We start from the raw sequence: 67,566 nt of genomic DNA, 5'->3' as shown, positions 1-67,566 counted from the left end.
AATGGAGTTTCATGAATTTTTGCCTAGGCTGGTCTAGAACCCTGATCCTCCTAATCTCCACCTCCTGAGTAACTAGGAATAAATGGTAAAGCTACCTCGCCCAGGCCAGAGACAATTCTTGAGTCCCATTTGTAAAACCATTGCCCCCATCAGGATGTCTTACCTGCCACATCCAGATCCACCTTGAAGTGGGCACTATGAGTATGGACTGTGCCCAGTGTGTGTTCCCCAACTCGATTCCCATACCTTTGGGCAGCACCAAAGAGGAATGCTGAGCTGATGTAGCCTGTGGCATGAACTTTGACTTCTATGGCCCCATTGGGGTAGAAGACCATATCCCACACATAGTCATAGTTCAGCAAGGTGGACACAGATCTGATGACCAGCACAGTCTCCACAAGACCCCCAAAATAGTAGGAGTAGAAATCTGAGTGGTGTCGCCGCAGAGGGAGACCCTGGTTCTGTTCAAACACACAAAAGGCATCACGTAGTGTCTTGGGCACCTGGGACTCCAAAAGAAAGTGCCAGTCCACAAAGGTGGCCAGGTAGGGACAGTCCACCCCACGGGTCAGGGGTGAAGAGTACTTGCCCATGCCAAAGTTTCCATCTATATAGCGGGTCAGTAATGCTGCTGGGGAATTTCCACCATACACGGCCAAGGCCTCCTGGACACTGACTTCATAGGCCACCCTCTCTCCTTGGAATCGAATGTCAAAGATCCTCAGGCCACTGAAAGCTCCAAGGCCAAAGGAGAAAGTCCACAATGAGGAGGCCACTTGACTCCCTTGGATGCTGAAGCGGGGGCCCTGAGGATGGAACTGCAGAGGGGGAGCCGGCCCTGGGGGCACCGGGGACTTCAGGGACCAGGACCCACCTGTGCCATTGTTTGGGATCAGCACCACATTCACCAAGCCAGCCTCAAACTGGTCCTCCAACTGGGCCAGACTCTCATAATAGCGCCCTTGATAGAATACCTTCTGGATGGTCCAGTAAGCAGGATCCAGGGCCTTGTGGTCTACCAGCAGCTCCAACCCCACAGGGTGCAGGTAAAACCCAGTCCCTGAAAGGTTGTAGTAGAGGCCAAACCAGGTGGCTCGATCCCCCGACTTCAGACCACGTGGGGCTGTGGTCATTGTCACCAGGTTTCGTCCCTGGTGTTTGTAGAAGCAACAGTGGTGGAGGAGCCCAGCAGCCTGGGGTAGTTCTCTATCAAAGATCATCTGGTCTATGTCCAGGTATTCTCTGGCCAGCACAGGGCGCCGATAATATGGCACTGGGCCGCCATGGCGCTCCACAGTCACATCCCGTATGTAGGAGGGGTGAGGCAGAGGCCCCACCACCAGCTCACTCACATTGGGCTGGGATTGTCCACCAAAGAAGACAATGGCCAGCGCCTCCCGAGCAGGTGGCGGACCTCCTCTGTCCAGATGGGCCAATGCTGCCACCTTGGTGGGCAGCTGCAGCTCCACTGAGAAGACACAGTTGTCCGAGGGCTGAGCCTGGGCTGCATCCACCAGCCCTGGCCCCAGCTGCTGGGTCAGAAAGTTCATCACAGCCGTCAGCTCCTCTGGGCTCAGGTCTGCAAACAGCTGGCTCTGGCCAGGATGCGTCCAGGGCTGGGCACTGGGAGATACGGAGGGACAATAGGGAGACTGGCCAGACTCACCCCCATCTCCACTCCTGCCAGCTAACAGGACACAAACTAAGGCAAATATGGTGATGACAGCCAGAGCAAGGAGCACCAGGGTTGTCTTCTGGGTCATTGTCTTTTGAGGAGAGACAGGATTCTACCTGTGTGGGGGTAAGTATTCTCAAGCCAGCATGAGAAGGGTTTCTTGCCTGCTATACTGGGGGCTCTAGGCGTCTGGCTGAGGTTCCCCTAGTCTGAAGTGTACGCTGAGGGTGGGAAGGAGCAGGAGGCTGGGGCCAGAGAAGGGGCGGGCCAGCAGAAGGAGGCGGTTCTGAGCAGGCAAGAGAGATTTCCTCAGACCTTACATGGCTTTGTCCTTCAAGCTCCAAAACGGTCTCTGCTCTCTAGGTCAGGGTTGGAGTTGGGGAGAGCTGGGGTTGGGGGAAGGGAGTGGAACCCAGTCTGTATATGGAAATTCACCACCAGCAAGTAGCTGGGTCTGCTCAGCAGCCCCTGGGCCCCCAGTCCAGCTTTGTCCCCAACCCCCACCTTGTCAGGGCCAGATGTTCTTTTTCCTGTAACTGGGAATTACTGTTCTCCTCCCCAAGGAAACCCTATCTCCAGCTTCTTCAGCTTCCCAAGCAACATTCCTTGGCCATGTCTACCCCCCTTGCTCCCTTATGATCTCTTCTCCATTGCTAATTTACTTGGCCAGAGTTTTTAATATTTCCCCAGGGAACTCTAGTAACTTCAAAGTTAAATAGAATAAATTCAAGTGAAATTCTTATAAGACATTTTATTATCAATTTCACATATCAACCATTCCCTTTCGTAGGCACATGCATAAGAGAATGCCTTCTATAATGTGATCACCAGCTAGTTTTGAGTGATAGGATTTGTGATAGTTTTCTTTGAATATTTCAAGTCATTTTTATAAATTTGTCATTTAAAAATGAACATGAAGTTAGAATTAACCAAAGGCATACATGGGAATTTAGGCTCTTTCTTATGAAATATTGAAGGTGGGAGCCTGGAGAACAGGGGTGATAGAAACACAGGGAATCAGAAGGGGGAACAGAGAGAAAGGTACATATATCTTACTTCTACCCTCACATCCCACCACACCCTCAGGCTTAGAAGCCTTGATAAGAGAAAGAGGGCAAGTCTGGAACACAGGCTGCTAGATGTGGAGTGCAGGCCACAGGGTTGACACTGCAGAGCCCCGCATCCTGGCCCTTCTCAAAGAAAATGCTACCAGGGGAGAAGATGGAGGGGTCTTCATCAAAGAAGTTGTAGGGTCGGAGTAGGAAACCAACTCTGTTCCCCACAGTCACTGTATTGGGGACATCCTCAGCGTGGGGAATGTGCAGGAAGCTGGCTGTAACCCAAGCCACCAGATCCTGCAGGAAGAGGGAAAAGCTGGAGGACTTTGGAGGCAAGAACCAAATAACCACCCCTGAGCCACAATTCCCAGCCTCTAGCCTCAGCCTGGTTTCTTCTTCTGCCCAGCCTCATCTCATGCCTACAAAGCATGCATAGTGATCTGTGTAAGTAGCTGGGGCTGGGGATCAGTGTCCCAAGGCTAATCTGACCATAAGACATATGACCTATGTTGGACATAAGAGAACTCCTTGGCCCCCAACTCAGAACTGGAAATCATTCCCTCCATCCTATGGCCAGAGGCTGGGCAGCCAGAATGCCAGGCATAGAGGAGCCCCTCTCCTCTGTTGTTAGAGCTACCAACCTCTCCTAAAAGAGTTTCATTGTTGATGAAGTCAGCAAAGGCTGTAGAGGGGTTCCAGATGTCATTCTGGTAATAGATGCTACTGCTCTGTGGCTCTTCCTCCTTCCTCTGGGTCACCACCAGCTGGTATCTGACCAAGAAGTGTAGGAAGGTGGTGTTGGAAAATATCAATAGTCTTTACTGGCCCAGAAGTCCTTTGGATCTGGTTCTATGAGACCAATTCCCACCCCCTGGTCTACTTGGATTTAAGGGAAGGTCCAGGGATGAATGGAAAACCGTGAGAGGTAAGTGGGTCCTCTAGATCTGGGAGGCCAGCCCTTCCCTTCCACCCACTGCCCAGTGCACCCTCCTCACCTCCCCCAGCTGAGGGCCCTCTCCATGTCGCTCTCCAAGGGTATGTGCATTCCAAGGGGACTATCAATCTGGATTCGGTACCCACGCTGGTGACCCCAGGCATTAGTCTGGTTGCTAGCCAGGTAAAGATAGCGGGGAAGGGGTCTCCCCCAGGAAAATGCTGTCAGGTCCTCACTTCTCAGGACCTGCCGGGTCAGTTGTGGGCGCTGCAGTCGATACTCCGGGCTCCAGGGGGCTACCACAGGCTTAAACACGACGTCTTCGGCCACCACCCAGTTTTTCAACCCTGCCATGGCGAGGGGAGAGGAGTTCCACACTAGGTAAGGTTGCTTGACAGGCCCCTCCATCACCATGCTCATTGTACTGGCCTAACCAAAGGCATCAGACAGCATCAGAGAATAGCCTGTGCTGGGAGCCAGGAGTCTGGGCAGGCGCTAGGCCCTGCCTCCTTTCAACTTGCACTGTCCAATAGCATAACTGTTAGTCATGTGACTATTTCAATTAAAAATTCAGTTGCTCAGTCATACTAAGTACATTTAAAGTGCTCAGTATTTCTGGGCATGGTGGTGCATGTCTATAGTTCTAGCACTCTGGAGGCTGAGGCAGGAGAAGAGTTCAAGGCCAACAAAACACATTCTCAAAACAAGCAAACAAAAAACCCCCAAACAATAAAGTGCTCAGTAGCCACATATGGCTAGAGGCTTGTTTTAGCCACAGCATAGATACAAAAGGTTTCTATCATTATAGAAAATTCTATTAGCACTGACCTACCCAGTAGACCCTGGATCAAGTTACTTCTGATTCTCTTTCTGAATAGCTACACAGACATAATTAAAGCCATTTTATGGCTGTGCTCAATAAATGGAAAATCATTTGCATCTGACTAGCAACACTGACTTTGAAAGGACTTGTATCCTGGAGAAGCTTACTGGAAAAACCCAGTCCCCTTCCATGGTCCCGGTACACTTTCCTAGCTCTTGAGGCTTTACTTTCTACCTCAACATGGGGACTACTTCAGTCTTTTGAGGGAGCAGATTCCTATCTTTCACTTATCTGGGAGCTTCCTGAATTGTTTCACCTAGAGCCTGCATCATCCACTGAAGCACTTGATCACGTAGATTCTGTGTTCCTTTAAATATGACCTACGGGAAGGTGCCTGACACAGCCTCTGTCCCCATGGCAGTAGTCTGTGCCACACACACTAGCAATGCAATAAATGTTACTTGATATGACTTCCCAAAGCAAGACTCTTTAATGCCAAAAGTGCTGAAGAGAACTTTCAATAGGAACAGTCAGAGTCCAAATATGTCAGAGAACCTGGTTAACATGATCACTTCAACCATGTTATTTTCTTAGTTTTCTCCCCTACACCCCAGCCACAAACAGCAGGGCAAACATGACAGGTCTTTTTACTCAAAAGGATAAGATGTTTCACAAGATATATGCTTAGTTGCATTGCATTACACTTGAGCACAAACTTCCTGTCCCATCTCTGCCTATCCTTAGTCTCTCCAACTATGCAATGGAGACAGTCTGGTGGAGTTCTCATTTTTCTGGTCCAAAGTCTGTGATTTGATGTATTTATTTTCTGTCTTTGACAGAATCCGTTAGGAACAGCAATGTTCTAAGCTTTGAGTCCTACTTGAGAAATCCCTTTCTTCACTTGCAAGACTATTGCATGCCTGCCACACCACTGGAGAGTTCGCTGTGATGACAGGATGGGACAGCCCTCCCAAGGAGGATGGTGACATGGACTATGGAGCAACCCCACCATACTCCAGACCCACACCTGCCTGGAAACTCTTCAGCCAGATTGCTCTCTGCTCGGGATCCTCCCCTCCCCTCTCCTCTAACCCTCATAATTAGTGAGCAAGAAGCAAAGTGTCTGGCTCCAGCCCCATCCAATTCCAAGGCCAATTCACTCCCCCTGTAGTGTCACTCAAGGACAAGGCAGCCAGACATGGTCATTACATTTAAACTAGTTTCACAACTGCAGGAAGTCTGATGGGCTGGGGGATGGGAGCTGGCCAGACACCCAGCTGTGGCTGAAGCTGAGCACACTCATATAATCCTCTTGCTCCTGGCTGTGAAAATTACTGAGGTGCTAGAATGTCCTCTTGCCTTTCAGAGATCTCAGCTTGATCTGGGGGACCTCTGACCTCTGTCACACTCCCAACCCTCAATCCTCACCCAAGCACTCACCTGCCACATCCAGGTCCAGCTTGAAATGGAAGGCATGTGTGTGCACCGCCCCCAGCACTCGTTCCCCAACTCGGTTCCCAAAAAGGAGACTCTCTGCTCCTCCACTCAGGAAAGCTGTGTTGATATAGCCTGTGGCATGGACCCGCCCTTCAAGCGCCCCATTTGGGTACAACACAAAGTCCCAAATGTAGTCATAGTTGCCTACAGATGACACAGACCTGACTACAAGGGCTGAGCTGGCCAAACCACCAAAGAACCGACTCCCAATGTAACTGTTGTGCCTTCGAAGGGGTAGTCCCTGGGCCTCCTCAAATACACACACAGCCCCTGGGCGCAGCTGGACAGTCCCTGTGCCGGCTAGTATGTGCAAGTCCACCATTGTGGCTTGATAGGGGCAATCTACTCCCCGCACCAAGCCTCGGCTGTAACGGCCAAGTCCAAAGCTGCTGTCCAAATACCGTATCATCATTGTCTTGGGTGAATCAGCACCATAAATAGTAAGGCACTCCTGGACACTGACTTCATAGGCCACTCGCTCACCCTTGAACTGAATATTAAAAATTCTTATGCCACTGAACACCCCATGGCCAAAGGTAAATGTCCAGAGGGGGGATACCACCAAGTTCCCTTGTACATTGTACTGGGAACCCTGGGGTGAGAACTGAAGTGGGGGGAGAGGGCCTGGGGTGACTCGGGACCTCAATGATGAAGTCCCATTTGGTGAGGGTAGAGGGACTCTAACCACTTCTAGACGGCCAGCCTTAAATTCCCATTCCAACTGGCCCAAGTCAGCATAGTAGTGCCCAAGGTAGAAGACCTGCTGGACAGCCCAGTGAGCAGGGTCCAGTGCTCTATGGTCCAATAGTAGCTCCAGTCCCACAGGGTGAAGGAAAATACCAAGACCTGAGATGTTATGGTAGAGGGCTATCCAGGTAGCACGGTCCCCTGAGCGTAAGCCACTAGGGGAGGAATGCAAAGGCGCCAAAGTGGAACCATTGTAGTTCAAGACAGAAGACAGGAAGACGGGTGCCTTGGGTAGCTCCACCTCTTTTAAATGCCTCCACATCTGGACAAACTCAGCTGTCAGTATGGGGCGTCGGTGATACAGCACTGGGCCGCCATGGCGCTCCACAGTCACATCCCGTATGTAGGAGGGGTGAGGCAGAGGCCCCACCACCAGCTCACTCACATTGGGCTGGGGTTGTCCACCAAAGAAGACAATGGCCAGCGCCTCCCGAGCAGGTGGCGGACCCCCTCTGTCCAGATGGGCCAATGCTGCCGCCTTGGTGGGCAGCTGCAGCTCCACTGAGAAGACACAGTTATCCGAGGGCCGAGCCTGGGCTGCATCCACCAGCCCTGGCCCCAGCTGCTGGGTCAGAAAGTTCATCACAGCCATCAGCTCCTCTGGGCTCAGGTCTGCAAACAGCTGGCTCTGCCCAGGGTTTGTCCAGGGCTGAGCACTGGGAGGTACAGAGAGACATTGAGGAGGTGGGCTGGAACCACCTTGCCTGGTCAGCAAAACACAGGCCAAAGCAAAGATGGTAAGAAGGGACAGCACCAGGGACACAAGGACCACCTTGAGATTCATGTTGAGAACAGCAATCAGAGTCCCACTAGCAGCTCCTTCCAGTTCCTGACATCAAGGCAGAGCTTATATTCAGTAGGATGGATAGAAACGGGGAAAACTCCACCCTGTGGGTTGGGCAGGAAAATTCTGACTTATGTTATTCTGTTCCAGTTTCTGTCCTGTGGTTTGGCGTGGGTCATTACTTCCACATGGATAGTTTCTTCCTTGTCCCTAAGTTCCTACTTGTAACAGTCAATTCTAACTACTGCTTTCTATCATTTAGACCAGACGAGAAGGCATCTGGAGCAATGATGTTAAACAGGTCAATGATACAGAATAGGTCTGAGGAAGAAAGCTAATCTCTGGTGCACAGTACTGTCTTGCATGCTACATTCAAGCACTCATCCATCAATTTTACTCCTGGCAGGCATCACAACCCAATAACTTCAGGATTCACTTCCCAGTTCAGCAGTAAGCACTCAGTTCTGCCTGTAACTGAATTCCAAAGGAGTGGTTGAAAGCTTGGGTTTAGCATTCAGTTTTGTACATCCATACTAGCTTTCCAAACTGTTTGACCTTAGGGTAGATACATCGTGAATACTCAAACATAATGAAGGTATAAAACAATCCTGTAGATTCGTAAAAATTAAATGTGATCGTGCAGATCAAGTGCATGGGGTAGGTAGTCAGAAATTGCTAGATTGGTACTGATCTCTAAAACAGAATAGAACAGTTGTACCTCCATTGCTGAAGGCCTTAAAACTCTTTTCAGAGACAATATGGGGATTGCTGGAAACCAGGCTACTTGCAAGGTGGAAGTTGAGGAAACTTTATTTGAAAGGAGGTAAGAGTCCTAGGAAGCCCTCCAAATAATCTGAAATCAAGACCAGGAGTTTCCTCAAGAGACTTAAGACACTATTCAGAGAGGAGAATTAGTATAAGGTAAAGAAAATGACTGGGTAGGGTACACCTTGACCAGATCATTCCCCACATGGAACCATAGCAGCCTCTACTGGCAGCTTATGGGTATCATCAGGGATGGAAGAAACTGGGATCTTGTGCAGGGAGGGACAAAAAGCAGCTTAGGTTTGGGAAGGGCTAACTTTCACATAGTTCACATTGAAAACAAATGATGGACCCACCCTCTCTCTTGCTCAGCAGAAGCCTCAGTCTTTCCATTATCCCAGAGAAAAGAGGCAGCTCAGTTGGCAGAAGGGCACACAACAGGGTGGCTAGAAGTGTCTGTGGAGGTGGGTATCCAAATGTACATGCACGTATCAGTGTGTCCCTAGCCACCAGAGCATGGCACCAGGGTCTGCAGTTTTAAAAAAAGAGGTCAAAGTACCTGTATTTTTAATAATTTCTTGACATTGTAAAAGAATTTTACATTACGATCCAGGGAAGAGGGGTGGAACAATCAAAAAAGGAAACAGAAACACATGGTAGGAGGAGGAAAGGGTTTAGCTGGAAGGGATCTGAGGGATGGGTAGGGGTTCTGCCCAACTAAAATGCAGTTGGTTTGTTACTGAGCACTGTTCATGGGAAGAGAGCATCCTGACTCCTTTTCTACAGAATACTGGGAGTAAAAATGATGCATCCCAGGTGGAAATATGATTGGGGGTTGGAAGACAGAGATGGAGAAGAATAAAAGTCAGAAATAGACACTGAGAGTGCCTGGCAGGCTGACCACAAATGTGAACTCTCATTAATGGAATAAAAAAGCTGAGGGCAGACAGGATTAACACAAAAGCTGTAACAGTAAGTGATATCTCTGGAAGAATCAAGAGGAGGCAACTCTTCTATGGTTTTGACCTGCCCAGCATATTTACACACACACGCGCACACACACACACACACACAAACGTGTACATGTGTGAATGTGCATACACACAAATTACTGCTTTCCCTGGAAGCACAATACTATAAATAAGAGAAATATTTCCCAAAGGGAAAGCCCAACAGGAGTAGCAGCATATGGACCTCACAGCTGCAGACACCCCACCCCAATGAATAACTGGCCTGGGAGAAGGCAAGCAGGAGTCAGAGGACCAGCTTTTGCATAAGACCAAAAAAGAACATGAGTCACAGAGGAAAAGGCCTTCCTCACCCTCTGCTTCTCAGCTCTTGGTTCTCCTCCAACTTACCCTGGGCACCAAAAGGCTAAAACATAAGGAGGAAGTATGGGCCCAGGACTTATGCCTGGACTAAGACAACTATACCTGTTGAAAGGTGTGTGTGTCACAGGGACTGGGGTGGAGGGGCAGTGTGAAGGGAGGAAGGTATATTAGGCAATGGAGTATGAAGGCATGTGCACATGTCCTTATGAGTGTGTACATGCGTACACATGTGTATGTGAAAACCCCAGTTATAAAAACATCTCTAGGAGCTAGGAGTTGGGCTGAAAGCCTAAAGTGTTCCTTGTCATGATCAGGTTCAAGGTGGGATATATATATATATATATAGATGGGAACCCCTTTGTTATCATCAGGGAATTTGTGGCAGGGAAGACCCAATGTCGCACAGAGGCAAGAGATACTAGCCTTATGAGAGGAAGAGAGATGAGCACCCTCGCCACCCCAGTTCCTAAAAAACATCTAGCACTTTCCCTATAGTTCCCTCAGCTTTTAACCAACTAATCATCAGAAGGAAGAAAATAAAAAGCCTAAGACACAGGAAGGAGAAAAGGGGAGAGAGAAAACACAAGTATTCTTGTGCCAAAATCCTGCACACGCAAACCTGGAGTTCTCCAGAAATTAGGGCAGGCTGGGTTTGGGTATTAGGGAAGGATATAGAAGAGTTCCTGAGGCCTGAAAAAAGAGGTAAACACATCACAGAACTAGATGAGAGTTTCATTAGACTCTAACTAAAAACAGAGAGGTGTGATTACTATTTCCAGCCAGTTTCCCCATCACGATAGTCATGTAACAAACCAAGGCAATGTCGGTCTTGAGCCAGACTCACAGAGTCCCCTGGCCCTGGCCCTGGCCTCAGTACAGTGTCTCTGCATTGCTGCTCCGGGGCCGTTTGATCTTCTCGATATTTTTCAGGATCATATCATGTAGAGTGACCTGGAGAAGAAGGATCAAGGATTCACACATCTGTTCAATCCCGACCTCACCAAGAAAACAACACACTCCCACTAAGTCCGCAAGTAACCATTCCCATTATTCCAATCTCACTCACTTGAATCTGTGTTCAGGGTAGCTGTATTAACTCTTTTACCCCTAAACCAAGTACCAGTAGGTACTGCCAAGGCCCCAGGTATCTAACAATAGCATATAACAGCTCGCGTTAGCACTTAACATACTGAGAATCGTAGTTATGTCCTTTACTACACTAGTTCACTAAAAAAAAAAAGTGCAGCAGATAGTATTCTTAGAATTCCATTTTAGAGATGAAGAAACTGAAGTTTGAACTTGAGCAAGGTCAAGATCACACATTACAGGTGGAATCTGTTTCCAAACCTAAGTCGTTCTGACTCCAAGACCCACTTCTAACCATTATTCTGTATTTTGTACACACACTCCCACTGAGACAGAAAGAAGGAAGATATCCAACTAGTCACCCTCAATGATTTTATGGTTCTCAGCACCTGGTTGATGAACAGCAATTGTTCTACACTTTTTTTTTTTTTTAAATGGTACTGGGACTTGAATTCAAGGCCTACACCTTAGCCACTCCACCAGCCCTTTTCTTGGGATAGGTATTTTCCAGATAGGGTCTCACAAGCTAGTTGTCCAGGCTGACTCTAAACTGTGGTCCTCCTGATCTCTGCCTCCTGAGTAGCTAGGATTATAGACATGAGCCACAGGCACCTGGCTAGTCTTTTTTTTTTTTTTCCTTGGAGATGGGGTCTCTAGGTTTCTTAGGCTGACCTCACTCCTTCTACCTCAGTCTTCTGAATAGCTGGGATCACAGGCACATGTCACTGTGCCTGTTCTACTCGTTTTACCTCTAAGCCTCTTTAAAAAAAAATTATAATCAGAAGTAAGGGCAACTGGAGACAAAAACCACAGTTACTCACATATTGATTCCTCAGCTCTGATATGATGAGACGAAGGCTAATGTATTCTTTCTCATCGATTTCTGTCACGGTGCGACGATAGTCCTCCTGTGTGGGGTGGGGGCAAAGAAAAAGGCTAGTCTCCCTTTAAGGCCTGACTGTCTACAGACAGCTTACTCCCAATAATGGTCGCTTCTCCTTGTTCTGCTACCTCCACCCTCAGGCCACAAAACTCTTACTTACCACATGGGGATATTTAGCTATTTTTGAAACCAATTTGGCTCTTGTAATATAATATCTGGAAGAAGAGAGAAAAGGAAGCAGCTGCAGGGAGATCCTGGCCATCACAACCACCTTACCACCCCCAGTTTCTGGGCCAGGCCCAAGTAGCCTTACCTAGAAATCTGGTCCAGATAAGATGCAGCTTCACTCTCAACAGTTCTTAGCTCTGCAACTGTCTCCTCCTGGGGAAAAAAAAAAAAATGGTGAATCAAAAGCCATTTTCAAAAACCCCACAGAAGCCTCAAAGAGAAAGGGAAAACAGATAAAACAGGAGAGATGAAAAGTATCTCTTAGACCCTCCTTTTGTTTGTAATGCAAGCTCATTACCTGAATAGATACCCCAAAGTTGTTCCCATCTTCTATCCTGGGAATTAAGAGCTGTACCCACATTTTGACCTGGAGGGTGAGAGAATCAAACACACATATGAGGCCTCTTCTGCTGAAGCCACGAAATACAGGATTCATGCTGCTGAGGCCAGATGCCAGGAACACAGGACTCCATACTTAGCCTGCCATTCTGCATTCCTGTCTACAGCCCTTCACCCATTCTTTTTTTTTTTTTTTTTTTTTGGGCAGTGCTACAGATTGAACCCAGGGCCTTGCAAATACTAGGCAAATACTCTAACTCTGAACTGCATCCCCAGTCCATCATTATTCATAGCTCAAGTGCAGTTATTTGGGGCCCCTGCCTCACCGTGTTACATTTCTCAATCAGCAGCCGGATCTCAGGTTTCACTTTCTCAATAATGTCCACCAGCTGCTGGTTGCTTTTTAGCATCCCATTGGGCATCACAAACACCTTGGTTCCTGGCAGAGATGAAAGTCAAATGATTAGGGTGAGAGGAAAGCGATAGCATCCTTTACCTTTTCCTCTTCTTTCCTAGACACATGAGCTGCTACCATCTCTGTCTTTCACTTGTCACAATCCTACATGACACCACTATTAGAATCAAAAGGAGAGATTTATGGATCAACAGATGTACAGCTGAAGTATGCCAAAAATATTAAGAATAGGACATTAAAACTTTAAAGACAATGTAGCAACTGCTATTGAAAGAAAAAAAAATAACATAGAACTGAGACTTCTGTAAAAAATTTGAGATGCATGGTCTCTACTCTAATTGCTCTTCTTTGGCAAGTCACGGTAAGTCAAATATTCTCTGTATATAGGAAGGTGAGGTTTAGAGTGCTAAATAATGACCATGTTTGGAGGACTTGTGAATGTTGACCCTGGGAAATAAAATCAGATATTGCTTTCTGGCCTATAAAACACCAGATTCATCCTATTTCTCAGAGCTGCTGGTTAGCAGGTAGGATGAGACCAGCGGGGTGGGGGTAGCTCTTACCTTGGAAGGCCTCTTCACATTCATCCAACCTTCGCTTCTTATAAGTGGGCTAAAGATACAAACAGGTAGGAATTAGCCCTCCTGCCCACAAGATAACCTTTGAGCAAGTTTAATCCCTTCCTCAACCATTGTTAATTTCTGCATAATTTCCAAGTATATATAAAGCTTTAAAAAAAAGATTCTTGCCACAAGAAATTTACACTGTGGTTGGGAAGACCAAACTTACAAAAAATACAACACATTAAAAGCAATCGAGAGTGCCTACTTTCCAAGTGCAAAGCCCTGAGTTCAAACCCTATTTCCATTTAAGAAAAAAAAAAACCTAATTGAGGAACAGGGAGGCTACTATTTAAAAAAAAAAATAAGAAAAAGGAACCAATCAACAATCAAGGCAGGGTGAAGAACAATAGAAGGATTATATGCAAATCTGTTGGTTCCACAAATAACACAATATTTGACTAACAAACATGTAATCAGCAACTGCTATCTGCTAGAAACAATGCTAGGAACTGAGGATACAAAGACAAAACAGTTCCTGCCTTAATTGAAAATTAGTTAATTAATTTCAATTAAGATAGTTTCTGGCCGGGTACTGGTGGCTCAAGCACAGATCAAGAGGATCACTGTTCAAAGCCAGCCCAGGCAAATAGTTCAAAAGACCCTATCTCAAAAATACCCAACACAAAAACAGAGCTGGCAAAGTAGCTCAAAAGTGTAGGCCTTGAGTTCAAATCCCACTACTAAAAAAAGACAGTTTCTGCTTTAATCCAAATGTTTAAGTTCTATCAATGAGACAGTATATAAAGAACAATACAGTTTCACTGATGTTAGAATGTGGACATATGACTGAAAAAATCTAAGTGCTAAAGATGCACAGCAAAGATAAGGAGTGCAGGTATACAGCAAGAACTTCTCATCCCATAACAAGTCTTAAGACAGAAAAAGAGGTAAGAACAATTAATATACACTAATAAAAAAAAAAGAGAAAAATATATCAAAATAATAATAACAAAGCAGGTAAGAAAAGTTTTGTTCAGAACCATAGGAAAAGTCTGGTAATCTGAGGGAACCTGTAGCTACTTCAGACCTATATGAAACTCAAGTTAACATTTAGAGTAACATTAACATATTCAACTCCTGTTATAAATGAAAATCAGGATTAAAAAGGAGTAAACTGGAATCATTATGTCTGTAACAATCAAAAGTCCTCAGCCTCACATCCAAATCCTACTATCCTCTATGTACATCCTCAAATTTACTAGAAAATACTGGACTGACTTCTGCTTAAGAACACAAAAATAAACATAAAACACTTACACCATCCAGTCCATCATGGCTATTGGTGAGAAGAATGGGGTCAGGGACAGGGAGATTCATGTCTGAGTGGATCTGAGTTAGATCATGGATGTTTAGGATTGGTTCCTGAAAGAGATACCCACCCGAAAACATTAGTCTTTTCAAGCTAAACGAAGAATATTTAGTTTTAAGGACAAGAAATGAGAACGCTTTATAGTACAAAAACAACAGAATCAACACACAATTTGTCCCATTTGTCAGAAAGACTAAGACTAAAAACAAAAAGGGGAATTTAAGGAAAGAAAAGGTTCTCTCACCTTCAAAAAACTATCAAGTTCTAACAACTTCTTTGGGAAAAAATTTGCCACCAAGTCTTCTGCCTAGATGAGGGGAAAATAAACCTGAATTAATAACTGTGGGAAGGTCTCTACCGATATTCCTTTTTGGAAAACCTACAGTTAAAAAAACAACACTCATCTTTCTATTTACTTCACTCACCTCACTTGTGATCCGTTCCCTGAAAGAATCAACCTAAAATTAACAACAAAGAGAGTGATTCAGTACCTGGTAACAGAGTTAAGGGCAAGGATGAGGAATCCCAAATCCAGCTGTCTTTCCTTCACCTTTAAATTATAATGAGAAGGTGAAAGGCCCCCGGACTGCAAATACTTTATTTTTTTGAGGATCCATTTCTCCATCTTAGGAGAGGGAAGTTGGGGCTGTGGGCAGCATCCGTCTGTCTCCTCTCCCCCCTTCTTCCCTCCCTCCCTGTGCCTGAAGCTGTTTGAATTTGATAAGCAGACAAAAGACAGGCAGGGAGATGTGAGCTCACAAAAGTGCCAACTCCCACCCAGACCTGGCCTATCAAACGCAACAGGCCAGCCTCCGAGAGCAGGGTCAGCTGCAGCGTCGGGGGGCGGGGACGTTGCTGGGCTGGGGGACTTCCAGCTGTCACTGGACTAAAGCACTAAGTCCAACACATGTCCACAGAGGTCTCCCCAGGGCTCTCCATCACCAGACACGGTACAGAAAGCCATCCTATATAGTCCTCTTCCCCCATGCTGTCTCTTGGAGTGGGGGGCTGGGATGAGCCGAGCGGAAGCTTAGAGCTGGTGTCCCCAGGGAGACAAAGACGCCATGGGGAGTGGGGAGCCGGTCAGACTGAGGAGGGGGTTAGAAGCGAGGGGTAAAAAGGCCTGGACCGATGCCGCTACCTTGAGCTTCACTTCCTGATCCACCTTCAGCAACGAGGCCATGGCCGGGCCGGGCCGTGTCCGCTCCGCTGGAGACCGGAGGCGCTGTGGGCTCCGGGGAGGGGGCCAGAGGGACCTGAGGAATCTCGGCTGCCCTCAGGACCCGGCAGCCCTCGCTGGCTTTCTCACCGCTTGCTTGTTCCCTCCCTCCGTGCCGTCCGTCCGTCCGTCCGCCCGCCTGCCTGCTGCCTGCTCGCTCTCTTGCTCACCCTCCCGGCTTTCGCCGCTCACGCCGGAAGTTACGTCACAGCCAATCGCCGGGACTCCTGCGAGGTTGCGCACGTGCTCTGCGCAGCCGCGCTGAACCTCGGCTCTGCACGCTTGGGGCTGAGTTTCTGTCACTCCGGAGCCTGTACGGGATAGTGGTGCAGTAAAAGGGAGGGCTGCAGGGTGAAGTTTGCTGAGAACTGAGACTCCACGACACTCAGTGAACTGTTTGACTCTCTGGCCGGAGCTCGCCTGCACCAAATGTCCCTCAGCTGCAGCTACCGGCGTAGTACTATGACGTCGGCCGGAGGAAGCCGACCGCCCTGATGCTGAGTTTAGGGGTCTAGGTTGCAACTCCCGCTTCCTCCTCCCTTGAGCCAAGGCTCAAGTGCTTAGGCTAGAGCCAAACAGAAGACAGATTCCATTGCACTAGACTTCCCATTTATTACAAACTTCCAGACCTCAGAGATGAACTACCTGATGGGCAGGTTGATGACCAGAGTAGGGTAGGGCTTGTCCGAGGCAACACAGTGTTTCCAGTAAATTGCGGACCAGAGCCTACATCTCACTTTTAATACAGAACTGTACGCTTTCCCAATGGAAGCCAAATACTGTATCTGTTCGCACACCAACTCATTCTGTATATCTCTTAACATTGGTTATTCCACTTAGTAAAATGGGCCAATTGACTTTGCTAGGCTCCAGAACCTCACTGTCCCAGAGGCTAGAAATATGAGTCAAGTATGTATGTTAAAGTCTTCTAGTGGCCACGTTAAAAAAAGAAATTGAAGAAACAAATTAATTTTAGCCACATATTTAACCTAATGTATACAAATACAGTCAGCCGTTTTGTCTGGTTTCTCAATCAATGGGTTCAACCAACTGTGGATGGAAAATATTTTAGAAAAATTGTAATGTCCTTAATTTTTGTTGTCATTTTACCCTAAAGAATACATTACAAAAATGCTATAAAAATAGCATTTAGGGTATACTAGGTAATATAATTAGCCTAAAGTGATTTGAAGTATACAGAATGTATGTAGGTTATAGTAAATACTACACCATTTTATATACAGGACTTGAGCATCAGATTTTAGTATGATGTGGGGTTGATTCTGCAACCAGTCCTCTGAGGATGCTGAAGGCTGACTATCTTATCATTTGAGCATGTGATCAATATAAAAAATACTGCAATCTTACACTTTCTTTTCTCATACCAAGTCTTTGAAATCTGGCATATATTTTACATTTTTATTTATTTTCTGTTCAGTTGGACTGAGACTTGAACTCAGGGCTTTGTGCTTACAAAACAGGTACTCTACTGCTTCAGCAACACCTCCAGTCCATTTTGTTGTGTTTATTTTAGAGATAGGGTCTCTCTCTTGAGGGCTGGCCTCAAAATTGTGATCTTCCCTATTTCACCCTCCCAAGTAGTTAGGATTACAGGTGTGAGCCACTGTTGCCTGAGTTAACTGCACATCTTAACATGGAAGTTAAGTGGCATCACATTTGTGAGCAAGGCGCCAGTGGCTCACATCTGTAATTCTAGCTACTAAGGAGGCACACATCAAGAGGATCGAGGTTTGAAGCCAGCCCAGGCAAATAGTTCATGAGACCCTATGTCGAAAAAAACCCATCACAAAAAAGGGCTAGTGGAGTGGCTCAAGGTGTAGGCCCTGAGTTCAAGTCACAATACCACAGGAAAAAAAAGCCATATGTGGCTAGTGACTCCTGTATAGAATAGAACAGCTCTAGGAAATTGAAGGTAAACAAGACTTTCAAGTTCTCTGGTCTCATTTGGGGCTTAATACTTGAAAAGACCACGAAATAAACTGACAACATTTGAAAACGATGACTGGCATAGGCAATATTAGGGGGTCTATTTTAGAGATTATGGCTAAGGAAAGTTTCTCTGGCCAAGTGATAAGCTGACAGTTTGTGAAGAGTGAGATTGAGGCAGAATAAATCAGGGGATGTGAGGCATGGGAAATGGAAGCCAGGAATTCAGAGATAAACACTGTATTAATGACAAACACTGTGTTAATGTGTTAAAGCACACAGGCACTATTTTATTTGCTTGAAGCCTTGCATCCCCTCAATAAGCTATAACATTTAGTAAAAAGAAAAAAGGGGGATAGAGAAGTTCTCTCCCTCTGGCCTTTCCTGCTTGCCCAAATAATTACTGTGCTCTGGAAAGTGAGCAAGGATATCTTTTTTTAAAAGATTGTTATCCTTGGAAAACCCACCTGGGAAAATGACTCCTTTGGGTACAAAAAGTGTTTACAAAGGAAAATACCACAAAGATGGACACCTGTCTTGAAGGGAGCATCTGGCAGGACCTATCCTGCCAGACTCAAACATCTATGTCATAATGACCCAAATTTAATAAGCAGCCCAACCTTGAAGTCTCTGGGCCCAATTGGTAAAAACAGTGTAACAACAAAAAAAAAAATGAAATATACCGGGTATAGCACTTATCCTAAGGTAAGTTTAAGCCAACCTCCCCAACCTACTTTTTCACCATAAATACCCTGATGATAGAACACTCCTTGCACCTGTTATCAGATGTGCTTGTTGGATGTGAGGGCGATCTGGCTGCGACATCTGTCACCCCATTGATCGCCAGGGTTGATTCGGCTGATCTGGCTGGCTAGGCGGGTGTCCCCTTCCTCCCTCACCGCTCCATGTGCGTCCCTCCCGAAGCTGTGCGCTCGGTGGAAGAAGACGACCATCCCCGATAGAGGAGGACCGTTCTTCGGTCAAGGGTATACGAGTAGCTGCGCTCCCCTGCTAGAACCTCCAAACAAGCTCTCAGATGTGCTTGCACCCATGTCTGGGTTGTATACGTTTCTATCATTGCTTTGCTTTACTAATTAACCTTTTTGTTCTCTACCTCAATGTGTCCTAAAATTGTTTTCTTTGTTTTTTGCAACATCACGAACTGGGTACCCGAAGGTCAGGTAGAAGCTTCCTTCCTTTTGGAGACTTCCTCCCTGGAAGAGATGGAACTAGCGATGGCTGACAAGATGAACCTTTAAAAGCTCAAGCAGTGCTCACTTAAGCAGCACATATACTATATACTAGAATTAGAATGATACAGACAAGATTAGCTTTGGCCCCTGCGCAAGAATGATGCACAAATTCTTGAAGTTTTCCATATTAAAAAAAAACACACACACCAAGCCATGGCACACGCCTGTAATCCTAGCTACTCAGGAGGCATATGGAAGATCATGGTTTGAAGCCAGCCCCGGCAAATAATTCCACAAGACCTTATCTTGAAAAACCCTTCACAAAAAATAGGGCTGGTGGAGTGGCTCAAGGTGAAGGCCCTGAGTTCAAGCCCCAGTACCGAAAAAGAAAAAAAATTAGGTAAATGCCCTAAAGAAGGAAAGTGGATGTCCTTCAGAAGGACTAGTAAGGTAGAAGGAAAGGAATGGGGTGGGGCAGAGTAGGGTGGGTAGAATTGTTAGGAAACAATTTGGATTAAGTGCAAAAGTAGGTTCTCAGATTTCTATTTTGAGATCACTTCCAGCTGAATATATTTTATTTTTTAATTGTTTATACATTTATTCATATGTGTATACATTGTTTGGGCTATATCTCCCTGCTGAATATTTGTCCTGGGCTGGCCTCTGTACTAAGGACTAATGAGATAGGGGAATATGCAGTTAAACGAAGTATAATATAGAAGAGTGACTGTGGCCTTTGGAATCAGAGAGACCTGGCTTCAAATCCAGTCTTAGCTCTATACTAACCAGAATCTTGGCAAATTACTGAAATGCTGAGTTTCAATTCTTTCACCTGTAAAATGGAGTTTAAATAATTACTAATAAGTTATTAATATGTAATTTTGTAGGATTGTTATAGGTATTAGAAATAATCTATGTAAAACAACTAGCACACTGTCTAGACACAAGGCAGGGATCAAATAAATAGTAACCATTGTTAGGTAAATGATCTGTTAGTAATCAGCAAGAAGAGGTTATTCCTTAAACTATAGTAGTCATTTCTCCTTTCAAGCTGAAAGGCTGCATACACCTTAACCCATACTATCCATCTGCTCATTAACATCTATCAGTTTTCCTCTCTCTACCTCTGCTTTCTATTAACATATGTCCATAGGGACTTTGACATCTGACCTGAAATTTAACTTCAGGAATTCTCAAATTAACTTCATACTATTTTAAGTATGCCATTATTCTGCATTTCTTTTAAAATTTATACCTTCAGCTTAAAAACTTAATATGTTGGTGCTTGTTGAAATAAAGGTCTTGTTCTCACTTAGTTATGTTTTGTTTTCAAGTAGGTTGTAAGAAGACAGATACACATTCTTCCTTCTCCTCTATACTATATCTAAATGCATATAATACTCCACCAATTTATTTATTTAGTGGAAAATAGTAGGTGCCACTGTATATAGCAACTCATTCATTTTAGGTTGTGCACGAATCACCCTGAAATTTAAAATGCTGACTGGTCTCACTTTAAATACAAGTCCACAAATCTCAAGCCCCTACAAAATACTCCTGACAAGTACTCTCTCACACTCCAAATGACTGTCACACTTTGTCATCTTCCAGCACCTCCGATATTCCTTCCCTTCTATCTCCAATTTATGGTCTTGGTTCATTCTTCATGGAGAAGACAAAAGCAAATGAGAAGTTCCCTTTCTTCTCACCAACTGATCTGCCGACCTGTAAATACCTTCTGCCTTTCTTCCTCTTTCATTGAAGAAAGCATGTCTTCCTATGCTCATATGCATTGAATCCCATCCCCTTTTATTTTTCAAGGTCTGTGCTCCAGTGATTGTGCCCTTTTTTCTATACCACATTTATCTTTCTCTACTGGATCATTTCCAAATATGACCTAACTTCTTCCATCTTGAGAGAAGTCTTCCTCTGAACACAGATTTCTCTGTAGCTATCATTCTTTTTCTGTGTTCTCCTTCATAGCCGGAGTCTTGAAAGAATTATTGTCTCTTACTGCACTTCATCATCTCCCATTTACTCCAATCCGTTCTAGTCAGGCTTTCCAATCCCACTTCTCACCAAGATAGTTCTTTTTAGGTTATCAATGACTTCCATGATGATAGCAGTAGTGGTCACCAGTCTTCATCTTACCTCTCAGTGGTATTCAACACTCCCCTTCTTAAAACACATATCAAACCTGTTCCGATTTTTTCTAACCTCAGTAGTGATTTCCCTATTTCTTTTGCTGGCTCTTCATCCTCCTCTTAGTGGTGGCATGCTCCAGGACTCAGTTTTATGTCTTTTATTATTCTCTGCTTACAGAGGTCCTACCATATTCATAACTTTAAATACCATCTGTCTGCTGATGGCCCCAAATTTATATCTCCAGTCTGAGCTCCAATTGTGTATCTGACATCTCTATTTGTATATCTAATAGGTATCTCAAAATTAACATGGCCAAATCAGAATTCTTTATTGTCCTGTATACCTGTTTTTTCCTATTCTTCCCCATCTAAGTAACTGATATAATTAATCACCTAGTTGTTCAAACAAAAAAACCTAAGAGTCACCTGTTTTCTCTCTCCCTTGTCTCCCCACATCAATCCATTAGCAGATCCTGTTAGGACTTGTATACCTGTATAAATGCATCCTGTATGAATATGCTTTTCTATCTTCTCACATGTTATCCTACTCAAAGCCACTGTCATCCTTTGCTGGGACTATTAGATTATAACTGGTCTCTCCACTTCCACTATTTCCACCCCACACTACCACATTCTATTCTCCACTAAGCACCCAAAGTTATCTTTTAATACATTAATCACAGATGTGGTAGTATCTAATTAAGATATATATACATATATACATATATATATGACCCAGAAATCTCAACTCTAGGGATGTACCCAACAGAAATAAATGTATTCACCATAAGATATGAATAAGAATGTTCATAGCAACACTATTCACATTAGCCCCACCTGGAAACTATCCAAATGCTCCTCAATAGTAGGATAACTACCTTTTAATATACTTACACAATAGAATAATAAAAAGTAGTATAAACAAGATGGATGAATGAAAGGAACCAAAAGCCAAGAGACATAATGTCTAATTCCATTTTCATGAATTTAAAAAAACAGTTCAAACTAATCTATGCTGTTAGAATTGAGGGTACTCTTTAGCCTTGGGGTGGATATCAACTGGAAGGGGTTATGTGGGAGGGGAGTTGAGTACTGTTTACACTGGTGAGTATTTTGTGAAAATTCAATGAGTTATAAACTTGTGATTTGTGTCCTTTATTCTTCTTTAGGGGGAGGGACAGAGTCTTGCTATGCAGTCCAGACTGGCCTTAAACTCACAATCCTCCTTCCCCAGCCTCCCAAGTGTCTCCATGTATTCTATACTTAAGTAGGTTTTTTATGCCAGCCAGATCATATCTCTTGCAGTTGTTCCCAGGCAACAGAGGACTTTCTGAATTTCCCAGCTGAAGTAATTGTACTCACCCTTGCCTTATTCTGTATCACATTACCCTATTTTAATTACATCATACCTACTATATTAATTTGCCTTGGGTCCTATAACAAAGTGTTACAAACTAGGTGACCTAGAACAAGAGAGATTTATCATCCCACATGTCTGGGGGCCAGGAGTCCAAAATTAAGGTGTCAGCAGGAATGTGTTCCCTCTAAAGGCACTAGGAAAGAATCTGTTCCAGACCTTCTGGCTTCTGCTACCTTAAGGTGTTCCTTGGTTTAGAGATGACCCTGTCTGTGTCTACTCACATCATCTTTCCTCTGTATGTGTTTGTTTCTTTGTCCAGGTTGACCCTGTTAATATGGACACCAGTCATATTGGATTAAGGCTTATTCTGATTAACTCACTAACTTGATCAACTGCAAAGACCCTATGTCCAAATAAGATCACTTTCAGTTTTTTTGGAGGGGACACAACTCGACCCATAACAGCTACCATTTTCTGAAATGACCTTATTCACTTGTATACATGTATATTGTCAAATTCTCTCCTCTAGAACAAAAACTATTACAGCAGTTCACATGTGTGTCCTACCAGGTCTAGAATAGTGACCGGCACATTGTAGGTCATATTGTTTTTGTTAAGTCATGAATTAGGGTATGTTGATTATTCACAATTCCTCAAGCACTATCTATAGCAAGTATCAGATACTTTCCAAGTGGCAAGGCACACAGGGCATTTTCTATGTGCCAGCCATTGTTCTCTGTGCCTCACATGTATCAGCTCATTTCATCATCACACTACCTGATACTTTATATACTACTGTATAATATTCTCATTTACAAAATGGCATTTCAAAACAAGGCACAGAACAGTTGAATCATTTGCTCCAGGTCACAGAAGTGGTGCATACCAAAGACAGGTTTGAAACCCAGGCAATTTGGATGTTCAAATTCTTGGTTGTAATGTCTACATTCCCTACCTCTCTAGAAGCCTCTTGATTTTCTACTTCTTTCTTAGATGTTGTTAGTGGCAGCTAATTAAGAAGAAATGTAAAACTGAACCAGTCATACCACGTCTAGGTGAAAATTCCTTAGGCATAATTCCACTTATGTTGCTTGGATAGGAGTCTCATGCTGAAAGATCCAATGCGAAGGAGGAGTATAAAGATCATCTCTAACTAGTTAGAGAATATCAAGAGAAAATCAATGTAGTTACACATGTCATATCCAATACCAATAATAGGAGGAAAGTGTACATTTAAAATAATACAAAATTGGGCTGTGAGTATGCCTCAAGTGCTAACGTGCCTGCTAGCAAGCATGAGGTCCTGAGTTCAAACCCCAGGGCCACTAAAAACAAACCAAAAAACCCCCCAAATAACAGAGAAGTCACTTCTGGAAGTGGAAATAACTTTCTAAATAATATGTCACTTAAGAAAGGAGATTTGACTTCATAAAATTAAAAGTTTTTGCACCTCTGGAAAATACCTTAATTAGCTAAACCACTCATTAAAATTGATTTTTAAAAACTGAGAACAAAAAAAGAAAAAATAAATAAAAATAAAAAATTGAGAATAGTAAAAATCCAATAGATAAATAAGCAAAGGTTGCAAATAGATAATTAACAAAAAAGTACAATAGGCAAATGTAAAATATATGACAAATCTTTGGCTATATTAGCAATCAACAATGCCAATTAAAATAACAAGGAACTGCCATTTTTTCATTCAGTTCCCCAAATATCTGATAATCAGTATGGGTCATGGTATCATGAAACAAGCTCTCTGATAGATTACTAGAAGTGGAATATAATTATTTACAATCACTTTGAAAACAATTACCAATGTTAATCAAGGGACATGAAATAGCACACTCCTCAGTATTCCCAATCATGAGGCTCTGCCACAAGGAAGCAGTCGGCTCTTCAGTGTGACCAAAACTGGAAGCAATGGACATTTCCTGCAATAAATACATTAAGGTAGCATATCTGATGTAATATAATGCAGCTGTGGGAATAATAATAATATACTAAATTTAAAAAACATAAAGCAGGAAAATGTTGAATTTTAAAAGCGGGCAGCAAAGAGTGGAGATACACAGGTTTCTGTTTTTTGCTGGCAGCACTGTGGTTTGAACTCAGGGTCTCATGCTTGCTAGGTAGGCACTCTACCACTTGAGCCACTCCACCAGCCCTCTTTTTGTGATAGGTTTTTTTCAATATAGGGTCTCAAGAACTATTTGCCCACAGCTGCTTCGAACTGCGATCCTCCCGATCTCTGCCTCCCAAGTAGCTAGGATTATAGGCACGAGCCACTGGAGCCCAGCAGATTAACACGTTTAAAGCCAGCCTGGGATACAAGGCCAGCTTAAGCTGCACAGAGAGACCCTGTTTCAGAAATTAATTAATTAATTAAAGGCAGGATACAGGCTGGGGATGTAGCTCAGTGGTAGAGTATGTACTTAGGATTCATGAGGCCCTGGGTTTGATCCCCAGCACAAAAAAAGGAAGGAAAGAAGAAGGAAAACCACACTGACTACAATAAAAAAGACAGAGAGCAGGCCAGGCATTGTGGTTTACCCCTGCAATTCCAGCTCTTGGCTGATGAGTTCAAAGCCAGCCTGGACTACATAGTGAGTGAGACTCTATCTGAAGAGGAAAAAAAGATAGATAACAAGTGTTGACAAAGATGTGGAGAAACTGGAACCCTCATACACTTCTTGAGGGAACTGTAGAAAGTAGCCTGGCAGTTCCTCTAAAGGTTAAATATAGAATTAACATATGACCCAGTAATTCCACTTATAGGTATATACCCAAGAAAAAAAATGAAAACACAGGCCCAGGGAAAAATTTGTACACAAATATTCACAGCAGTGTCATTCATAATAGCCTCAAAGTGGAAACAATCCAAATGTCCATCAACTGATGAACAGATAAATAATATGTGGCATTTTCACACAATATAATTTGAGCCTGAGAAAGAATGAAGTGCTGCTAAATGCTAGCCATGGATGGATTTTGAGAACATGCTGAGTGAAAGAAACTAGTTACAAGATATCATCTACTGTAAGATTTCATTTATATAAAATGCTTAGAAAAGGCAAATCTGTACAGAAAATTAAGTAGTGGCTTCCCAGACCTGAGTAAGTTGGAGCAAAATGAGGAGTAACTGCTAATAGGAATGAGGTATTGGGGAGGATACAATAAAAATGTGCTAAAATTGAGTGTGGTGATGGTTGCACATATCTATGAAAATACTAAAAACCTTTCAGTTATACACTTTAAATGAGTGAATTACATAGTGTGTAAATTACATCTCAATAAAGTTATTTAAAGGAAGTCAATGGGAAATTTACTCCAATAAACATAATTGTCAATAAAAATACAAGCAAAAAAGATGGACACAAAGACCACTTACTGGCTGGGTGCGGGTGGCTCACTCTTGCAATCCTAGCTACTCAGGAGGCAGAGATCAAGAGGACCACAGTTTGAAGCCAGCTGGGCAAATAGTTTGTGAGACACTATCTCGAAAAAACCCATCACAAAAAAGTGATGAGTGACTCAAGGTGGAGGCCCTGAGTTCAAACTCCAGTAACACACACACACACACACACACACACACACACACACACACACACAAAACCCCAACTTATTGTATGATTTGATTACAGCAAAATTTTTGGAAAAGGCAAATTTACAGATACAGAAATTAAATTAGTAAAAAGAATACAAAAACAAAGAAAAAAAGTAAATTAGTGGTGGCCTCAGGTTTGGATAGGAATGAAGATTAACTGTAAAGGAGCCTAAGGAATGACAAGAAATGTTCTAAAACTGGTTTATAGTAATAGTTGCCCATCTTGGTAAAATTACTAAAAATCATTGAACTGGACACCTAAAATGGGTGAATCTTGTGGTATATAAATCTTAATGTAATGAAAGTATTTTTCAAGATGAAATAAGCCAGGTGTGGTGACACAAATCTGTAAATCCAGCACTCAAATAGCAAAAAAAGGATTGCAAGTTTGCAGCCAGCCTAGGCTACATAGTTAACTCCAAGTAAGACTAGGCTAAACAGCCAGACTCTGTCACAAAAAAAAAAAAAAAAAACCTAAAATATTTAAGCCCTTCTACTTGAAACCCAGGCTTCCCATCTCATTTAATGTGAAAGCCTGAGTGCTACCTCCCCTACAAATCCTAAAGTAATGGACACTGAACTCATCATGCCCTACCTCTTTTATGCCATATATTATCTCTCTCTTCCTTGCTCACCCTCTGTGTAGTCTTTGCTATTCCTCAAGCAGGCACCTTGGTCCTCAAGGCCTTTGATCTTGCTATACCTTTGGCCTAGAATGTTCTCCCTTCAGATATGTGGGAATTCACTCCTCACCTTCTTCAACTCTATTCCAATAATTCTTTCTTCATGAGCCCTTCCTGGGACACCTTCCTAAAACCACACACACCTGCTCTTAGTCTATACCCACTTAAAATTTCCTTTACCAAAATTTTCTCCTACTTTTTCTCTGTCATCATTTTTGTATTTCAAATGCCTAGAACATAGTACACAATAAACTCTCAATAAACTTGTTGAATGAACAAACAATGTTCCATAAACTTTATGTATATTTACTTCATTCTCTTTAATGGCTGCATAGTTTCAACTGAGTAATTCCATAATTTATTTTTAAAATAGTCCATTACTGAAATACATTTAGCAGTGAATCTTCTTATGCATCAGGCAGTTCTTCATATTCCAGGATTCAACCAGCCATGGATTGAAAATATTTTTAGGGGGTTGGTATGATGGCTCATGCCTATAAGCCCATCTTCTTGGGAAGAAGAGATAGTAGGATTGTGATTGGAGGCCAGCCAGGGGAAAAAATTAGCAAGACCCTATCTCAAAAGGCAGACACGGTGATGTACCTCTGTACTTCCAGTTATGCAGAGAGGCATCTTGGTGTGAGGCATTCCCAAACAAAATTGAAAACCCTATGTGAAAAATAACCAAAGCAAAAAGGGCTGTGGCTGTGGTTCAAGTAGTAGAGCGCTTGCCTAGCAAGTGGAAGACCTTGAGTTCAAATTCTAGTATTGCCAAAAAAAGAAAAAAGTTTAAAAAAAATGCACCTGGATGAACATTACAGATTTTTTGCCATTATTCCCTAAACAATGCACATAACAACTGTTTACATAGCCACTTAGATTAGGTATTATAAGTAATCTAGAGATTATTTAAAGTATACAGGAGGATGTGTATAGTTTATATGCAAATATTGTGCCGCCATTTTATATAAGGGACTTGAGCATCCATAGATTTTGTTTTCCAACGAGGGTATAGGAATCAATCCCCTAAGATACTGCGGAATGACTATAAGCATTTTGGCACTTGTTCCATCTATTACAAAAAAATCCTAGAAAGTGATTTTATGAGTCAAAGATTCTCATTAAAATTTTTAAATATTCCCAAATTGATCTCCAAAATGATTATACTAATTTATATTCTTAGTCAACAGTATTCAAAGTTCCTCAAACTCTCACCAACACTAGATGTGATTAAGTTGTTCAGTCTTCACCAATCTCATGAGAAATGTTGTCTCACTACAGTTTAATTTCCAATTGACTTAATTATAAGTGAAATGAAACATCTTTTTTAATCAATCATTAGTATTTCTATGAGTTGTATTTTTAGATTCTTTGCCCACTTCGTTATGGGTCTATTGTTATTTTTATTGATTAAATGGAATTCTGTACATTAGGGAAATTTACCATCTAGCTTATAAATTGCATTTTCCACATTTTTCTTCTGTAAATTTTGTTTACAGTGTCTTTGTGGTGCTGAGGATCCAATCCACGGCCTTGTGAATGTTAGGCAAGTGTTCTATCACTGGTCTACATTCCTAGTCTTTGCTTACAGTGGAGCTTTTTGATAGTTCAGAAAATTTTAATTTCCAAGGAGTGAAATTTATTTTTTTCACTTACGATTTTTATGTCATGCTTAGATAGACCTTCCCCATTCCAAGATTATTAAAAAATATTCACTCATGTTTTTATTTACTGCATTTTATATTTTCCTTTCTTTAAATTTTTTTTTTTTTTTTGCGATACTGGGGCTTGAACTCAGAGCCTATACCTTGGGCCACTCCACCAACCCTTTTTTGTGATTTTTTTTTTTTCGAGATCGGGTCTCCTGAACTATTTGCACGGGCTGGTTTCAAACTGCAATCCTCCTGATCTCTGCCTCCTGTGAAGATTACAGGTGTGAGCCACCAGTGCCTGACTTCCTTTTTTAAAGTGGTGCTGGGGATTGAACCCAGGGCCTCCCAGATGTTACAAGCATCTCTCCCCCGGAACTACACCCCTAGCTCCAATTATTCTATTTTTGATGCTTAAATTTGTAACCATCTTGACCATCTTGGAACTGTTTTTTCTCTTTCTTTTTTTTGAAAACTCTTTTGATGTAAACAGTGAATAGAAGATTCAGTTCACCATTACCTACATGGTTCTTTGTCTCCATCATCATTTATTAAATAGTTCATTTCTCACTGATTTGAAATACCACTTTTATCATATACTAAATTTCCTTGTATAAGATTGAACCCGGGGCCTTATGCCCTCTATCCCTGTGCCACCTAAACCTCAGTCCCCCCAAAATGTTTCTAGTTTATCACTTTATGTTACAATATCCGAAAGTGCTCCACCTGTCCTAATTAATGACTGAAAATTAACACACACAAACACACTAAAGCTTACCTCCCCCCACACCCTCAGAGGTGTTGGACAGCCTGGCCCTCCTAAGAAACTTTAAAAACTGACACTGAGCTGGATGGGGTGGTTCGAACAAGTAATCCTAGCTGCTCGGAGGCAGAGATAGGAGGGACTACGGTTCGAGGCCAGCACTGGCAAAAAGTTCGGTAGTCCCCGTCTCAAACAGTGGCTGGCTGGTGGTGCTCGCACTTTGTCATTCCGGCTACTCGGGGAAGCACAACTAAGAAGATCGGAGCCCAGGCCGGTCACGATCTAAAGCTGAGACCTACCTCAAACATAACGCAAGGGTGTGGCTCAAAAAGTGCTAGAGCGCCCACTTAGCAAGCGTGACGCCCAGTCACGTCCTAGTACCACCAAAAACCCCTAAAGTTTTATCACTTGCGGGTGACAAATCTTGAGAAAACACACTAAATGAGAGACTAGAGGATTCCCCTCTTTCTCTTCGGATTTAGTGATTTCCCTTTCCTCGCGACCTACGCACACCCCTCGAAGCCAGCTGCTTCTCCTGGCTCAGCCTCTGGGCGCCGCAACCTGCCCGGCAGACTCTGGACCTGGACTGGCCGCCGGGTGGCTGCTGGCGTCGTGACGTCATATCCTGTCTCGGGCGGAAGTCTTCCGCTGGGGGACCGGGAAGTAGCTGAAGACTGGGCGATGGCAGTTCTGGAGGCCTGGCTCCCCGAGGCCACCGTGCCCCCGCGGTAGAGCGGTCCTGAGTGCAAGATCCGGGGTCTTGAGGTGAAGAGCGTTGTGGGGGGCTGAACTTGGACCTTAGAAGGAACAACTTGGGAACCCTGACGCCCCTATTGCAGCCCCTTCGCTGATCGTGGCGTCCAGACTGCCTTTGCCAGGGCTGCCCCGGAAGCAGGTTCGCCTGGTATCCAACCACTCTCAGAGTGAACAACTCCGGCCAGGATTTTTTCCCTTCACCACCACCACCATGGCAGGTGATAGCCGCGTGCCGGAGATTCAGGGGCGCGATTCTTCCTAACATCGCCTTCTCTCCACTGCCGCAGGGATGGAAGGGTCTAAAACGTCTAGCAGCACCATGCAGGTGAGCTTCGTATGCCAACGCTGCAGCCAGCCCTTGAAACTGGACACGAGCTTCAAGATCCTGGACCGTGTCACAATCCAGGAGCTCACAGGTCAGCGAGACCCATGGAAAGAGGGTGGTCAAGAACGCAGAAAGTGGGCAGCTTTGGAGACAGGTCTTGTGCTAGTCTATATAGACTGTCATAGACTCGTCATGTGAACTTAGGAAAGTCACATCATCTCTCTGTCCCTGTTTTCTCATCAGGAACACGAAGGAATTCATTGCAAAAGAAAGGTCCTTAGTTTTCTGTCCCTTAGTCTGCTGTCTCACAGTGAAGGAATATGTGCATGTAATAATAAACAGCATTTGTTGAGGACTTACTGTATGTCAGGTGCATTATATACATTTAGTCCCTCCAACAACCCCTGTGGAGAAGTACCATCATTACATCATTATACAGATGAGGAATTGAGGCTCAGAGAGGTCCAGCTAAATGGAAGAGTAGAGTTTCAAAAGTCCCAAGAAGTGAGACACAGATGAATAGGAAAATTAAATAAGCTCGTGGCGTCCTGCAAACCCTGGCTGTCACGCATCTCTTTAAGCTTTGGTTTCTTTATCTTAAACTGTAAAACTACCTCATAAGATGGTTGTAAGTATCAACTATGGCACTGCACATAAATACTTAGGAGTATGCTGAGCAAGTAGTACTCAATAGATTATTATTATTACCTGATATTTCTGAGTGGAATGAACTCTATTTGATTTTTTAAGTTTTTTTCTTCTGTAAATTTGCAAACATATAGTCAAGAAAAGAGCATAATGACTTCTGTTGTACCCACCATCAGCTTCAACAATTAGCCACCTTCTGCCTTTCTTATGTTACCCACTCCTCCACTCACCATCTATCCCTCTTTTAATTATTCTGGGTTTTGTTTTTCAGTGCTGATATTTGTACTCAGCCTCATTCTTGCTTGACAGGCACTCTACCACTGGAGCCACACCCCTTAGTCTCCTAGCTATACATTTTTGACAAATACATACACTCATGTAATCCTGACCATTATGATGTAGAAAAGTTTCATTTTCCCAGAAAGTTCCCATGTGTTTATTCTCGGTTATTCTAGGAGGAAGGGGATGTTAACTTTCATGGTGGAAATTCTCAAAGTAGATAGTGAGTCCCTATGAACCCATCATGTAGTTTCAACAATTATCAGTATGTTTAATCATGCTTATCTGTAGCTCCATCCATTCCTCTCACCATGAATTATTTTGAAGTAAATTCTAACATATAAAGACTCTAAATGTATCTCTAAGTACTTTAAAAAAATAATTCTAACATATAAAAACTCTAAATATATCTGTAAGTACTTTAAAAAAATAAGGAATCTTTCAAAAATAATTGTGATACTACTAGGGCTTTAAATTTTTTTTATTATTATTCATTTATTCACATGTGCGTACATTGTTTGGGTCATTTCTCCCCTCTAAATTTTTAATATTAATCTGATTTTACAGGGAGAGGGGAAGGACAACTGATTATTTATGTAATTATATAAGAAAAAATTAAGGGTTGGGATACTGATGAGGCTTTTTCAGATCTTTTAAAATAGTTTCGTAAGCCTCCTGCTTTGATAAGACTATTTCTGACTCAGTATTCTTCTTGCCCTTAGCTCCTGTACTTGCCACAGCCCAGGTGAAACCAGGAGAAACCCAGGAGGAAGAGGCTAACTCAGGAGAGGTAATAGAAATGCCTTTTCCCTATCCTCATATAATAAATATGCTAAGTGGGAGACTTGATATGAAAGCACATTTTCTGTAGGGTACTTGGTCCTCCTAAAGCCCCTGGACTTTGGGGGTTAACAGAGTCTGGTTTACAAGAGAGATTCTACATGATCAGTTCATTGTGGATCATTGGAGGTATACAAGTACACCTGGGCTGGGGACACAACTTCCAAGTTCAAACTCTAGTACCACCACCAGAAAAAAAAAAAAAAAAGAAGTACAACTGATTATAATTTTAAAAAGAAAAAAAGGGAGGGATGAGAGCTGGAAGTGTGGTGCGAGCAGTAGAGCACCTGTCTCACAAGTGCGAACAAAACCCTGAGTTCAAACCTCAGTATCCCCCAAAAAAAGTATACCTAAAATTACAGGATTATTGAATAAAGCATCCGTTTAAAATGTGACCATAGCCAGGCACCAGTGGCTCATGCTGGTAATCTTAGCTACTCAGGAGTAGAAGTCAGGAGGATCATAGTTTGAGGCCACTCCAGGCCAAAAAAAACCAAAAAAACAATGAGGCTTTATCTCAAAAACAGCCAACACAGAACTGGCAGAGAGGCTCGAGTGGCAGAGTGCCTGCCTAGCAAGCATAAGGCTCTGAGTTCAAGCCCCATAGCAACAACAAAAATGTGACTGTAAACCAGAGATGGGCATTCTTGGTTTTCACCTGTTACTCTAGTTATTCACATCAGTTCTCCATTTCCAAAAGTACCTTGGTTTGGATAGTGAGTTGATTACCCTAGACAAAAAGGATTGTCAGTGTTAGAACATGTTTTGTTTTGGTTTTTTTGGCAATACTAGGGGTTTAAACTCAGGGCCTCATGCTTGCTAAGCGGGAACTCTACCACTTGAGCCACTCCACCAACCCTTTTTTTGTGTTGGGTATTTTTGAGATAGGATCTTGCAAACTATTTGCTCAAGTTGGCTTTGAACCAATGTCCTCCTGATCTCTGCCTCCTGAGTAGGTAGGATTATAGGCATGAACTACCTGCACCCAGCTGGTACTAGGGTTTGAACTCAGGGCTTCTTGCTTGCAAGGGAGGCACTCGACTTCTTGAGCTACACCTCCAGCTGGAGAACACGTCATTATTAAACTGCAGTAACTTCAGTGATAATTTGCATTGCCAAAGATAGACATCATAAGAATTTTTGTTTTTTTTAAAGTATCAGTCATTTATTTGGGAGGGAATCCCAGAAAACTCCAGTAGGAAGCAGGGATGTGAGATGGGAAAGGGAAGGAAATGAAGGGGACATGATCAAGCCAGTAACACCTGTGGACAGCTGGAGTTCCATCCTGTAGAGCGACATTCTGTAAGATGGCATCAAATACACACATGAGGTTTGTCCTGCTCAAGTAATAAGGGAGCTGGAGTATTTAGCCACCCCTGCTGTCAGTCAATGGGGGAAGGCTTCAGGTGTTGGCTATTAGTTCTAGCCAACACCCTCTATAGGAGGTGCAGGGGCCAGAGAAAGCCATCAGCACGGAGGCATAAGGGGCTGATATAAATTATATCAAAATACTGAAAACAAATTACCTACTTTGTCTATGCCATGCAAACTTCCAATCTGATATGGCTTTTTCCTTATACCATGATTTGGGGCATCCTCTCCCTTATACCTGACTGGTAAATGTTGAGAAAAATGCAAATTTTTCTATTAGTAGAGTATAACATAGTTAGGAAATGCTGTTACCCCACCCCCACACACACCCCCAAAAAAAAAGAAAGAAAAGAAAAAGAGAAAAAAGTCAAATGGGACTTACAGGACATCTGTACTGTTGGTACTTTTTTAATTCATAAATACAAGGATTGACTACATAATACCCATTTCTTAAGTCTCTGTGGTTTACCATGTCTTGTGGTTATCAATAAAGGGTAAAGCCAAATAGTTCTGAGGCTGTTTGGGAAATAGACTCCATCTCTAAGCTTCCAGAATTCTAATGTCCTCTTATTTCTTTCCCAGGAGCCATTTATTGAAACTCGCCAGGATGGCGTCTCTCGCAGATTCATCCCCCCAGCCAGGTGCCTACTACTCCTCAGCCCCCTGTTCCTTGCCAAAGCCAGTAGAATTTTACTTGAACCCAGGAATTAAAGACTTGGAGCTAGGTGATTAGGATGAATCATCACCTAACCTTTTGGTTCTTTTAGAAAAAATATATTCCCTCATACCTGGCCCATCATCTTGCAGTATTGAGTTTTGCATGTAGCCATTTACACCTGGGAAGGGATAGTAGCTCTAATGATTGAGAAATGTTGAGGGAGTAATTGATAACATGGGCTCTCAAGAAATTTTAAAATGGCAAAGGTTAGATGTTCAGGTTTTTAGTTCTCGATGCAACAGGTAAAGTTTGCTGGTGAGGAGTGTAATATTTTAAAATGGTCTTTCTTGAGTCTCCTTCCTTTTTTGCTGTAGACACACACATCAATTTTTGATGCTCCCTTAGTCCATCTAGGCCAACCTTGTGTTGAGTGTCCATGTGGAAGACCAATATGGCCTTCTCTTGGGAGAGAGGTACCATTGGGAGGTCAGTTGGACTATAGAGTGGGTATGTGCCTTGAGGCTCCTCAGCCAGTGCTTGAGAGTCTCTGCCACTGGCAGCGCAGTAGGCGGAGGAGGCCTCTCTGCTCCCTCACGTGGCCCGTGGGCGGGGGGCTGTCTGCAGGATGATGTCTACAGAAAGTGCTAACAGCTTCACTCTGATCGGGGAGGCATCTGATGGTGGCACCATGGAGAACCTCAGCCGAAGACTGAAGGCAAGTGGGCCTCACTTCAGTGTTAAGCACGCTTGGCCATTAGAGGGGGTGGCTGGGCAGGTAGCATAGGCGAAGCCCTGCCCTGACTCTCCCATGCTTCCAGGTCACTGGGGACCTTTTTGACATCATGTCGGGCCAGACAGATGTGGATCACCCACTGTGTGAAGAATGCACAGATACTCTTTTAGATCAGCTGGACACTCAACTCAATGTCACGGAAAATGAGTGTCAGAACTACAAGTGAGTGCCTCCACAGTCAGGGCCTAGCAACTCAAACCTGAGTCTGGGAGACTGGGAGACTCAAGAGCTTTGCTCCACTTTGGCACATGTAATGACAGGTTCTCTCTGGTAACTGTACTCTGCCTGTGTCCTTGGCAGACGCTGTTTGGAGATACTGGAGCAAATGAATGAAGATGATAGTGAACAGCTACAGAGGGAGCTGAAGGAACTGGCATTAGAGGAAGAGAGGCTGATCCAGGAGCTGGAAGATGTGGAAAAGAACCGCAAGGTAGTGGCAGAAAATCTGGAAAAGGTCCAGGCTGAGGCCGAGAGACTGGATCAGGAGGAAGCTCAGTGAGTGCTCTTCTGTCTTTTTTTTTTTTTCCCTCGGTACTGAGGCTTGAACTCAGAGCCTCATGCTTGCTATCCTCAAAGCTCTAGGAGAGGGAATGGCTTCCAGCTGAATGTGTCTGGTTAATTTGTAAGCTGCAGTGAGCTGTCATTTGGCAGTATGTCTGCTCCAAATCCTGCATGTTGTTTCCAGACCCTGTTTCTAGAGGATTGTTGGGAGGGTTATTTGTGAAGGGACAGTATGATCAAGTGAAAAAAAGGTGTTGGTTAAGTAGAGTGTGAGCAACAGGGCCATAGTTTTGGCTCTGTCCTGGAAGGAAGGGGCTTGTTTGGATAAGTCAGCCAATTTGCAGCCATCATCTGGAAGGATAAGCATGTTAGCCTATACCTGTTCCCCTCCAGCTCAAAAATTTCACGAATCTTTTTGATCTGAGCGAACCCTCTGTCTAGTGGAAGAGATATAAGGTCCACATTAAATAAAGTTGAATAGAGGGGAAGGTCAATTTTTTCCAAGTAGCGTATAACAAGTTTCACTGGAAATTGTATATATTAATTACTTAAAGGATAATAGTATATTGAAGTGAAGTTACAGAAGCCTGTTATGACCAATTCATGGAGGAAGCCCCTCTTAATTCATTTACCTCAATTCTGAAAAAGATCAAAAATAGAAGAGGTTTTTGTCCAAATTAAGAAGAGTTACTTTTACCCTCTCTACCTTTTTGCATATGGGCAACTGGAAGTTGGAGACATTTTTGTCCCCCCCAAGCAAAACAGCTAGGGCATATATATTCCTCTAAGAGGGATCTATGCTAAATATAGAAAATTCTGGCTGGGAGCTGGTGGACCTATAATCCTAGCTACTTGGGAAGCTGAAATCAGGAAGATTGTGGTTCAAGGACAGCCCCAGAAAATAGTTCAGGAGACCCAATCTCCAAAATAACCAGTGCAAGAATGGACTGGAGGTGTGGCTCAAGGGATAGAGCACCTGCTTTGAAAGCCCAAAGCCCTGAGAGTTCAAACCCCACCAAAAAAAAAAAAGAAGAAAATTCTGTAACTAGATGTATCTGTAATTACTACAGTAAATCATTCAGAGGCCTGGTGAAAAAGAAACTGTAGCCCCCAAACTAACAGCTTTCATTTGCCCCCTTGGCTCCTTACAGGTATCAGAGGGAATACAGTGAATTTAAAAGACAACAGTTGGAGCTGGATGATGAGCTGAAGAGTGTAGAAAACCAGATGCGGTATGCCCAGATGCAGCTGGACAAGCTGAAGAAAACCAACGTCTTTAATGCAACCTTCCACATCTGGTAAGGAGGGGTGGAGGGTGGGGCATGCCTCACTGCAGATCTGGACCTTAGCTGTTTAGCACTAAGTTAGGGTGCCTACCTCTTCCAAACTAGAAATTGTAAGTTATCTTCACTCTAGATTGTTTCTATCATTCTTCGTAACGAGATTGTTATAATTGGGATTAGAATAGAATTCTAGGTGTTGGTGATATCACCCACCCAAAGAAGGGGAAAGTTCTGAACTCTCCAGTCCCATGAGAACCTGGTCAGCTGCCTGTTGTTTATTTCTTACCCCCAGACTTATTCATGTATTAATTTATTTGATTTTTTTTTTCCTGTGCTGGCATTTGAACTCAGGGCTTCATGCCTGCTTGGCAGGTGTTCTACCAGCTAAGCCACTGTACCAGCCCTTTTTTTTACTTGTGTTGGGTATTTTCAAGATAGGGTCTTGGGAACAACTTGCCTGAGCTGGCTTTGAACCGAAATCCTCCTGGTCTCTGCCTCCCAAGTAGCTAGGATTACAGGTGTGAGCCACCAGCGCCCAGCCTTATTTGATATTAACTAATTTGATATTATTTAATATTAAGTAATAACTTTTGAGTGTCTGCAGTGTGGTAGGTGTTGTGCTAAGGTTCAGAAGGGCCATAGCAAATAATATTCAGTCTACGTTTCAGTTACTTCTTATCTGGTGGAAGGGACGGATAAATAATAGGCAAGTGTAATACAGTGTGATAGTGGTAGGCCCAGGATGCTGTGAGAATACATAAAGGTACTTTACCCAGTTTGGGTTGGCTGAATGGAAAGCTTCCCCCAGAGAAGGTTGACATTTTGAGAGGTGAAGTAGATGTCTACTGTAGGGAATTATTCCTGGCAGAGAGAACATCATGTGCAAAGAAACAGGAATGAAAGGAGCTTATCGTGACTTAAGACTGAGTGAAAAGGGATGAGTGACCAGATATGAAACTGGAGAGTTACCAGTTCCTAAGGACCTTATAGGTGTCATTAAGGGGTTTGGAATCAATCCAAAAGGCAGAGAGAGTAATCAAAGCATTTTAGGCAGGAATTCATTTGTATTTATGAATGGTAGTTTTACCTACAATTTGAGAAATGATTTGGGGGGAAGAGGTTAAGGAGATTTGTTGATAGGAATCTAAACAGGAAAAAGAATAGTAGTATTAAGTTTGAGAGAGGTGGACAGATTTAAGAGATGTAAGAGACAGAATCAGTGGAGCTTAATGGTTTTCTAGGCTAGGGAGCTGGCAGTAGTCACAGATGACACCCAGGTTTCTACTTTGGCATCTGAGCAACAGGGTGAAAGATAATGCCTCAAGTTGTAGGCATGTATTTAAAATACCAAGTAGAGCTTGGATATACGAATCTAAAGATAAGAAGAGAGGTTTATGCTAACTTTTGAGTGAGAGTGGGAAATCTCAAAAGTTTTTAGTAATCTCTGTGTCTGGTCCCTCACCCTTATGCCTTCCTCTACAGGCACAGTGGACAATTTGGCACAATCAATAACTTCAGACTAGGTCGCTTACCCAGTGTTCCTGTGGAATGGAATGAGATTAATGCTGCTTGGGGCCAGACAGTGTTGTTGCTCCATGCCCTGGCCAATAAGATGGGCCTGAAATTTCAGAGGTAAGAAACACAGCTATTCTGTGGGGAGCAGTGTTTTTGACATAATCTGAATCTCCCACCTGGTACTGTTCTTCATTCTGTCAGGAGCCCTTGCTACCAGTAGATTGAGAGTTTGCTGCTGTTAGAGGCTGTGTACATGTGGTTTTCCCTTTATCACAGGGCTCTTTCCACTGATAGCACAATCACCAAGCTGGGGACTTTAGCAGTAGTTCCCAAACTGCAGTCTCTAGAACCTTAGTGTTCCTCAAGAAAATTTCAGTTTTTGTTTTTTAAATCTAAACCAAAACATAACTTAGTTTATGAAGGACTCCCACAGATAGTTACATAATGAATGTAATTTTTATGGTAAACAAAGTCTTTTAAATACTGATCCTATGGGGAGGTGGGGGAAGGGGTTGGGAACAATAAAAGACCTTGAGTAGGATGCGGATTGAAAATCATTGGGTTACAACTTCCCAATAATGACTTTAGGAGGAGTCCTGTATCCATTTCTTTGTCTGTATCTCCATTTTAGGTATCGACTTGTTCCTTATGGAAATCATTCATATCTGGAGTCTCTGACAGACAAATCTAAGGTACTCTCGGAGGCCCTATTTTCACTGGTTTATAAAGTTGCTACTACTCATAACAAAATGGTGTAGGTTCGAGGCTGGGGAGTGTAGCTCAGAAATAGAACACTTGCCTAGCGTGCATAGGGCTCTGGATTTGACCCCAAGCATGGGGACAGGGGTGGGGGGTAGGGGTTGTTTCGAAATTTGCATTATTCAGATTCTCAGACTGAGATACCTCATAAAAAGTCAATGTCTTGCTGGGCACCAGTGGCTCACGCCTGTAATCCTAGCTACTTGGGAGGCTGAGATAGGGAAGATTGAGGTTTAAGACCAGCCTGGGCAAATAAGTTATAGAGCCCGCCATCTCCAAAATAACCAGAGCAAAATGGACTGGAGGCGTAGCTCAAGCAATAGAGTGCGTGTTTTGCAAGCATGAAGCCCTAAGTTCAAACCCCAGTGACACAAAAAAAAAAACAAAAAAAACGCTTCAACATCTTGTTCAGGTTCAGCTCTTTGGGACTTACAGAGAAAAATTAGGTTTTTACAGCCTGTTGAGAAGGAATATGGGAAAATCAGAGGATGGAGAAGGAATCACTGTGAGGTAGAAGTTCAGTATATTTTTACTGGTAGGGAAGCAGTTCTAGGTGTGTTGTTATTTGCCCAAAGGTTAATTGCAGTTGTTCAAGATTATGAACAACTGTAACTGTTGTTCATTCATCCTGAATGAAGGATAGAGTCCTGCTTAAATGCTTATCTCCAGAGGATTCAGACAGAACATGAGTTGATTGATAGGACTGGAAACCATCTCTGATAGCCTGTCTTGATGCCACACCCATAATCAATTCTCTCTTCTTGGATAGGAGCTGCCATTATACTGTTCTGGGGGACTGCGGTTTTTCTGGGACAACAAATTTGACCATGCAATGGTGGCCTTCCTGGACTGTGTACAGCAGTTCAAAGAAGAGGTAGAAAAAGGTGAAACACGATTTTGTCTTCCCTACAGGTCAGTATCCCCAAATGCACAGTGAACTTGTAGTGGGAACAAACTGAATAAAATTAAAGGGACAGTAAAAATGAAGGCAAAATCATGTACTGTAAATGGTGGGAAAGCAAAAAATGGTGCAGAATTACATGACACTGATGGGCAAAAACTGATCCAACCCTGCAAGCAGGACAGTGTGACCACCTGGTCTCTGGAGTAAAAGAATGTTGTCTTGGGTGGTTTAGGAAATTTTCTTAGCACAGAGCTCAAGCCTGTTCTCCAATTTTAGGAAGGTTTCTCCTTGAAGTCTTTGGAAATACACACAAATGCTTTTTGGTCAGATATTGAAACTCCATGATAGAAACCCTAGTTCAAAAGCATAAGATTGAGTGTTGGGTGTGGTGGTACATGCCTATAATCTCACCTGGGCTACATAGGGAGACCCCAGCTCTAAATAAATAAATAAGGTTGAGCAGCTCCTATCACCCTAAAACAAAACATTTTTCTTCTGCCTCCTTTTTCCCCCCATGAGTTCAGAGTTGCCTAGTACAACAGAGAGTGTTATAACCCTCACTCACCCCCTGTTCCAGACTTCTCATCTGTTTGGGTGTGTATCCTGTTCCTGTGCCCTGCAATGACAATAAGGCTCTTGTGACAGCCTTCTTGATTTTGGGCTTTCAAGTAAATCCAAAATACACTACCGTTCCTCGCCAAGAGTTCTTTATTAGATAAAGTGACGTGAATGGTCCCATGAGCAAGTCCCTGCCCATTTGCCTGAACTGACTTCACTAAGATCTCAGTTACTAATGAGCTCTGCTGTGTCCATCTGCAGGATGGATGTGGAAAAGGGCAAGATTGAAGACACAGGAGGCAGCGGTGGCTCCTATTCTATCAAAACCCAATTTAACTCTGAGGAACAGTGGACAAAAGCTCTCAAGTTCATGCTAACAAATCTTAAGTGGGGTCTTGCTTGGGTATCCTCACAATTTTATAACAAATGATTTTCTTGTTTTTCTTAGGTGATGTTTGCCTTAAAGGCTTTAAATTTTGTTTGAAAAAATGCTTTAAATTTGGGTAATATTAAACAGCACATGTTTACAATACCAAAAGAGACAAAATCCACAAAAGCCACTTTATTTTAAAATATAGTATGACAGATAGTTTCCAGAGCTAAACATGCCATGTACAGCCTCCTCCCTTGTCATAGTTTTGACTCAACCTCATGCCTTTCCCTCTTTCCCCTAAAAACTACTAATTTAAGTTTGCTTTTTTTTTTAATCTGTGTTGAATTGAGATAGATATGTTTTCACTGGATTTTATCTCTCTTTACCTGCCTACACTTAAAATACGAAATTTTTGTCTCCACTGAGACAATTAAATGTTTGAGGTGCACAGTTGGGTAACATGGGAAAATGACATCTATGTTCTGACCACCATTCCATGTGGTCTGAAGTTGTAATTTAACACTTCCCCTCCATTCTAGTACTGAATGCTTACTCTGCTATGTGTTAGAGCTATGAAACGGTGTTTGATACTGTCTGGGACATGGAAAGATTTAATTATTTGTAATAAAAGATTTGCTACAGTCTGATAATTACTGTGAGGTGTAATGTTGGCTTTCTTTTTAACTAAATTAGAGTACTTTGTGTTCTGGGAGAACTGAGTTCAAGTACAGTTATGTGGAAATTCTGTTGAAACATGCTTAGAGACATTTTAGTTATTAAAAAAAAAAAAAACAAGGAAAGAAACCGGGGCTGGGGTATGGCTCAAGTGGTAAGGAACTTGCCATGCAAGCATAAGGCCCTGAGTTCAAACATCAGTACTGAAAAAAAAATAAAAACTGGAGGTGTGGCTCAAGTGGTAGAGCACCTGGCTTTGCAAACCCCAGTCTCAAAAAAATACATAAATAAAAATAAAAAATAACAGAACAGAGATACTAAGGAGAAATAAATGCTACTACCATGATATTTAGCCAAGGTCACTCAGATAGTCTCTGTTTTTAAGACCCTGGTTAATAGTTACCTCTATGTTTGATGTTTCTTATTAATGAAATTAAGTTAAAGAAAATCCAATAATGTCTTGTTAAACAAAAATGAACCAACTTCACTAATGTCTCTCCTATCTCTTTGACATTTTTAGTCTGATATAACAAAAAATGACATGCTTGTCTGCTTAACTCTTTCTCTGATGCAGAAAAGTATGCATGAAATTGGAATACAAAATATAGTTCAAAAGAAAGTTGGAACTTTTGTACCTTGAGTATGAAAGTAAACAAAGGGAATACAGTGATGGAAGGCTTTTTATATTTGGTGGGTTCAGCCTGCCTCATGTGTTAGAAGAAGCAGCAGCCCTCAGAGCTCTTGCTGCCAAGTGGGGAGGAACAGGCTGCTGTTGCCCTGGAGTGTTGGCTCCCACGCTGTGAGTCAGGATTGCATAAGAGAACTCAGCAATGCTCTCCAAGGCAATGCCAGTGATGCTCTGTAAATGCCCCACAACCTTCAGAAACGGAGACAGATTTCTTATTATTAAATAACCTCAACATGTTTTAGTGCATGTACACACACACACACACACACTGCTTATTCTCTCAAGCCAAACAAACTTTTTCATTTCTCTGAAAGTACAGGGAGGATTAAATACAGGTTCAAATGTTTGCTAATGGCCAAATGACATAAGGATACCTTTGCCCTGATAGCGTTAGCATGGAAACTTTGTTATTTCTCTCTGCTGGAGATAAGTTTTATGAAATAGGGGATATTTGGGCTTGATACTTTCTCATTTTTGGGGAAAGAGGGAATATTTATTGGACTTTTAACATAATAGTGGATCATAATCATAAAGGGAAATTAACAAGCTGAACTTGGACTTCTGTTTTCAGTTTCATAGAGAAAAACTGGAGAAAACATTTTAGTCCTGCCCTAGTTTTTCAACCCTCTCAAATCCTGCTCAATCATCCTGATCCCAGGTCTTGGCACTTATCTTCTGTAGGTTTTTTCTGTTTTCTTTTAACGTCTGAAGGACAGCTTTCTATTAAATGAATTCTGGCCATGCTGGTCCTGCTCTGTGGCGCATACCTGCCTCCAACACTCATGGTTTTGGATGAAAGCACTTGCTGCAATGATTCCAACTGCCAGCAGCATAAAGTCTTCCTTCACTGAGATAAACTTTTCCCTGAGTGATTAAAACCATATTAATTTTACAGTTAGAATGAAACAAGATCTTCCAAATTCTAGGGTCATAGAACTTCAACTATGAATTGTTTATGTTGATCATCTTGATTTTTTTTAAGACATGGAAGGAAGTGATTAAGTAATAGCTAATTAATCTACTCTCTCATCTTCCCCCACCTCAGCTGGGATTAAAACATGGGCCTTGTGTCTGCGTGGTTTATAGTCCTTTTGTTGTTCCATCTGTCTCCCTAACAAATGTAACTGTGAGGCTTTTGACCATTTTGACTTTAAAATAATCAAATACTTTTGTCCAAGTTACATCCCTGTGAATGAATGGCTTTTTTTCCCAAGTGGCCATAAAAGCAGTCCAGTAATTTCAAATTATAAATGGCTATAAAGGAAGAACTAGGAAGTATATTAATTACTTGAAGCAATTGGAGTTTAAAAGTAAAAGTCTTTGGGTTTTCCTGATTGGGCTCAGCCATATGCATCCAAACAATGTGGTGGAAGTTAATGAGAACCGAGTAATCTAAGGTAATTCCATTCCCCCATTTTTTGTTTTGCTTTGTTTTCTGTTTTGCAATGGTGGATACTGAACTTACTAGGCAAGTGCTCGGTAAGTGAGCTGTTTCCCCTCTCTCAGTTCCTGGAAGGAGCCTACTGTAGATGCTTACCCTTGCAGTTGACTGGGTGTGGAGTTCTCAATTGAAGCCTTCAGCAGACTCTCATATATGGGTTCATGCAGAAGATAAACCAGGTCAAGCAGGGTCAGGCAGGTTGCATGTAGCTGTGTGGCTGGGACCAAACAGCCATTGTATCCTAGATGGAGTGTGGAGAATGGAAGGAAGCATGAACCGGGTATTCTCTGATAATTGCCACCGTTGTCTTATGATATAAAGCTGTTTAGCTGCTAATGTGCTTCCTGGTTGCTATGTTCTATGATAAGAAACCTGTTTAGCAGAAAGTCAATTTTAAAGGACAAAGGGACAGATAGAGAAACCTCCATCAATAGTATGTATACAATTACAGTACATTTGTTCCTCTCTTATCTTATGCATCTCCATAAAATCAGCTCTTTGATCCTGCAATAAGAAAGTGCCTAGTGAGTCCAAATAGAAACCAGTTGCTGAGGCCTCTGGCTACTTTCCTCATTTCCTAGAGGGAGCACCTTTTTCAGTTATTCAGAGACCATCAGGTTTCCTACTGTACTTCATTGGCAGGTTCCCAAACCCCTGGGCACATTTATTGCCTTCTATGGAAGCCTCCAACCCACATTTTCTGACACAATTAAAGTACCTAAGACTTCAAGGAGCATCTCCACGTATGCCAGAGGGGTGGGCAGATTTATTTGGAAGTTCAGGGATTTCAAAACATCAAGCTCTGACTCTAGCAATTCTTCTTTAGTGTAAAGATACCCTAGAGCCTGCAGGAAATTCAAGACTGTAATGTTGCTGATTATCTGAACAAAGAAAAATAAAACAGGGAGAAAAAGATGTCAGGATACAAGGCAGAGTGTACAAAGCCCTTCATAGTCCAGCCCATACCTCAATGCCATTCTATTCTCTTGGTATTTCCACCTTGAACCTTATGTTTAAGGTGTACAGAATTACTTGCAGTTCCCAAACCCACAATGGTTTCCTCTTTAAGATGCTACACATCTGCTTTCTGTATCTGGACCTCCCTCCCTTTCCTTCCCCTTCTCTCTCCCTGCCCTTCCTAACTTTGTTCCTTCTTTTCTTAGGATCCACCCATTTTCCACCCACTTCAAGAAGTCATTTTCTCTATACTTCAGCACTCCAAGGCTGATGAGGTATATTCTTAGCCTCTATATTTACACTAATCAGAGCACCTTTTCACCCTGTTTGTATAATATGTGTCTTTTCCCATTAGATAATGATTTCCTTGAGAGCACAGACAATATTTTTACTATTGTAGTCATGGTTCCTACTGCAGCATCTGGCCACTGAAGAAACTCAATAAATATTTACTGAATGAGTGATACTTTACTGTACAGGCAATGAACAGTGATGTGGAAACTTTTTATTCTTTTTAAGTGTAGTAGTTTGCCTTCAATGCTGATAGGTATGTTGGCAATTCAGGTACCTTATATAAACTGTCCTTGAGTCCAAGGGTAAGAAAGGTGACCTGTATGAATAATGGCATCTGTCCAGCAATTATACTTTGGGAACAGAACTCCAGGCTATTTAGTAATTGTGTGTGTGTGTGTGTGTGTGTGTGTGTGTTTAGGAGGTATGCTTAGAAGCATAATTACCCTCTGGAATTTTCACATGAGTAGTATCACTTAGCTTAGGAGTAGGTTTCTCACAGCCACCTTCAATGAGCTGATTTCCTTCTAACATTTAGGTGCCCAATGAGCAACCCCAGCTCCTTACTTTGTAATGGAAGGAAAGTTTGCTGGCCAGCTGAACACACGAAACTAGATGGAGAATAAATTTGTTGAAAAGCTGCTCTTTCAGAGCCCTCCAATTCTGAGAGTCTGTCTTTTCATTCTCTCTCAACTGGATGGTGGCTTGCCTGCAGATATTCTCTGCCTGCTTTACCATAAACCTGTAAGGAAGGGAAGGAGAAAGTAAACAACCTATAGTCATACAAATTAAAGGGAGTTTGTGCCTCAAACTCTGCTACATTTTATCCTCTCAGGTATCAAATACTGACTAGAAATTTACATTTGCAAGTAAAAGAGGATGTACCTTGTTGTTCCAACTGTTTCCCTAACAGTACTTTTTAAAGATTTAGGCACATTAGCTATTCTGAGGGGATATCTCACAAAGGCCTTATGCTCAGGGTTTTACCTTTCCAGGATTTCTACAGCCTGATAGCTCACAGATTTCTCCAGACACCATTGTTCAGACAGGAGAAAAACAAACTCTGCCAAAACAGGAAAGAAGAGCTTTAATTCACAAGATGCAACCAAAACCATTCCATGAACTCTTGGCATTGTGTAAAAGCCATGATGGGGCTAAGAGAAGAGGGTCAGAAGGTGGGAAAGATGAGACTAAAACAACCAAAGCTGAGCTTAGTTTCCCTTGCTGCCAATAGGCAGATCAGAGACATGAAAAGGGAAGCTCAGTGCCAAAGTCAAGGTCTCACCAAGCCCCCTCAGTGACTCTTGAGCCATCCTGTGAGTCTCAGTTGATAAAAGGCTTGGCCAGTTACACAGAAAAGTACTAGCTGGCCTAGTTGGCCTCTACACCATGCTGGGAACCCCAAGCTTCAAGGAAGATTCTTGGATGGATAAAAACCCTAACCTCTATATTCTGTTTTCAGTGGAATGTTGGCAGAAACAGAAAGGTCCCTCCTGGAGCTTCGATAGTCTTTATGATACTGTTTGTTTAGTCACCACCCTCTGGAGAACTCCCATTGCTTTACAAACACAATTCACCTTACAGCTGGACACCACCTCTCCACCACCAGTTTGTTGGGTAAATCTATGGTGGCTGGGCTTCTCCCCAGGAGCAAGTTTATTACTGTGGATCGACTTGTTTTGAAGAAACATCCCCTAATTCAGGGAACATAGCTCAATTTAGGGGGAAGGAATTATTGGGAAGGTGGGAAAGGCAAGATACCGTGGCAAGATTTTAGCCTGCTTCTGTTTCTCTTTGAAAGAACAGTTCTAGATAGAATTCTGTTTAGTTTGCAATGTCATTAGAGGGTGGAAACAAGGGTAAATGTCAGTTCTCAACCGTGAAAGCTCCTGCAGACCTAAGAATTTTTAACATTGACCAGCAAAGAATTACAGAGTAAGTATCCTTTATCTGAAGTGCTTGGGCCAGAACTGTTTCTGAATTCAGAGTTTATTCAGATTTTGGAATATTTGCATACCTAACCTGGAAATCTAAGATCTAAAATGTTCCAAAATCCAAAACTTTTTGCACATCATGTTGACACTCGAGTTTCACATTTTTGGATGCTCATCCTGTACATTATCTTATGCATTCAGACAAAATATGACTTTCTTAGAAGAAAAAAGTCATATTTTATTGTTAAATAAAAGTCAAGCTAGCACAAGACAGTTTAACAATCTTCTTGATACAAATTACACATAGATACAGGAACCACATCTGGCTAGCAATGTCCAACACTGAAGAAAATTACACAATTCAGCAAAATGCTCTAGAACACATAGTTATGTGTTATGAGGCTGTCTTTTTATTTGCTTACAGCTTAGTTTTGGGGGGTGTGTATGTATGTACATACAGCTGTGTGATTTTGTTTTGAGATTTGGTCTGAATTATCTGGGCATTTCTTTATATTTTCCATTTTAATTTTCCAAGAAAATTAAAATTAGTGGGATGGATAATGGTTACACCCCCCTTTTGCTACTGGCGCCACCTTCTCTGCTTACAAGCATACTCAAATATACTATTAATTAAAAGATCTTCCCCCTCCACCCTCTTTAGGAAGTCACCATCTGTCTTCATCCCATCCCTGTTGAATTTCTTGAAAACTTGGCTTATACACATCTGCTGCTTCCACTTTATTATTCACCCCTGAATTTTCTACAAGTTGACTTTCACCTTTCCCAGTTTGCCAAATGACCATCTCAAGAGCCTACAAATATCCCCAATTATTAAATTTCATGGCCTTTTTCCAATACTCATTCCTGTTGATATCCCCAAGGCATTTGAAACTGCTGACCACGATCCTTCTGGAAACTCTCCTGTTGCCTTCCAAAAGTCCTTGGTTTATTCTCACCTTCTCAACTATTCCTTTTAGTTCCCTCATGACTCTTTCCTACTCCAATTCCCTGAACACAAAATGTTTCCCAAGGAACTGTCCTTGACTTGCTTGTCTTTTCACCTTTCAGGAGCTCATCCTCTGCCACAATTTCAACAATATCATTATGAAGATAGCTTGAAAACCTTTATTTCTAGTTCTGATCTTTTAAAACAGCCTGCTGGAAACCTTCCTCTAGATATTGTTCAAGTGTCTTAAACTCAGTAGATCCAAACCCAAAGCAATTCTTTTTCCCAAACAAAAATCATATTTCCTCTTCTAATTTTAATGTGTGTTTCTCTTAATGGTGCTTTTCTACTCCCAGTCTGAGACTCAACCCTTTGGCATAGTCATCTTTTCCTTCTTCGTTTCTTAAATTCACCCAAATTAGAACCCTAGATTTTGCCTCCAAAATATTTTTTAATCAGCCCTCCTTTGTCATTCCTTCTGCCCTGTCACCTAACTACTGACACAGGCTTCTCTGGTTTTTCTCCCTCTTATCTCTTTCTAGTCATTTCCATCCTTTACATCACATCCAAAATAGTTTTTACAGAGGCAAAAGTTACAGCCATACCAGAGTTCCTTATCTTAAAACTTCTAATGTCTTCTAGAATTCCAACTAAACCAAGTTTAAACTCCTCCCCTTGATATTCAAACTTCCACTTTGAATGTTTTCACACCACCTTTCTGGTCTTAACTTCTACTGCTCTTCCACATGTTCTGTCCAACAAAGGCTACACTGTGCCCACATACCCCCTTTATTATTCTATGCTATTACAGCAGAAATGCTGTCCCCTTCTGCCACTCCAACCAACCAAAATGTCACCCTTTTATTCAAGATCTCCCCCAATGCCTGGAGTTAACTCTTCCTATCACCTCCTCACTCCTTTCAATCCCCACAAAAGCTTGTCTTACATGTCTTATGTCACTCATCCAACTATACCTGTACCCAGTCATTTGCATATCTGTCCTGTTATCCTCCCCGCCAAAGATTGGGCATAGTTTGAGAGCAAGGACTCTAATATATCCCTATTTTATCCTTCTGTCCCAGGCAGTGTCAATAATTTGTACTCTCCACATGTTGAAGAAATCAAGGGTAGGGTACTGTGTGCCTTGTTCCTCACTGTAGTCCCAGCACCTTACGTAAAGGGGATACCAATAAAACATTATCTGAATGAATAAAAACAAACTGAATCCAAATTCAGTGTCTCAAAGATTCCCATAACCCCGGCTTCCTGGCCCTGCATCCACACCCACGATGCGGGTCTCCCTGAAGCTGCCCATCCGTCCCGCTGCTTCCTGCACTGCCTGCTCATTCTGTTGAGCCAAGTGAAGCAGAGCGTCCTCGATGGTCTCTGTGGCAACGGCTCCAAACTGAAAGTCACTGAGGGAGGCCAACCTTGGCCTCACACGTCTGTCCATAATCACAACTCTTTTGGAGCACTGGGACTGTTCACTGGATCTATAAACCGCCCCTTTAGCTTCGCTCCACAGTCTTTCGTCAATACTGTGGATTCCTCCGCCCCTTCCAAAGTTTGTCCTCGCCTCAAGTCTGAGGAAAACCTAATCCCCACGACAGCCTCGAGCCCTCCACTGTCTTTCCCTCCCCAACGGTCGCGGACCCCTCAGCCAATCACAAAGCACAACCGCTTCCCGCCTCTCCTGCCCTCGCGCCAGGGCCAAGTGCCCTTGCTCTGGCGTGGGAGGGAAACGACAAAGAAGCGGACTACAACTCCCAGCGTTCTCTGCGGGGAACAAGGACTACTATTCCCAGCGATCCCAGCGACCGGCGCGGGAAGGGCGGAGCGGCAACATGGCGGCGCCGGGGTCTGGTGATCCTCTTGATGCGAAGAATGAAAAGGCCCCGTTCGCTCAGCGCATCGACCCGACACGGGAGAAACTGACTCCCGCGCAACTGCATTTCATGCGGCAAGTGCAACTTGCACAGTGGCAGAAGACGTTGCCACAGCGGCGGACCCGGAACATCGTGACCGGCTTAGGCATCGGTGCCCTGGTGTTAGCTATTTGTATCCTCCTATTTGTACCGCACATAGGGATAGGGTCAGGGGAACAGAAGCCTGTAGGAGGGCCGAGCCAGTGTTTAATGTTTGGGTAAATTGGGGTTAATACCTAAACTTGTTATTTGTTTGTTTTTGTGGGCCTGGGGTTTGAACTTAAGGCTTGGCACTTGCAAAACAGGCATTCTACAACTTGAGCCACACCTCCAGTACTAAATTTGTTCTTTCTAAGCTTTTCTTGGACTGGAGTTTGAACTTAGGGACTCGCACTTGCAAAGCAGGCACTCAAGAGGTGCTTGACCCACACCTCTACTCCATTTTGTTCTGGCCATGTTGGAGATAGGATCTCACAAACTATTTGCTTGGTCTAGTCTCGAACCAGTGTCCTCCCGATTTCAGCCTCTGAAGTAGCTAGAATTACAGGTGTGCACCACTGGCGCCTGGCTCTAAGCTGCCCTTTTAATATGATTTAGTTATAATAATGGAGTTGAGGCTAAGATTCAAAAAGAGCAAAGTCGCCAGTCCAGAATCACCGATTTAGAAGAATGGGGGAATAACAAAGTTGGTGGGAAAAGAGAATATTTATATTCCAAGTGGTTTCCTCAACCCACCTCTCCAGATGGCTACACCTTCTACTCGGTGTCCCAGGAGCGTTTCCTTGATGAGTTGGAAGATGAAGCCAAAGCTGCCAGAGCCCGAGCTCTAGCAAGGGCGTCAGGACCCTGAACTGGATGGACATTAGATATCTTTAGCCCACTGGAGCCCCTTCCTATGATGAATGATGCCCCATGACCCTGTAGAAATTTTGGTGTTGGGAGACCATGCTCACAACATCACTGGCCTATTTACTAACTTTGGACCATGATTGAGCCCCAGAAGCCATAGACTATGCTTCTATGGCTATTTGGCCTCTGTCAGTGGAATATTGCCCATTTAACATGCACGGTGTACAGTTATTGAGCCCTTCTTGCTTGTTTCCTTGTTTGAGAGGTATGCAACCTTGACTTTCCCCAAACTTTCTAACTTTGTGGTTTGCCCCTTCACTTCCCAGGGGCCCAGCTGTAATGCGGGTGGGGGTGGTAGCTCTGTACAGTGCTGGAGCATAAAGTGGGAAAAGATAGGGCCAAGTTAAGAATAATAAACTGAATCATCTCTCCTGAAGCCAAGTTAGTGTGTGGGGCCTTGAGACATACATAACACTTCATGCTGGAAAGTTCCTTGGGCAGTAGCTGCAATTGTGGCATTGCCTCCAAGTAGCTGTAAATGTTTAACTAGAATTACTTTTTCCCTGAGATCTTTCCTCATGATTCAAGGGAGAGATTACTGGGCTGTTTGAAACTGAACCAGGTCTTAGGGGAAGAAAGGTCACTCTTCTGTCCTCTACCCTCAAGAACTCACTCTTAGGCTAACTTCAGTGCCTTTTCACATCCCTAGATGTGGCTGTAGTCTGAGAGACAAGTAGCCTTCGTTCTTTTAACTTGCACTGGTGCCTGCCTATACAGGCCTCCGGTGGGAATGTTAGCTGGCCAACTGTATCAGTGACCTTGCAGTTTCCTCATGACTTGGTGGCAGGAAGCCAGAAGGCTGGGCAACTTCCACCCTGCCTCCCATTGTGAAAGGAGAGTCCCTTCTAAGTCCTTCCCTGCCTCACCCCCCCACAAGTCTTTGCCCCCAGTTCTTAAGACATGACAGATACACATCCACAGCCCTTATTTTCAGTATTTTTTATTGGCTGCTGCTAGTTCTGAAGTGAGCACACATCCCCTCAACAGTCTTCTAGCTGGGAATGGGCCATCGAGAAGCATCTAGGCTTGGGTAGGATTGTTTAGTGGTTGACCCTTGGCTGGGGAGAGGGGGAAGATGAAGATGGGAGGCTGCAGAACTGACAGTCCACATGGCAAACAGTTCCCACATGTTTGACTCTTCAGTGTAATACAGCCCCACGCTCCACGCCCCTAGGGCCTTCTTACTCCCTCAGTGCTGGGTCTTTTTGCTGAGTTGAGTTGGTCAGAAAAGCATCAAGTTCTGAGAGCACAAGCGCCACGGTGGGTCCTGGTGTGGGGGAGACACCTGGCTTCTGATTTCACTGGAGGGAAAAAATGTGCTGAAGAAAACTCGAAGGTGGGAGGAAGGTGAAACTGCTGTCAGTTACCATTCCCTGGTCTCTCCCTCCCTTGGGCCCGCCCTCACCATCCTGCCAACATCCCCGGCGAATGTCACCCCTTTGCTTGCCCGCTGTTCCTGGGAGCCTGTGCTGCTACCACTCAGGGAGTTCCTTCGGATGATACCTGGGAACAGGACAGAGAAAGGAGAGCACTAAGTGAGGGAAGGCGCAGCAGAGAGGAAGGCTAGGGCCTGGCAGTCAGTAGGGAAGGGATCTCAGGAAAGATGGAAGCAAGGTGGCTGTAGTCTCACCAGGGCCAGGGGGCTCGGAGCGCTGCAGGCTGTTGCGGCGGGAGGTGGGGAAGCTGCCCTTGGAGAGGCGGCGCTGGCGGCTGGACAGCATAGCAGCAGGGGACACAATACCTGGTGGGGGCTGCTTCCCAAGTTGGCTATACAAATCCTCAATTTCCTTTTTCTGTAGTGTCTGTAGTGCCTCTACCTCTGACAAGTGCCTGGGGATGCACCAAGGGCATGAGAAGTTTAGCCATACTTTGCTATCCTAAGTTCGCCTCTTGGCTCTGCCATCTTCCCCAGACTCACTTCTGCCGAAGATTCTGCAGCTCAGCCCAGAACTCCTCATCCTCCCCGCTGCTCTCTGACTCCTCACTACTCAGACACAGGCTGCTGTAGGAGTAGTTCATCCATACTGGGCTGGGATGGCTCATGGGTGGAGAGGTGCCCCCAACTTGAGGTTCTTTCCCATTGTCCCCATCCTCCTCAACTCCAACCACTAGGCCCTCGGCTGCACGGTCACTCTCAGCCAGAGCCTCTCTCATCTCTGGCCTGCCTCCAGCACTATCCTCTGTGTCTGAGCTCTCTGAGGTCAGCTGAGGGGTTGGAAGCTTTAGAGAACTGGAGAGAGTTGGGGATGTTGGTTGAAGGGGAAGAGGCTCAGCTGGTTCCTTGGATGAAGTCACTTGAAAACGCCCAACAACTTGGGGCTTTCCCTCTGCAGGAAGAAAAGGAAGGAAACATGTTGAGTTAGAGAAATATGGACAGCTGCTATGGCTGTCCAGCCACCAGTGCCACCTCTCCAAGGGCAGCTTCCCCACCACCTGTTGGAAGGACAGAAAGTGGGCTAGGAATAATGGGCAGGGTCACTGATCAGAGGCCTCACCTTCAGAGATGGGTGCTAGTCTGGTTTCGCCCAGGAGTGGCTGAGCAGGATTGGACGAGGCCTACAAAGTGTGGATCCTTTAGAGGGGAAATGATCCAGAACGGAGCTCCCCTAATCATCCCTCTTGATTTCTTACTCACCTCACTCTCTGTCTCTGCTGTTTGGGGTAAAAGGCTCTCCTGGCCACAAGGAGCAAAGGGAGAGGGATAGGGCAGGCTAGGTAGGGGACCAGGAGGGGCTAAAGAAGATTGGGAAAGGAGCCCAGAATGGGGGGACAGCAGGGACTGGGCCACAGTCATTACAGCCAGAGAAAAGGCACTAGCCAGAGAGAGGAGAGGGGCTGCGGTGGTAGAGGGGAGGGGTGTTGGGGAGGGGAAAGGAAAAGAAGAGGGATTAAGAGTGACCTGGGAACAACCAGGAGAGAATGGAGGTGGAGGACTGGTGGGGAGAGAACTCAGGGGAAATGGGGAGGATGGGATTGGAAACTGAGATTCGGTGGGGGAGAATGGAAGTGGAGAGCTGGGGGATGGTGGTGAGGGATTTGAGGAGACCTGGGAGAATGGGAAGGGGCTGGGAGATACAGGAAAGACTGCCCCTGGGAAGATGGGGGTTTCAGGGGAAAATGGGTTTCCAGGAGACAGGGGAGTTCCTGGAGAAGATGGGGAAATGGAGAAGGCTGCCCAGCTCTGTTCCAGAGAGATGCTGTTCTGGAGCTCTGCTGGAGAGGAGGAAGTATTGAGATTCTAGTCCATTATGCCCTGTACCCTTCCCAGTAGAAAGCCAAGGGTTGGAATGAGCAGGGACAGAACTCAGTACATACCACTGGATGGGTCTGGGAGAGGATTTGGGAGTGCAGGCAGTGGTGCTGGCTCTTCCTGGGGGAGAAAAAGGGGCCCACAGTCACAGTGAAGAAAGCTTAATCTCAAATGGAAGGTTCTGGACTGGGATTCTTAAACTAGGACCCAGGAGCCTCTAGGATTCCAGACATGAGTTTCAAGGGATTCAAAAGTGTATGTGCTGAAATATTTAGGGGTAAAAGGGCATGAGATCTGCCAACTCACTCTCAAGTGGCTCAGAAGAACATAATATGTGTACATACACAGAGCAGGGAGAGGGGAAGAATGGTAAAGCTACTTGAAAAAATACTTAACTGGCAAATCTGGGCAAAGGGTAGCTAGTAGCTCTCTACAATTATTGCAACTTTTCTCTGCAAGTCTGAATTACTTCAAAATGAGTTAAAAGTACTCAACACATTCAACACGTTTTTTTTCTAGTAGAATCATGGCTTTCATCATATACTCAAATGGGCAAGAACCACTGTTTTAAGGTCTCAAAGGTGAAGAAGAGTTAATCCAAGAAGACCCATTGAAGGCAGAGAGCTCTGGAGTAGAGTCTTTTCCTCTTAGAGGCGTCCAAAAAGCCTGACCTGGGGGGTTAGGGTGTCTTCAGCAGCCTCTGTGGGGCCAGTATCTCTCTTCAACAGGGTCTCCACTCGCTGGATAATTTCCCGGATCCGGCTTAGGAATCCCTCTCGCTCCGAGGGCAGAATGAACTCATTATATACCTGGCAAGGGTTAACAGGATAGGGAGGAGGCTCAGTAATCTCACTCATTCCTGCCATCTGTTCCTCATCTTTAAAACCAACCATTCAAGCTGGGCGTGGTGGATATACCTGTAATCCCAGGACTCAGGAGGTGGAGGTAAGATTTCAAATTTGAGGCCAGCCTCAACTTGTATAGCAAGTTCCAAGCCAACCTGAGCTACATAGAAAGATTGTCTCAAGAAACAAAGGACTGGGGATGTAATTCAATGGTAGAGTGCTTGCTTAGCATGTGCAAAGCCTTGGGTTCCTACCCAGCACTGTAAAGAAAGAAAAAAAAAAAAAAACTCATACTACTGCTTCTGACAATCACAACCTAAAACAGACATCAACTAAGAGTCTGTTGTGTTCCAGGCACGGTGTGGTTCCTAGAAGAAAAGAAGCTAATGTTCTAGGATGTGTACTGTGTATGCCAGTGCTCTCCTCACAGCATTACCTTTGACATTTAGAATAGCATATTCACTTTAGAGTAAAGACAACCAATGCTCCAAGAGGTTAATTGCAGGCTGTCTGAGGTCACATGATTTGAAACCAGGCCTACAGAAAGTCAGAGCCTAAGTTCTTCCCACTGTTGTCTTGCCTCATTTTGGACACAATTTCTGTTTGTAAATAATACCACACATGATCATTTACGTGTTTAGCAAAATAAGACAGCACGCTGCATTGTGCTAGGTACTGTAGAGCACAGGGAAGCATGAAACAAGGTCCTAATTTGTTGGGGGGTTTTGGCAGTACTGGAGATTGAACTCAGGGCCTTGCACTTACTAAGCAGACACTCTCACTTGAATCATGCCCTGTACTTAGGTGTTTGATGCTCAATTATCTGGGTGCTTTTCCTTGTTCTTGTTCTCGGTACTGGGGGCTTGAACTTAGGGCTTTGCGCTTTTGAGGCAGGTACTCTACCAGATAAGCCACACTTCCAGCCCCCAACATTCTAGTTTTAATGAAACCCAAAACCTAATAGAGGAGATACATAAATACACAACATACTGCAGGTCACCCTATGATAGGTAAGGTAGAATTCTTAGGAGCCTTACATATGGTGAGTATAACCAGAAATACTGTTGGGGGCAGAAGAGCTGCTGTTTAATGGCTATAGCATTTTAGATTTGCAAGATGAAAAACTGAGAATCTATTTCATAACAATGAAAATGCTGGATGCTACTGAACTATATATTTAATACAGTTAACATAGGTGCGACTCAAGTGGTAGAGTGCCAAGCATGAGGCCCTGAGTTCAAACCCCAGCAACTACCAAAGAAAAATGGTTAAGATGGTAAATTTTATGTTGTGGTTCATTTTTGCTACCATAAAAAACATGCTAAACTGGGTGCCCGTGGTTCACATATATAATTCTAGCTATTCATGAGGCAGAGATCAGGAGGATCTTTGTTCGAGGCCAGCAGGGCAAATAGTTCAGCGATCCTATCCTGAAAATTCCCAACACAAAACAGGGCTGATGGAGTGCCTCAATTAGTAGAGCACCTGCCTAGCAATCATGAAGCCCTGAGTTCAAACCCAAAATAAAAATTTTTATTTTGTAACCAGTACCACCAAAATATAAAATTTAAAGAAAGCTAAAAGGCTGGGCACTGGTGGTTCTTGAGAGGCTGAGATCAGGAGGATAGCAGTTTGAAGGCAGCCCGGGCAAATAGTTCGTAAAACCCTATCTCCAAAATAACCAGAGCAAAATGGACTGGAGGAGTAGCTCAAGTGGTAGAGCACCTGCTTTGCAAGTGCAAAAGCCTGAGTTGAAACCCCAGTCCCACCAAAAAAGAAAAAAAAAAAGTTAAAAGTCTGTAATTGATCAGTACCTCCCCCACACTCAAAAAACTGTTATTTTTCCCTTATTTCAATAAGGGAACAGGTCATACAACCCTGAGGATGGGAGAATCTGTGACAACTTCACACAGCAACTTCACCTCTGAAGAAAGATAAACAATCCTTTACTGAGGGCCTACTGTGTAAGGCCACTTCTCATGCAGTATACCATATTTTGTCAGAACATCTTTTCAAAACAAGTATTATCACCTGTTGAGCAACTGAGGCTCAGAGAGGCTAAGAAACTTGCCCAAGGGACTCGGAGTATAGCTCAGTGGTAAAGCACTTACCCAGCATGCACAGGTCCTGGGTTTGACCCTCCTCCCAGAACAGCAATAAAATGAAATTAAAACATCTTGCACAAGTTCACCAAATTTCAACTGAGCTAAAATTTGAACTCAGGTATTACATGGAAGTCTACTCTTTCTTCTATTTTGCCCTGTTCATTAGGAAGAGAAAAGAGACAGTTTGGGCAGAAAGAGCAGCAAAATAGTTTTGAGGCATGAAAGACATGGCACATTCTGAAAACAGTGAGAACCCTGGTATAGCTGAGTGGGCTGTGAATTTTAAAGATGTGCTTTGTAATTTTGTCCTTTATTAACCACAAGTGGCTGAGAAAGATTTAGAGATGAAAAGCAGGAAGATCAGATCCAAGTCTCAGAAGAACTCTGCTGCAGAGGGAGTAGACCCTGAGATCAGGGGCTGAGTGGATATGTAAGTCCAGGACAGAAAGCTCAGAGATGGTATCCTTGAGCAGCTGGAGGCAGAGGCAGGAAGGCACCCAGCATTCTAAAGAAGATCATTCAGAAACCAGTGTGGCTAGAAGGAAGATTCTGGAGGGGGTCAAGAAGCTTAGTGTTAGGTGACAAGCCTTATGTGCCAGGTGGTAGTCTTCTTTGTCCTGAACATAACATAATGATATGATGGAAGAGATACTTTAGAGAGAGTTCCTGAGGCCTGATGTTTGTCCCATTCCCTTTTCTCCATCACCTCAGAGGCTGGCATCCACTGCCCTACTCTATTGAAAATGGTCTTCCAAAAAGACCTAGCAAAAATCAGTATGGTTTTGCACCAGGCTTCACCTTATGCCACCTCCTTGAAATTCCTAACTCAGATTTTACTAACACCTTCCTACCTTTCTGGCTCTATCCCTGTGTCCTTCCATGTCTTATCTTCCCCATTCCCATTCTAGACCAGGTGATATTCACTGAGACACACTTCTCAAACCCTCTATGTCACTGGCCCTGTAGTCCCATCTTCCTTCCACTTCAATTCTGTATTGACAACTTCTACACACACCTCTCTCCAGCTCTGCCTCACTCACATACCTGTTGTTAGGGAGGGCCTTCTCTGGCTGTCAGTTAAGCTCATCATGACCCCTAAAAAGGCCTGCTTTTCAGACTGGGTGCTGTAATCCTAGTTACTCAGGAGGCAGAGATCAGGAAGATTGTGAAGGCCCTGAGTTCAAGCCTCAGTACTGCAAAAAAAAAAAAAAAAAAAAAGCCTACTTTTCCTTCCTACTTTCTCTCTCTGAGAGAAATCTATAGATCCTCCAAGCTATAGGTCACCCTTGATATCTCCTCTCCCTAACTCCTTATCATATCAACTCAGCAAATACTTATTGGCCATCTATTACCTGTACTGTACTCTTAACAAGTTACTAGATTACAGAGCAATTTATTTTCCTGAACCAACACTCAGATTCACACTTTTTCCTGCCCTTATAATCCATGCTCTCTTTCATCTACATCTGGCTTCTTGTGACTACCTCCCAGCTGGATTTCATACCCCTAATCCCCTCCCACATCCCATGCGGTAATGGTCTTCATGAAACCTATTTGCACCATGTTACACTCCACCTAACTCCTAATTCTGTCTCTGATCTGTGCTCGCTCTACCTGCCCATACCCACCTCCCATAATTTTCTTATAGGAACCCTTACTTCCAGTGACAATGGTTTCTCATGAAGCCCTTCCAGTCCCATATTCTACACCTCCAGTTAGAGTCTTTCCACCCTTCACTGCCTTTTCTCTACCTGCCACTCCTTCTCCTGATGTCCTGGCCTGTCCTTTACCTCCAGCTCCAGTATCACACATGTAGCATGCACTTCACACACAGTCTATGTTAGTCTCAAATTGCTGCAGCTGCGGAGCCAAACCAGACTAGTTAAGAAGAAATCTCCCAAGCAAGGCTGAGACATCATCAATGTCACTGTGCTGAGTAACCACTGGTACTTTATAAATCCTTGCTGTGGGATTGGGGTGTTTCAGTGCCAGTGAACATCAGGAGGGAGACTTATGTCCCATCCAAATGCTCTCTTCTCATCTCTTTCCCTCTCACCATGGCAGCTGCAATCTCTTCTGGGCTGTCTCCATCCAGATCAAATCGGAAGGTCACCATCTTGCTGTTGTGGGTCTGCAGCTGGCATTCAACCACCCTGTCATTCTGGTCTGAGACCTTCAGATTCAAAGTCAGCAGAGGGAAGGAGGTCAATGTCTTCATCATGTGTTCCCACCCTAGTCCAGTCAAGTGACAGTGGCCAGACTGGATCTGGAGAGTAGATGCTACCCCCAAAGTCTAGTATTAGAAACTAGACTGGCTGCCCTTTTACTCCCTCTTCCACCTGACCTCTCTCATCCCCCTGACAGTTCCCTCCTGGCCCTTTTAATTATTCTTCATCTCCTGTGCACCTCCTTACACTAGTGACCCGCAGCCGGGATCGGGGTCTTCGCCGGAGAGTCTTCCCTGGGGGTCTCTTTATCCGTCCCAAACCTTCTCCCATGTCACTGAGGCTTGATGCTGCATCTGAGGCATAGCTGGAAAAGGAAACAGAGATAGGAAGGTCTGAAAGGACCCTAAGACCCCATAGCTCCAGATGTTTCACCCTGGCACCTCTGGTCAGACCAGAACATACCTGTCCCCAGGGGAAAAATCACTGCCAGGGCCAGAACGTGGAATGGACAAGGCAAAAGCCTGAAATAGAAAAAGGGTTCGTCAGCTGGGGAACAACTGTTGGGATCCAGGGATATGGTCTCAAGGATGCTGGGAGGATACTGGGGAGATACAACTGGGGAAGATAAGGACTAGAGTGATGGGTTTCTAGGGCTAGGGACAGGTTATGGAATTAGGTTTCACAGGCAAGGTCATAGGCTTAGAATGGCTGAGAGCCCCCCCAATGTGATCCCCTCTCACCGAGGGCAGGCAGAGATGGGACTCAGCTGGGCTGGATGGCACCCCTCCAGGGGGCTGCAGGGCAGGGTCTGAGGCATCCAGGAAGCCAGAGGAGCTGAGGTAGCCATCAGTCTCACAATCAGCTGGTGGGGGAGGGAGGGCATCAAAAAAGAAATAAAGGGCAGTGGTGGTAGAAGAGAGGAGCAGCCTGGGGCAAGGAGAGTTGCTAGGTCGGACTTGGTGGAGGGGATGCGGGAGTGGGGCACAGACCAAGGGTTCTGAGACCTAGATCCTAAGGGGTGACTTACAGGTGGTAGATGAGTAGCTGGCATGGCGGAAGAGGAAGGACTGGTGCTGGTCTGCCTCTGGCTCCTCAGACTCAGGAGTGAAGGAACTGGAGGGACCAGGAGCCACGGAGACAGTTGCTGGTGGAGGTCCTGGCTCTGGTGGGAGGGCCTCCAATTCTCTAGCTTTTCGAAGTTTCTCACGTTTTCTCTGGATGGCAGCAACCCGTTCACGAACTGCACGGGCCACTGGCTGGTAATCAGCTTCACAGACCAAGCCCAGAGCCACCTGAGGTCAAGAGGGTGAGGAAGATAGTTTGGGATTCCCCCTCAAAGATCCATCTGGACACCTTCTTGAGGCTTCTAGGATATGGGAGGAAGGTGACCATTTATTGATTACCCAGTATGTCCATTAACTGGCAACTGGCAACTCTTTAACATTGTTAACCATTAAATTCTCTCAATAGCATTGTGGCATAAGACTTTTTTTTTTTTTTTGAGACCTTTTTTTTTTTTAGATAAGGTCTTACTATGTAGCCCAGGTTAGCCTTGAACTCTCGATCTCCTGCCTCAGCTTCCTGAGTGCTGGGGTTACAGGTGTATGCCACCATGCCTGGCTTGACATAGTTCTTATCAGACCATTTTATTTATTTTTTTTTGGTGGGATTAGGGTTTGAACTCAGGGCTTCATGCTTGCAAAGCAGGCACTCTACTACTTGAGCCACACCTCCAGCCCTTATCAACCCATTTTATTTTTTATTTTTATTTTATTTTTGTGGTATTGGGGTTTGAACCCAGGACCTACACCCTGAGCCACTCCACCAGCCCTTTTTTTGAAGGGTTTTTGGAGATAGGGTCTTGTGAACTGTTTGCCCAGGCTGGCTTCAAACCTTGATCCTCTTGATCTCTACCTTCTGAATAGCTAGGATTATAGGTGTGAATCACCAGTGCCTGGCTATTTATTTATTTGCCATACTGTGGTTTGAACTCAGGGCCTACACCTTGAGCCACTCTACCAGCCCTTTTTTGTGTTGGGTATTTTCAAGATTGGGTCTTGAAAACTACTTGCCCAGGCTCACTATGAACCTTGATCTTCCTGATCTCTGCCTCTTGAGTAGCTAGGATTACAGGCACGAGCCCTAGTGCCTAGCTATCAACCCATTTTAAATACAAGCAAATTAAAAAATAAATAATATAAAAAATAAATACAAGCAAATTAAGTGACGAGCTTGTGATTGTTTAGTAAGTCAGTGATTTCAATGTATGTGTGTGTGCGTGTGTGTGTGTGTGTGTGTTAGTGTTAGGGGTGGCTGTGGCAATATTTACAGACATTTTAGTAGTCACAACTAGAAGATAGGTATTTCTGCATCTAGGAAGTAGAACCCAACGGTTCCTTTAACAGCCTACCATATCCATGACAGTCTCCAAAATAAAGATGTCAACAGTGCCAAGATTAAGAATCCCTTGCAGACAGAGTGCCTGCCTAGCAAGCATCAGGCCCTGAGTTCAAACCCTAGTACTGCAAAGGAAGGAGGAGGAGAAGAAACAGTAATTGCCCTTGTAAAGACCCTAGCTTCCACCCTCTTCTTATTAGAGGGTATCATTCCTTCCCCCTTTTATTTCTCCTTCTTTCATCCTGCTTGACTAATACATCTTTGCTGACCCTTAAAATAATCCATTGTAAGTAATGAATCAGGATTTGATCTCAGGTCAGGTTGGGTTGAGCTAGGGGGATACATTTCAAATAGTCTAAGGTTTCTGAGCCACCATAGATGCTCCTGGTCCGAAACTGCCATTTCTCTATTGAGATATCATTCTCCCTTCCTTCCTCCTACTCAGACTTCCTAAAGCAGGTCCCAAGCTTCTGCCCAGGCATCCACTACCTCCATAGTATCTCCCCTCCCACCTGTTCACCACCTTCTCTTCCCTTCTCATTCATTTCAATCTCAAACTTTTCTGGGGGAGTAAAGAAAGTGAGCCTGGGTAGTCAGACTTCAAATCTGAATTACCTGAGTTTAAATCTAGTTCTGTCACTCATTTATTTGGGACCTTGAATAAGATAGTCAATCTCTGATAAGCGTGATTTCATTTGGGATTTCTGATAAACCTGATATCCCTTATTTGGGATAAAATGACTCTCCATGAAGGGTTGTTAGCAATGATCAAATGCATGTGAAATGATTTAAACCATGTAAGCTATGGGCTGCTAAGGAGCTCTTACCATGTATGAACACTGTCAGGGGTAGAAAAATCAACAAAATAGTCTCTGCCCTCAATAATGTATAGTCTATTGGAGAAGAAAGACAGTAATGTATTCAGATACCAAAGAAGACTGAGGGGAAGCCCTCCTAAAATCGGGTGTGCTGTACAGGAAGTCGCCAAAACTCCGCTACCAACACAGAAAGAAGTATTTCAAATCCCAGTCCCTTCATGGTTCTGAGCATGGAGGAAGAAAGAGAAATGGGGTGGGGGGCAGAAGAGAGAAAAATAGATAAGGGAGAACAGCATTCCAGGATAAATCTACAGGAATTAAAGTAAGGAGGTTGGAGGATCCAGGGCTTGTTCTGGAAAGGAACACTGTATGTGTCCGGACACTCAGGTGAACCGGAACGGGAGAGGCAGGGAGACACGAAGGAGATGTCACTAGGCATAGGGAGGGCTGCCACCCTTTCGCACTGGACTTTCTGATCCTCTGAGGTGGTTCCGGGTGATCTCTTTTACATGCTCAGCCCCAGCACAGTCTGTCCTCTGCTCACCATCTCCTGTGCCACCTCCTCGGCCGCGTCCCGGCCCAGCTGGAACAGGAACTCGATGGCCTGGTTGTCCCGTGGACGACCCCCGCGCCGTGCGTCCTCCATGCGCAGCCAGAGCTTCAGGCCCGGCTTCTCGCCGTCGTCCTCCTCCGCCAGCTCCACGTGCACGCCGCGCTCCTCTCGGAAGAAAGCGTGGGCCAGAAGATCCTGGATGGTGAACCTGGGGGTCGCGGGGGGGCGGTGAGACACGACCTTCACCTCCCGAGCCTCTTCTCCACCCCAGCTCTGCCCGTAACCCACCTCTCGTTCTTATCCGTGCGGATGCAGCCTTCAATGATCTCCTTCACCTCTGGCATCTTCACCTTGTAGAAGCTGTTCGGCTTTGTGCCCTAGGGGGAGGGGTTGCATGAGGCCTGGGGTCCTCTGCACCCCAGCTCTCGGCTTGACACCCTCACCACCCGATCCAGAGCGGGCAGCAGTACTGAAAGATTTGATTTCAAATCACACACAGCCCCTCCACCTATTGACGATGTTACCTTGAACAGGACTCTCACTGTTTTCTTATATGTGAAAAGAAACTTTTGCCACGATCACCTTGAAAGGCAACTAGAAGGATCGGGTAAAATTGAATGTGAAATCGTTTCTGAACTCTTGGAAGCGCTCCACATATTGTTATTCTAAATAGCTTGTTTTGGGGGTATGGGTAGGCATGTGTGCACCCAACATCCTTCGGTGTTCACCAATCTTTGTGTCGATGGCCTGTCTTCATTAACACAAAGGGCACTGACCACAGGTAACTTAAGGCAGGTAAATGGGAGTGGCACCTGGAATCCCCTCCTCCCCAGCCCCGCCCCCTCACCGAAGTGACCTTGCGGTAGATTTGCGCAGCATTCTGGCACTCGGAGTACGGATACTCCGAGGTCGCCATCTCCAGCATGCACATCCCAAACGCGTACACATCCACGGCCTCGTCGTACTTTTCCTCATACATCTCGGGAGCCATGAATTCCGGGGTTCCTGTAGGATCCACAGCAGAGATCAGGCTGCTGAGCCTTTCTTCTCCCCTCACCTCTCCACTTGGGCACACTGTGGGTTAGGCAACCCAGGGGCTTGAGTGCAAGAGAACAATACTGGCCCATAGTGTGTGTTGGGGTGAAGGGGATGCCATAGGTCAGCCCAGCATCCCTATGATCTCCTAGTTCCGTGGATCTAGAAAACCTTGCTGGGGTTGGTAATAATGGCAAGGACCCTCCTGGTCGGACGCACCAATGACACTCTTGGCAAAGGAGGCACGCTTGAGTGTGGCCAAACCCAGATCCCCGATTTTGACAGAGCCTGTAGGCCCGGTGATGAAGACGTTGTCGCATTTGAGATCCCGGTGCAGGATGGGGGGAACGCGAGAGTGTAGGAAATGAAGTCCCCGCAGGATTTGGCGGCTCCAGCGCTGAAGGACTCTGGGCTTCATCTCACGGAACCGCCTCAGGTACCTGGGAGAGGACGCATAACCAGAGTCGCTGCGGGGATAACTACGCAGAGCGGGGTTGGGGGGAGAGGGGAGGGAAGCCCACACTGGGAAGTTCCCTCTGTCCCACCCTTGCAGCTGCCTCGGTGTACTTTGCCCACATTCCTCCAGCCTAGGTCAGCGCGGGGGCCTCTAGGAGAAACAGGCCAGTCGGGGGCGTCCGGTAGATAAGACACGAGGTTACAAAATAGTTCTGACAGTAAATTCGTAGATAGGGTCACAGCCAAGGTGCTGTGGGAGCTCCGGAAGGAATGACTAACTGTCCCAAAGCGTGGGGAGGGCTTCACAGAGGAAGTAACTTTTGTGTCTTGAAAGAGGAGTAGAACTTCAAGGGTGAAGAGGGGAAGGGATAGTGACCTTCCAGGCAGACAGAACACCGTGCTCAAAGGCACGGACACAGCAAGTGACAGGGCAAGGGGTAAGTAGTTGCTGGGTATTGGTTTGTCCGGTATTTAAGATAAAGAAAAATGAGACTGGATCCTAAAGTCTGTGTGAATAAGTTAGTCAGTGTGTGGACTTTATCCCCAAGGCCATGGGAAACTTTAAGGGGTTTTAAGGAGGGAGTCACAAGGTCAGATTTACCACTTCGAAAGATCCTCTAGGTTGCAGGAAGACAGGATAGCTTGAAGGGAGGGCAGAGCCCAGAAGGCCCATTAGGGCGCTACTGCAGGGCTCCAAATCAGTGAGAAACAGCAAAGTGGGGACAAGGATGGGGCAGTGAAAGCCCAGTGGTGAGATGTTAAGGAGCGACTTGGAGACTTGACTGATGTGGGTGGTGGCAGAGCTAAGACGCCTAATGTTTTGACCGGATGCTGAGGACATGGCCATTCACCTAGGCAAGGACTTAGGTCGAGTGGTTGGGAGGGAGATGGTGAGTCTGGCTTTAGAACGGAACGTAGGGAGTTTGAGGGGACTAGGAGAGGTTCAGGAAGTAGTGGAGGGACGTCCCACACTCCCCCACCCACCCAGACCAGAGCTCACGTCTTGAGCGTGCCCGAGGTCATGAGTTCGGTGATCAGCACAATGCAAACCTGGCCCCTTAGCACCGACTTCCATGAGTCGTAGAAGCGGACGATGTTGGGGTGCTGCAGCCCCTTGAGCATCTCCACCTCCTCGGAGAAGCGCTGCCGCTCTGCTCGAGACAGTTTCCGAGTCTGTGGGATGGGTGATGGGAGCAAGGTCAGCCCAGACCCCCAGGGAGAGGAGGACAGGGCATCAGGAGTGGAACTGGGGAAGATGGGGTTGGAGCCCCCGGACCGGGTCGGGTGGGTGAGATTGCTAGCCCGATGGGCTGCAGACCCCGAGCTCTTAGTCTCTTTGGGTTGTTCCAAAGACACACCCATCCTGGGCCTGGGGCGGCCCCCAAGCCCCCCCGCTGGACACAAGCGCCTTTATGCAGCCCGGTCTGGGAGCCCTGAGCTCAATAGCGCCTTTGTGGCCGCCCTGGCCGGCTGTGTGGCGGGAGGGGGTGCTTGGGGGCCGGCAGCGGGCAAGCAGCAGGCGGGCAGCGGGCGGGCCGAGGGCAGGGAATTGGGGCCGGCAAGGGGTTGGCCCCAGAAGCTAGGAACTGTAGATTCGGACAGACGGTGGAGGGCTGCGGGGGAAGGTACAGAGAAAGAAAAGATCCAGGACTTGGCGTCAGGAGACCGCCCCCCATAGCGGCCCCGCCCCCATTCCCCTCTCCCTCCCCACACCCTCCCGCGTTTGGCTGCCTCTCCTGGCCTGGCCTACAGCCTGGGGCGCGGCACTGGCAGGCGCAAGGGGTGAGCCCCGTGCCAGGGCCAAAGTGGTGGGACTCTTCTCTTAGGCTTTGTTCCCCAATCTGAATCCGACCACAGTTGACTGGGTTCTGCCTACCCACATGTAGAGTGGGAGCAATGAGAAAAAGGTCCTGACAACCAGCATCCTCCTGAAATCCAAGAGCTCAGTGCCTTTGGGCTGGGAGGGAAAAACTCAGGTAGGCAGATAGGTGAGAAGCAGGGCTGATCTCAGGCCAGTGCTGGAGCTTCCTGTCCTCCCTCTCCCTGTAGCTGTGAAGTCCTGAGTCTGACTGCTCCAGAAAGGGTCAGTGAGAGCCCCATTCTGCCACAACTACCCGCAAATTCTTTTGGAGGTGGAGAGGACCCTGACCCTGTTCCTGGCCTCCAGTATCTCACTTTCTTAGTCTGCAAATAGGGAGCGAGAGGACCAGGGTCACAGCTGAAAATCTCAGGACATAGGGGAAAAGGAAAGAGACAGTAGGTATCCAGGGCAGGAAATTGGTGGGCCAGCCCTCTACAGATCTGAACTGGCTTTCCCACCCCATTTCCCATCCTATTTTCTACACTCAGGGATTTGTATGGAGACTTGAAAGTGGGAATGTCCATTCCCATGGAGGAACCACCAGATAACACCTGCCTCAGTTTCTCCTTCTGATCCCACCCAGAGTCAACTAGATCATCCCTGCAAGGAGAGCAAGAATGTCAGGACATTTGACAGAAAAAAAATACATCCTTCCCTTGATGCTGTTCTCCCATCCGAAGGGTCCCATCCCGATGTGCTAACGAGGGGGCGCCCAGCCGCACCTGCAGCTCACACCAGGCCACTTCTACCGTGGTGTCGGTGTCTAGCCCTCGATACACGGTCTTGAAGGAGCCACGTCCAATCTCGATGTCAAATTTGAGGTATCGGCCGTCAGGGGACGTTGCCACAGCCTGCGTCTCCGTGTCCTCCTTTTCTTCCTGCTCCCGCTGCCGCTCCCGGGCCGCGGCATCGGGGACCCTAGGTGGTCCCCCGGGCCCCAGGCCTCCTGTGGATCCCGTGAGTTCGGGATGCGCCGAATCTTCAGTCTTCCCTGGGTCTCCCCCGGTCCACGTGCCCTCCGGAGATTCTTTGGAGCTAGGCGGTAGGCTCCTCGTGGGGCCAGCGCCAGTGGAATCCGGAGGATCGGGGGGTTCCGGAACGGGCGAGGCTGCCTGGGACCAAGAGCTTAGCAGACCCAGGTCGACTGAGCTGCGGCGGCTGAGACGTGAAGAGCGCGGCCGAGGTTCAGCCTTCCCGGAGAAGCGGCGCGCTCGGCGAGGAGGGGGCCCCAGGCGGGGCGGCCCCGCGGTAGCCAGAAGCGGTGGAGACCGCAGGACCAGGTCAACCTCCGTCTGAGGCAAGGAGACCGCGGTCTCCGTGGTCCGGGGTGCCAGCATGGGGACGGGCCAGGCGCCGCAGGGCGGAAAGCCAGACGGCTAGAGAGGAGGTAGCCTGACAGGAGGACGGGCTGGGTACGCAGCGCTCGGGTTGAGCAGCTGGGGCCCCAACCCTTCGCTGGGTTGCCGCGCAGCCCCACCCCTAGACCCGCCCCCGGCCAAGCCCCCGCCTTCACCCCCCAGGGCCGCCTGTTTTGAGCCGGGCTCTGCGGACCGCTGCGGAGCCCCTAACCTTAGCTGCCGCCGCGCGCCCTCCTTTCCTGCAAACCCGCATTCCGCCTCCTTCCCGGCAAGAGCTGAGTAGGAGGTGGCGGCGTGCCCTCCCGCACTGAGTTCGCAAACCTGTTTCG

General features: G+C 44.9%; 7 protein-coding genes and 1 non-coding gene across 13 annotated transcripts in view; 3 read left to right on the top strand and 5 right to left on the bottom strand.

The window, feature by feature from the left end:
• The window catches only part of Aoc3 (amine oxidase copper containing 3), a 6,901-nt gene extending 4,966 nt beyond the window's left edge, over window positions 1–1,935 (bottom strand). Inside the window, exon 1 of the mRNA XM_020165191.2 lies at window positions 164–1,935. Coding sequence (XP_020020780.1) covers window positions 164–1,763 — 1,600 coding nt within the window. The 5' untranslated portion in view covers window positions 1,764–1,935. The remainder of the gene's footprint in view (window positions 1–163) is intronic.
• Window positions 1,936–2,411: 476 nt separating this feature from the next.
• Aoc2 (amine oxidase copper containing 2) lies at window positions 2,412–8,679 on the bottom strand. The gene is made up of 4 exons (XM_020165187.2): window positions 5,931–8,679; window positions 3,729–4,014; window positions 3,375–3,504; window positions 2,412–3,030 (listed from the first exon to the last, which is right to left on the bottom strand). The coding sequence occupies exons 1-4, from the start codon at window positions 7,516–7,518 to the stop codon at window positions 2,764–2,766; spliced, it is 2,271 nt and encodes a 756-aa protein (XP_020020776.1). The 5' UTR covers window positions 7,519–8,679; the 3' UTR covers window positions 2,412–2,763.
• A 154-nt stretch (window positions 8,680–8,833) lies between these two features.
• Psme3 (proteasome activator subunit 3) lies at window positions 8,834–15,914 on the bottom strand. The gene is made up of 11 exons (XM_020165189.2): window positions 15,639–15,914; window positions 14,923–14,955; window positions 14,742–14,804; window positions 14,446–14,550; window positions 13,129–13,177; window positions 12,477–12,589; window positions 12,110–12,178; window positions 11,897–11,964; window positions 11,744–11,798; window positions 11,522–11,608; window positions 8,834–10,565 (listed from the first exon to the last, which is right to left on the bottom strand). Exons 1-11 carry the CDS (start codon window positions 15,678–15,680, stop codon window positions 10,485–10,487), a joined length of 765 nt encoding a protein of 254 aa, XP_020020778.1. The 5' UTR covers window positions 15,681–15,914; the 3' UTR covers window positions 8,834–10,484.
• A 3,030-nt stretch (window positions 15,915–18,944) lies between these two features.
• LOC141414357 (U6 spliceosomal RNA) lies at window positions 18,945–19,048 on the top strand. The gene has a single exon (XR_012439409.1). It is a non-coding gene; the product is annotated as a U6 spliceosomal RNA (small nuclear RNA).
• A 10,652-nt stretch (window positions 19,049–29,700) lies between these two features.
• Becn1 (beclin 1) lies at window positions 29,701–41,275 on the top strand. Of its 4 annotated transcripts, none has more exons than XM_020165183.2 (12): window positions 29,701–29,827; window positions 30,106–30,234; window positions 31,793–31,860; window positions 33,864–33,922; window positions 34,564–34,654; window positions 34,758–34,894; window positions 35,033–35,227; window positions 36,385–36,531; window positions 37,999–38,148; window positions 38,663–38,723; window positions 39,560–39,702; window positions 40,514–41,275. In XM_020165183.2, the coding sequence occupies exons 2-12, from the start codon at window positions 30,108–30,110 to the stop codon at window positions 40,680–40,682; spliced, it is 1,347 nt and encodes a 448-aa protein (XP_020020772.1). In that variant the 5' UTR covers window positions 29,701–29,827; window positions 30,106–30,107; the 3' UTR covers window positions 40,683–41,275. The 4 variants fall into 4 exon arrangements, with proteins under 4 accessions (XP_020020772.1, XP_020020774.1, XP_020020775.1 ...); XM_020165185.2 differs by having other exon boundaries at window positions 29,701–29,957; XM_020165186.2 differs by having other exon boundaries at window positions 29,701–30,143.
• A 666-nt stretch (window positions 41,276–41,941) lies between these two features.
• Cntd1 (cyclin N-terminal domain containing 1) lies at window positions 41,942–49,119 on the bottom strand. The gene is made up of 7 exons (XM_020165142.2): window positions 48,842–49,119; window positions 45,665–45,740; window positions 45,245–45,419; window positions 44,148–44,310; window positions 43,526–43,670; window positions 42,756–42,852; window positions 41,942–42,177 (listed from the first exon to the last, which is right to left on the bottom strand). The coding sequence occupies exons 1-7, from the start codon at window positions 49,008–49,010 to the stop codon at window positions 42,007–42,009; spliced, it is 996 nt and encodes a 331-aa protein (XP_020020731.1). The 5' UTR covers window positions 49,011–49,119; the 3' UTR covers window positions 41,942–42,006.
• A 240-nt stretch (window positions 49,120–49,359) lies between these two features.
• Coa3 (cytochrome c oxidase assembly factor 3) lies at window positions 49,360–50,767 on the top strand. The gene is made up of 2 exons (XM_020165144.2): window positions 49,360–49,615; window positions 50,226–50,767. Exons 1-2 carry the CDS (start codon window positions 49,402–49,404, stop codon window positions 50,330–50,332), a joined length of 321 nt encoding a protein of 106 aa, XP_020020733.1. The 5' UTR covers window positions 49,360–49,401; the 3' UTR covers window positions 50,333–50,767.
• Window positions 50,768–51,297: 530 nt separating this feature from the next.
• Wnk4 (WNK lysine deficient protein kinase 4) lies at window positions 51,298–67,216 on the bottom strand. 3 transcript variants are annotated; one of them, XM_020165141.2, is made up of 19 exons: window positions 66,602–67,216; window positions 65,019–65,191; window positions 63,782–64,002; window positions 63,375–63,532; window positions 62,816–62,904; window positions 62,519–62,735; window positions 59,787–60,051; window positions 59,500–59,621; window positions 59,222–59,280; window positions 59,006–59,123; window positions 58,648–58,764; window positions 54,313–54,450; window positions 53,707–53,761; window positions 53,027–53,604; window positions 52,887–52,947; window positions 52,310–52,718; window positions 52,022–52,221; window positions 51,797–51,894; window positions 51,298–51,692 (listed from the first exon to the last, which is right to left on the bottom strand). In XM_020165141.2, the coding sequence occupies exons 1-19, from the start codon at window positions 67,214–67,216 to the stop codon at window positions 51,690–51,692; spliced, it is 3,696 nt and encodes a 1,231-aa protein (XP_020020730.1). In that variant the 3' UTR covers window positions 51,298–51,689. The 3 variants fall into 3 exon arrangements, with proteins under 3 accessions (XP_020020730.1, XP_073901889.1, XP_073901891.1); XM_074045788.1 differs by having other exon boundaries at window positions 53,027–53,601; XM_074045790.1 differs by lacking the exons at window positions 52,887–52,947; window positions 53,027–53,604 and having other exon boundaries at window positions 51,299–51,692.
• Window positions 67,217–67,566: the final 350 nt, after the last annotated feature.

The sequence above is a fragment of the Castor canadensis genome, chromosome 11, assembly GCF_047511655.1.
Source record: "Castor canadensis chromosome 11, mCasCan1.hap1v2, whole genome shotgun sequence".
Classification (NCBI taxonomy): domain Eukaryota; kingdom Metazoa; phylum Chordata; class Mammalia; order Rodentia; family Castoridae; genus Castor; species Castor canadensis.
Note: the sequence above shows the minus strand (reverse complement) of the source record. Positions and strands in the feature narration are given on the sequence as shown.

What these genes read in the sequence shown, in the direction of transcription:
- Aoc2 (XM_020165187.2), bottom strand. Translation starts at nt 7,518, where the DNA reads ATGAATCTCAAGGTGGTCCTTGTGTCCCTGGTGCTGTCCCTTCTTACC. An exon ending in AGGGCCCTCAGCTGGGGGAG is followed by an intron (nt 3,505 to 3,728) that starts GTGAGGAGGGTG and finishes CTTCTTGGTCAG; the next exon opens with ATACCAGCTGGTGGTGACCC. An exon ending in ATGAAACTCTTTTAGGAGAG is followed by an intron (nt 3,031 to 3,374) that starts GTTGGTAGCTCT and finishes CTCTTCCTGCAG; the next exon opens with GATCTGGTGGCTTGGGTTAC.
- Psme3 (XM_020165189.2), bottom strand. Translation starts at nt 15,680, where the DNA reads ATGGCCTCGTTGCTGAAGGTGGATCAGGAAGTGAAGCTCAAG. An exon ending in ATCAGGAAGTGAAGCTCAAG is followed by an intron (nt 14,956 to 15,638) that starts GTAGCGGCATCG and finishes TGTTAATTTTAG; the next exon opens with GTTGATTCTTTCAGGGAACG. An exon ending in TAGCTAAATATCCCCATGTG is followed by an intron (nt 11,609 to 11,743) that starts GTAAGTAAGAGT and finishes CACCCCACACAG; the next exon opens with GAGGACTATCGTCGCACCGT.
- Becn1 (XM_020165183.2), top strand. Translation starts at nt 30,108, where the DNA reads ATGGAAGGGTCTAAAACGTCTAGCAGCACCATGCAGGTGAGCTTCGTA. An exon ending in AGATTCATCCCCCCAGCCAG is followed by an intron (nt 33,923 to 34,563) that starts GTGCCTACTACT and finishes GGCTGTCTGCAG; the next exon opens with GATGATGTCTACAGAAAGTG. An exon ending in AATGCAACCTTCCACATCTG is followed by an intron (nt 36,532 to 37,998) that starts GTAAGGAGGGGT and finishes CTTCCTCTACAG; the next exon opens with GCACAGTGGACAATTTGGCA.
- Cntd1 (XM_020165142.2), bottom strand. Translation starts at nt 49,010, where the DNA reads ATGGACAGACGTGTGAGGCCAAGGTTGGCCTCCCTCAGTGACTTTCAG. An exon ending in CAGGGAGACCCGCATCGTGG is followed by an intron (nt 45,741 to 48,841) that starts GTGTGGATGCAG and finishes CTGTTTTGGCAG; the next exon opens with AGTTTGTTTTTCTCCTGTCT. An exon ending in GCTGTAGAAATCCTGGAAAG is followed by an intron (nt 45,420 to 45,664) that starts GTAAAACCCTGA and finishes CCTTCCTTACAG; the next exon opens with GTTTATGGTAAAGCAGGCAG.
- Coa3 (XM_020165144.2), top strand. Translation starts at nt 49,402, where the DNA reads ATGGCGGCGCCGGGGTCTGGTGATCCTCTTGATGCGAAGAATGAAAAG. An exon ending in TGCCCTGGTGTTAGCTATTT is followed by an intron (nt 49,616 to 50,225) that starts GTATCCTCCTAT and finishes CCACCTCTCCAG; the next exon opens with ATGGCTACACCTTCTACTCG.
- Wnk4 (XM_020165141.2), bottom strand. Translation starts at nt 67,216, where the DNA reads ATGCTGGCACCCCGGACCACGGAGACCGCGGTCTCCTTGCCTCAGACG. An exon ending in CAGCAGAGACAGAGAGTGAG is followed by an intron (nt 52,948 to 53,026) that starts GTGAGTAAGAAA and finishes CACACTTTGTAG; the next exon opens with GCCTCGTCCAATCCTGCTCA. An exon ending in ACTAGCACCCATCTCTGAAG is followed by an intron (nt 52,719 to 52,886) that starts GTGAGGCCTCTG and finishes TTCTTCCTGCAG; the next exon opens with AGGGAAAGCCCCAAGTTGTT.